The sequence below is a fragment of the Ptychodera flava genome, chromosome 10 (assembly GCF_041260155.1).
Source record: "Ptychodera flava strain L36383 chromosome 10, AS_Pfla_20210202, whole genome shotgun sequence".
Classification (NCBI taxonomy): Eukaryota; Metazoa; Hemichordata; class Enteropneusta; family Ptychoderidae; genus Ptychodera; species Ptychodera flava.
Genome location: NC_091937.1, coordinates 10,463,122 through 10,535,210, shown reverse-complemented (window position 1 = coordinate 10,535,210; position 72,089 = coordinate 10,463,122). Strand labels below are relative to the sequence as shown.

The 72,089-nt window shown below is 37.7% G+C and overlaps 3 protein-coding genes across 6 annotated transcripts in view; 1 reads left to right on the top strand and 2 right to left on the bottom strand.

Moving 5' to 3' along the window:
• The first annotated feature begins 12,503 nt into the window (after positions 1-12,503).
• Positions 12,504-29,179, top strand: LOC139141961 (two pore potassium channel protein sup-9-like). Its single transcript, XM_070711742.1, has 2 exons — positions 12,504-12,980; positions 23,544-29,179. Exons 1-2 carry the CDS (start codon positions 12,599-12,601, stop codon positions 24,344-24,346), a joined length of 1,185 nt encoding a protein of 394 aa, XP_070567843.1. The 5' UTR covers positions 12,504-12,598; the 3' UTR covers positions 24,347-29,179.
• Positions 29,180-33,775: 4,596 nt separating this feature from the next.
• Positions 33,776-58,456, bottom strand: LOC139141960 (protein mesh-like). 3 transcript variants are annotated; one of them, XM_070711738.1, is made up of 26 exons: positions 58,201-58,451; positions 56,594-56,853; positions 55,657-55,882; positions 54,488-54,589; positions 53,903-54,030; positions 53,161-53,451; positions 51,925-52,062; positions 51,120-51,282; positions 50,493-50,747; positions 48,449-48,755; positions 47,849-48,127; positions 47,205-47,482; positions 46,865-47,005; positions 45,840-46,004; positions 44,755-45,012; positions 43,942-44,190; positions 43,115-43,288; positions 42,011-42,184; positions 41,104-41,277; positions 39,771-39,944; positions 38,978-39,151; positions 37,722-37,895; positions 36,576-36,749; positions 36,147-36,320; positions 35,190-35,347; positions 33,776-34,584 (listed from the first exon to the last, which is right to left on the bottom strand). In XM_070711738.1, exons 1-26 carry the CDS (start codon positions 58,271-58,273, stop codon positions 34,558-34,560), a joined length of 4,890 nt encoding a protein of 1,629 aa, XP_070567839.1. In that variant the 5' UTR covers positions 58,274-58,451; the 3' UTR covers positions 33,776-34,557. The 3 variants fall into 3 exon arrangements, with proteins under 3 accessions (XP_070567839.1, XP_070567840.1, XP_070567842.1); XM_070711739.1 differs by lacking the exon at positions 39,771-39,944 and having other exon boundaries at positions 58,201-58,456; XM_070711741.1 differs by lacking the exons at positions 36,576-36,749; positions 37,722-37,895 and having other exon boundaries at positions 58,201-58,452.
• A 3,587-nt stretch (positions 58,457-62,043) lies between these two features.
• Positions 62,044-72,089, bottom strand: part of LOC139141959 (sushi domain-containing protein 2-like) — a 23,288-nt gene continuing 13,242 nt past the window's right edge. Inside the window, exons 10-21 of one of the 2 annotated variants that reach the window (XM_070711737.1) lie at positions 72,037-72,089; positions 70,994-71,266; positions 70,381-70,658; positions 69,804-69,944; positions 69,275-69,439; positions 67,296-67,553; positions 66,434-66,682; positions 65,512-65,685; positions 64,980-65,153; positions 64,588-64,761; positions 64,220-64,368; positions 62,044-63,417 (exon numbers count right to left, since the gene is read on the bottom strand). The exon at positions 72,037-72,089 is cut by the window's right edge and continues 257 nt beyond it. In XM_070711737.1, coding sequence (XP_070567838.1) covers positions 63,391-63,417; positions 64,220-64,368; positions 64,588-64,761; positions 64,980-65,153; positions 65,512-65,685; positions 66,434-66,682; positions 67,296-67,553; positions 69,275-69,439; positions 69,804-69,944; positions 70,381-70,658; positions 70,994-71,266; positions 72,037-72,089 — 2,115 coding nt within the window. In that variant the 3' untranslated portion in view covers positions 62,044-63,390. The remainder of the gene's footprint in view (positions 63,418-64,219; positions 64,369-64,587; positions 64,762-64,979; positions 65,154-65,511; positions 65,686-66,433; positions 66,683-67,295; positions 67,554-69,274; positions 69,440-69,803; positions 69,945-70,380; positions 70,659-70,993; positions 71,267-72,036) is intronic. The other variant, XM_070711736.1, reaches the window with a different exon arrangement.

Genomic DNA, 72,089 nt, shown 5'->3' with positions numbered 1-72,089 from the left:
GCATCCCCGTAAATTATACATTTTCTGAAAGCCTAGATACAGAGAAACATTTTGGTTACCATAGTTTCACCAATTTTCACATTACTATCACGTGACATGCATTTGCATAACTTTTCAAAAATCGGTTTTGCCCTATGTTTTTTTTCAATTCTTCAAGATATGTGGCTGAAATTTGCATGTAAGCTGTCCTAAGAATCTTCCAAAGTATGTCTCAGAATTTCTTTGAACCTTCTACATCAATTTTTATGTCATAAAAACTTCCTTAGTGGTGAATTTAACCTCGTTAATTTCTTCAGTTTAAATTGTGCTCTAAAAAAACTAAGCTAGATATAAAACATCTGAGAAATTCTTTCGAAGAGAGTTGTAACAGCTTGCATTCCAGTAAGTTTGAGTCAGATATCTTGAAGTATTGAGACATAACATAGGGAAAACCGATTTTGAAAGGTTATGCAAATTAACTTTCACGTGACAGTTATGTAACAATGGTGACACTGCGGTTACCGAAATGTTCCCTCTATACCTAGGCTTTAAGAAAATGTATAATTTACGGGGTTGCTGACCTCATTTACCTCCAGAGAACTTTTAGATTGAGAAGGTCCATTACTTCTTTTGCACCCTTAAATACTCGGTTACAGATATAATAGTATTAAAACCTTGTTACACTCACGACCAGGACGTCTGGCACTTGAATTTTCCTTCTGTTACCATATATTTTCTTCTACTACGCATTTATACTTTTGAAAAATCTAAAATTTTGTAATTTAACGAAGCTTATTTAGGGAAAATGTCTTTAGATTCATTTTTTCGTACTATTTCAGTTCTGTATAACCAGCTGCAGTTGTTTATTTCACACGTCGGTAACGTTCAGTTAGTACTATTGATGTGATGGGGTAATTGTTATTCGTCCTGCTACCAGAAATCATAGAGTTGTCCAGTTGCGCTCCACGGCTGCAATTGAGGGCACATGCCCTTAAAAATAGAGACACCGCTAACAACGTTTGTAATCTTGCCAATGCTACCTTTATTTCAAGGTCTTATTAACACATTGCACTATTATTTCTATGAGTGGTAAACGCGTGGGATGTTGAAAGCGTTCTCAATAACATTTTAACGAATTTCCGAAGCCTCGACCTGGAGTATGCTTAGGTCTTCTCTCAGATAGAGATAATTGCGAACAGTGTTTGGATGGGCTTACTCCAGTTGACTACGTAGATTTATGCGAAAATCATGGCTTAACCCCTGACCTTGCGCGTCACGCAAGACAGATGACACAAAACTACAAGCTGGTGACCTTAGGTTTGGCGATAAATCAACCTGGATTATCGGATGGTGGGGAGAGCTGATAGATTTGGGCCGTCGAGCTAAAAATCACCAGATGGATCTGCCATAATTACTCAGGAAAAAATAAACCGCATAATCAAAGTTATGGAAAGGGTGTCTAATTACTTTCACTATTTGTGTGGAGCTATAATGACGACAAGAACATCTTTCCTTTCCAGGGTCAATGAACTGATATCGGCAACATCTGCACTGACAATGCAACGATAGAATGATGAGCACTTGATCAGATATGGCGCTTGCAAAAAAACATTGACAGCACATCATGACTAGGTCAATCGATGTTCTAGCTGTTACCATAGTCACGTGTACTGAAAAAGGGTTCAAGATCGATCGGGCAAGAAATATTTTATTGATTACAATTCATATAAGGTTTGTTCCCAAAATCGATGATGCTCCTACTGTGTTAGAAAAAATGAATCATGCAAAACGACGAGGAGGGAATTATACGCACTAAAATAACACGACTAATATTTGAGTAGAGGATAAACACTTTTTTCAAAAATAAGCACGCAAAATCTTGTGGCTCATTTCCCCTGTGCATTCTGGTCTCCATCCAAGCACCGGAGGGATTTGGTTTTCAGACATGCATAAAATTTGAAAGCTGTTTAAAATCAGCTTCTAAAGCCATTAACGTTACGAGAAGAAACCCCCAAGCCTATATCCTACTTTGACGTAATTTTTCTTTTCGTATCTATAACTGAGGTCGTGAGGTTGAAGTTATTATCGTTGTAGGTGGAAGATATAACGATAGTACGGTTCATGCGATTTTAACTGCATTTCGTTTGAGGAATAATCATGATTTTGGTATTATTCCGCATTTCTCTTCGGTAAAAATAAAACTATACTATCTTTGTGCAATCTTAGGAACCATACATACATCTTAAAACGCATCAGTATATGTTTGAGAATAGTCACAACGTAGCAATTCATAAAATGCTGTTACTAATCTTTGTCAAACCGTTAATATTCATTTGTTAAGTCTCTTTTTTATCATTAATTCAACTACACATATAAGACCAAATCATTTTTATCTGCCTGGCGGTTCTGGATGTGAACGTTCTACTGAAGTGGTCGCCTAAATCCAACACTAGTTTGTCATGCATATGTAAGTCATGGTACGAGTCTAGACTTTGTGCCTTCATTGAAAGAGACCAGTCCAATAGTATTGAGTAATTGGATGTCACTTGAAATAAAATTTTACAAAATGACTTGCCGCCCGGTGGCCATATTGGACCATATTTACATATGCAGGATTTAAGCCAGTGACTGATTTCCCTCGTACTTGTCTTACGCGTCCATGTAACTGAGGTCGTCAAAAAGAAATAAATAACACTTCGATTTCCCCGCCTCAAAAACACAGAAAACTCCAAAATAAAATCTGAAATACTGCTCCAAAGCACCCATATGATCGAAACAGACTGAAACAAGCTGAACTCATCAAAGTTCAAAACACCATTTTCGAAGCGTGCGACTTGTCTATTATTCAAATGTTTGCACACTGGGGAAATGGAACTGGGTGATTCAAGGCGCATGCGGATGCATGAAAGTTCGATGTTGGACATAATCTTGATCATTGCAGGATGAGATGTGGTATGTTTCATCACCGTAACGCCTGATCAGTGCGAAAAAATAACCGGCGTTTCGAATAGACTAGTACTGCTGCTATTTTGTCAGCACTGCCGCACGCCAATTACATAATCACCCAGACGACCAATTAATTGCTCGCTGCGTTTGCTGAGAAGAAGGGCAATGTACATTTTCCATTTTAGAGACAATATTACACCAATATTCGGGTCATTGCCCTGTAGAAAGTATTTGCTCGAAACCTATGCACACTGTAACTCAGAAATGAAATAAACCGAGATTGTTGTCTGTGCTGTAAATTTCCTGTCCGGTCACGTCTTCGTCTGTTTCGCAATCTCGACGGATGTTGTTGATTACAGTACCTTGTGCGTTCCCTTTTATTTATTGGCGAGTAAAGGTGCTTGCATTAATGTGTAACGACCGTACCGCGGCTCACATTCCATCAGCGTATCGCTGCTATGTCACTGTACGATTTAAGTTGTTCACTTTCTAGAAGAAGATCAGATCGTAGAACGGGACAGCTGAGAACGGCACAGAGCTGAACTTGTAGAAACATCGTCGTCTCCGCCATTAAAGTTGTGCTTACAACCGACAACTGTAGTGTCAGCTTCAGTTACTGAAATCATTACGATCAAAGACCGGTACCTCAGTCCAGAGACAATAAAGAAAGAAAGTGACATTGGTGGAGAATCCGATGGTTGAATAGAGACGACTCAACCTGGCTGATTGAGCCCTGTGATATTTTCGCCCGTTTTTTTTTGTTCCGTGTGTTAAAATTGTAAGAAAATGTAACGGTGAATTGTTTTTAGAGTCGTGGATATATTTTGTTTGGCGTAACGCATAATTAAAATCTTAGAATCATCAATACCTTCCAAAACGTCTATCCTGGTTCGATCTGTAGACACTGTCATATTCTATATTAAGCACTCGAACATGGGATGGGGTTCATTCATCTTGTTGTAATTTGTTCTTACAAGAGAATGTAACACATTCACCTTGGTAAACACGTCTAACATGGGATTTGGAGGAAAGTGTTTTCCATAAACGTCTTGTCATTTTGCACCAAAAGCACAGAATTCGTTTGATGCCAACTTTCCAATATCCATCTAGAGAAACGTAATAGACTTTGGACCTCGACAACCCTGCGCTATTCTACTCTTGGGCATATCACTCACTTTGAAGCCTCGCCTGTTAATTAAGGTCAAGTGATTTGACTTGCATCGTATGCAACTCCTCCTGGAATTCTTCCCAGACGTATCCTATTATCAAATCGAACTCGATGGCACTGTAAACTGAAGCGTGATTAAACAGGACGCCATCGCTATGTTTATCATGGCATTAGCAGGTATGACCGCGGCTAAGTTACACACAAGGATATGTTTGCGTTAGGTGAGTAGAATATCTACAATGCTCTGATTATCAACAAACACGAGGAACTCAGAAAACTAGAAGGTGTCCACGGGAAATACAATATCATCACACTGTTTCCTATCATATATATATATATATATATATATATATATATATATATATATATATATATATAATATATATATATATATATATATATATATATATATATATATACGCATGTACTTTCTTTCGGAACTAATTGCGAAACGAAACTTTGGGTCAGACTTTGTAAAATACACACTTTTCATAGCCATAAATGATTCAAACAACAGGAAATCAGCTGATCAAATACACCGACTTCCTTTCCTCTATTGCTCGCCGTACCGCTTATTGTCTGCTGAAATAATGAAACGTATCGGGGAAGAGATAAAGGCAGGAGGATGTCGTAAAACTTCCTTATTGTCATGTGCGATGGCTCGTGGAATAGCTCCTGATTGGACAGAACTGGTGACCAGATTCTTTATTGAGCGGATGGAGATCGGGTTCCACCTGCTTGAAGTCGGTGCGTGCACGTAAACGGAGTTATTAGATACAGGGGAATTTTAAAAGCTTTGTCATACAGCCTTGGGACACTTACAGAAAAACGCTCAATTTTCCGAGAAGCCCATGTTTGTGTGTACGTGACGCTCCACAAGGGAAAACGGATGAAAAGTGCTTAGCCGGCCATTTGTCACTCACTTTTACGTCGACGAGGCCAAAGACCTGAATGTCGTTTGCCCCTGTTAGAGGTAAAACCGTGAGTGTGTTGTCCTGTGACTGTTAACTCCAAACGGAACAAAGTCTGCGTGTTTATATAGCATCATGTATATTTCATTTGTTTTGTAAAATAAGAAATTATTTATGATAATATACTAAATTATAGACTCAAAGACTATCAACCTTCAGATATCCGATTTTTCTTCGTTCGCTGGAGTACAGATACATTGCTCACACAATCATAATGAACGAGTAACGTGTCATTGTTTATGTTGTAGTTTCCTGTACACACAGACAAATATGTAACTCATATTAAAATGTATACATCGGAGTACGAATGGTATAGACAATAAGTTGGGTTAAATGCGTGCCATCGTCATTCGTCAACACAGGTATAGTGAGTCTTCAAAGACATAACTTTCAGTGGTGAAAATGTCTGTGTCATTCAATAAAAGTGTGCTCAATTGTGCCGGCTCTCTATCCTCTTAAAATTGCTATAGCGTCACCGATCAAGCCAAGACAAAATATGGCCTGAAGGTACCTGTTTTTGTTAGAATACAATGGCAAAACGAGGAAAGAATTTCTCAGTATGTATAAGACACTTGGATGTAAAATAAACATTCATATTTAGCAACTCGAAACTGGAGGAACCAAAATTTTGCTCAATCTTTCCCCTGGAAACTATAAAAGCATTTCATTTCAAAATCAAGAGCAAAGGAATTGGCATTCAAGTCACAAATTATCAGAAATTTATCGATTTTGAAATTCAAAATGGCCGCTATCCGTATGCAATATACTCAAAATATAGAAGAGAGCAGCATTGTTTAGCATTTTTAACATGAAAGATGTCTTTGCTTCTGACAAGACTGTGGATTTGAATCAACACACTGCCTGACAGGAGGAATTTTGATCACTCACATATTTTATGCAATTCGCCGCAGCTAGAAGACATGACACACGCATTACTTATTGAAATCTTTGTCTGAATCCAAACACAGGTACTTCGCAGAATGAGGTTTAGCATTCGCCCATGTTGTTCACAAAATTACTCTCGATGGCATAGCATTGCACGACTAAGTGAGGACTTAAACACTTCATCTTATCCGTTTGTTCGGCTTTCTTGTCTCGTGTAAATGACTGAAACATTGCCACTCCACTTCCATCCGGTGGACATGTTCACAACTAGCCCTGCGGCTGAGCATGACTAAGCCGTTGCGCTAGGCCGCTTTGTTGGTAATGTCTTCTAATTAACTTTATTCAATCAATTTGAAAGCTGGTCAATTATTTAAAATGGCAAGGGATAGATAAGTGAAATGCTTCCGCGGACATCGAAACAAGGACGTGCATTGTACATAACTGTATCAACGCCGTTAATGAATGCATTAAAGCCCAACAAGCTGTATCTTTGGCATTATTTTTATGATTTCACTTTCAAAGTAAAATAAGTTTGTGAGATTGTAATAATTTAGGTGTACGTATACACTTATTATTAACTACCCACTTGGACTGTATGTGCAATTTTGAACAAGATAAAGTTACACTGCGATTACATGTGTGCCTACTTATTAAATCGCAGCCCCGTGCGAATAAGCAAAAGCCGTGGATACTGTGCATATCTGCACTGAAATCTTCACGTAAACTGCACTGAGTAGTCCAATGTATTGCAAAGGGGTGAATGTTTTCAACTGTGACATTGTATGTTCTATTTCCCTTGTAATATTACCAATTTTTGAAAATGGCCGGAAATCAAAACGACCATTAAAATTTGAATTTACTTGACAAAAGTTTCACAAAGGAATGGTTTCCTAATAGAGTAAAAGCCAATTTCCCTTCAGAGGGTAGAATTCAGTTAAAACCAGCAGAGAATAGGAAGATATTTCAAGAGTTATAGCATATAGGGCTTTAGAGTTTAATAATGAATCAAATTAAGGAGCCTAATGATATGTTTGTTGTTTGTTGTGTTTTCGGATGCACTACAGACAACTACAGTACCATTGCTTGTGTTTTCGTCTCTCTTACTAGGCATCTCACACATTACACATCCTTGATGGACAAGACTAAAACAGACTGGAACCACACTACATATTTTTAAAAAAATTAAGCATCGCATATACAGGCTAAGGTCTAACTACTTGAACAAACCATGAGGCTCCCTTACAGAGGATGACGACTCGGCCCTTCTAGTGTTCTTCTGGTTGTGCAAGTGACGTTATAAAAATCCATTCATCAATCTTCTCAATCCGGAAAGTTAGGATATGTATCTGTATCTGTTTCACTCACAAAACATAAAACCATAATATTAATGTTTAAAGGACTTTTCCGAACCTAATGGAGAGTTCAACACACTACTTGTTGTAATTATGACGGAATGTCATTTTTCGGCGGTAGGTTGTTCTTTTTCAAATAATCGTGATACATGTCACATAATAATATGGTAAATTTAAAGAAACGACGACTGCAATTTTAATGATATTTTCGGATTTTTGATACAAGGCTTACAAATACAAAACACTGTTAGCAGTGAAATATCACTGTACTTGAATTTCGAGATATGACATCGGACAGTACACATCTCAAAGTTATATTGACAAATTGAAAACTAGACATTTTCATATGATTGAGGGTACATGTATAGGACAAGTAACTGTATCTAACAATCTAACAAACAGAACTGAAATTCGATCGAAAAAAAACATCGAAAGTTAAAGGTATTTGAGCTCTAATGCAGGCAGGTATTACCAGTCGTTTGGAAAAATAAGTTGAAACCAATATGTATGTCTGTCTATAAACAGCTTTTTTCCTCAACTAAGACCCCTTGCAAGTCTCATGTTTTGTTTATTTTGTCACCCGAAGAACAAAATGCTTCGGCTAACAGCTTTACATCAACAAAAGCAACAACAATGCCAAAGACTGAAAGAAGAATTAATAACAACAATCGAGTCAGCATGCAAAACATATCCATTACTAATCTCATGAAATTAACAGAAATTGCTATTTCATCCCAGGTGCAATCATAAGGGTGTGTGTTTGCATGTACAATATGAAGGCAGCGTTGATTAGAAACGTTAATGATAACGCCGACGTTATTTTGACACAAAACATCGCTTCAACAACCTAATTACGATAACCCAACATGGGAGTATTTTTCTGAGGGCACATTGTTAATGGCATTATTGTATTTTAGAATTATCATTCTTTCTAGAATGACAAGTCAGAATGTCAATTAGAAAATTACAATGACACAGGTTGTTCAGTGAACTAGGGTGCCCGTTATCGGCAATGTTAGGTTCAAGTCGCCCTATTGGTAGGTAAAATAAAACATTCTTCGGCAAGAACACTTCTTTGGCAACACTAAGCAACACACTGTGATAGTTAACGAATTGAGCATGGGCGGGCACGTTTGAAGATAAAGGGAATCAGCTTATTGTCCGGGATTTCGCGATAAAACGATGCCGAAGATTAAAGTATGCACTAGGACAGTACATCGCGACTGCAAACATATTAATTTTCGACTGTAAATACAAGATACCCCGTGATACACAATATACAGTGAAATATGTCATACAAAGCATATTGACTCAATGCGATCAGTTTCGATTAAAATCCTTGAAAAATATTGACTTAATCCAACTTTTAGATGGAATTGACATTCGTGACATTTAACAGAAACCATCTACCCGCAGGCGTTTCAAACATGGTTTGTACACTTTGTCAGTGGCTATGTGCGCGTGGGCGGAGCCAAGAAGACACTGGCATGTTCTTAAAATATTAGTGTTTGGAATGTTTTTTATCCACAATGTCCCGCGCGCAAGCTACATTTGACGATATTTTGACTCGTAAGCTTGACAGCATGACGTTGGTTATTTATACCAAGTTATAGTACTTGGCTTTTACACGTCCATTTGTCCCTTATTTAGAAATATTATGCAAAATTACGCAAAAGTGTGCAAATCATTACTAAAATGCAAATTCAAACAGCACCCTCGTAACCATACATCAGAACTGAGTGTACAGTGTGTTTAAAAATAGCTTTCGAAAACAAGATTAACATAGCTAAAGTAATATTAAAGGACCAGATCATCATATCAATATATTTACAAGTTTGTCTATTCATTTTTACATTATCCACACGGTAAAGCTTTAAAACAGCAATCATATTTCGACACACTGGAAGACATTGTGTCTGTATTCAAATTTACTCGGAATTTATTGTACAGTTGTTGTCATGGGCAGAGAGACATCTTTCAACGAATACAATAATAAAACATACCTTATATTTGAAATCAAAATAATGAATTAAACCGCTGCAGCCAAGTTTTCAACTAATCATGGTAGACTTAAGTGTAATCGGTTCATCAAAAATTCTGTTCGCTCATTAGAAATCCATTAGAATATTTTATTGAATCATTCTGCGATTTGTCTTCAGAATGTTTCTTTTTAATATTTTATGTTACTTGCATATTAATCTATGCTGTGTAATGCATGCATATTCTATCTTTTCCAAACAAAAAACGAAATTTTTAGATAGGTTGACTGATAGTCAGAGACAGCTAGAAGGAGATTTGCATAGATGAGGGTATAATTAAGATCGTAAATTAACTTTAGTCTCAGGTTTTCCATTTGTAAATTGTATATTTTACAGCGCTATTATCCAAAATAGCATGAAAACAGTTTGCTCTCAATATATTCAGCTCGTTTAAAAACTTTAAGATATTGAGGGCCAAGTACGGCAATTAAGCGACTCAAATTAAAATTTAAATTACACAAAAGAAGATCTTTGCACTTTTGCTTTAATGATTTCTTATCCAAGGGCCGTCATATTACTTTCTAAGGTCCTCGTCGCGACTTCGAGTTCGCCAGACGTCTGTATAGAATCTATCAACTGCAGCCATAATGCGAATTTGACCTTCAGGATCATGATCCCCCGGTGCTAAAAATATATCTCATTTTAGGAAACCTGTGAAATGCAAATGTAAAATCTTAACATATGATGAGAAAATCGCCGGTCACATGCAATGGAAAATGGGTAAAAAAGTATTTTAGTCAACAATGAATAAGTTGAAAAATGAGCAAGGAACGAGTGCACCACAGGAATGACATATATTTTAACCGCACCGCCATATCAATTCGACTTCGAAAACTCGTCACTGATGCCAATTCAGACACACTGCTGTAACTGCTGACGATAACTTCGACGAAGCATTAAGGGAAAGATAGACGGTTCCTATAAACCGAATATTATGACAGAGAATTATGTTGATGATTGACATGTTTAGCGATTCCATGGCCATTCTGTTGCGCAAGAAACTTATTATCTGTGATATCGATATTGAAATAACAAACAAACAATCAACCTCAGTACAAAACGACACATTACTTAGGCTCGTCCGGTAAACGTTAGCAAGTAAGAATCAGGAGAAAAGTCCTCAAAATCGTCAAGTCTCTGATCATGCATTTGTTGACGAGTGAAGTCACATTAAAACTATGTATGAATAAAGATGCTTTTCAAGATGTTTCTGAAAAATAGTAATTTCTCTTTTCATAATATCCCATTCAAAAGTTCAAATTTGACAAAATATCTTAATAGTCGGTTGATTTGTAGCAGAAATATTATAGCTATTATTGCTTCTATCATCATATAGGTTGATATCTCCTTGAGTTTCTTTCCAGTCCACTTAGCGTCTGCTGGAACGTCAAGTTCAATATGTTTCTATTGTGTCCTCTTACGCATATCATTTACAGTGATGCAAATATGGCACAGTGTCAGTTAACATAAAGAACAGCAAGCGATAAATCGAAAATCCAAAATCGACCCAGCAATTTCCTATTATTGTTGCTGCTGCTTGCTTCTGTGTAAAACAGTACTTTATCATCTCTATGACGTGAAGACTGACAAAAGATGCTAATAGTAAACACGCAGAAGGTAGTTCAAACGTTGAATTTAGGATGCGGTCCAAAGCTCGCCTTAAGTTCCTCTGTACTGCGCATGCGATTATCTTTTGTCAGCCATACTAGATTTGTTCACAGAACATACCTGACCCTCGGTAAACTCGTAACATGATGCGCTTCTCCTGTGTCGACCGTTTACACGGTTTGTTTATTTTTCCCTTCTCTAGAGGAAAGAACATAGTATACAATTGCACAGCAAGGCAGATAGCCATAAAACAGATGTTTGTAAGACCTCGACGGGAAAAAGGCGGCCATCTCATTATCAGTAGAATAAAAAATATGGTGCAGATAACTACATTTTGTTTACAATCACAGTCCATTTTCTAGTCAAATATTCCATCATTTGCTCATTTTAGGTGCTACTAACTATGAGCAAAACGCAATTTAATTTTGATCCTCAAGATTTTATCATTTAATGAAAAGGAAATAGAATGATCATATCTATATCGTAACCACCAACTATAGGGAATAGCACCGGAGAAAGGATTTTCAAAGCCCGTCACTCTTCCTGAGATAATTGCGACACGTATTCTGAAATATGAATTCTGTAGCTATTATATTTTTACCGAAATGCAATTCAGACGGAGTTGCTGTATCCATAGCAACAATGTGTAAGGTCACACCGCATTGTCATATTTATGGATTTTTTGTTGATGTCGGGGAAAAACGGGCGAATAGCTGGAGAGGCTCAGTAACACTAATCATTGATATGCTTATCTGCCATAAATGTGTTGGCAACAGTGGAGTTCTATATTTGGTGTAGAATGATGGAACATGCAAATTGATCAGTGACCCAAGGTCACAGTTTTATACCGCCCTCAACAAAGCATAGTTGATTAGTTGACCCCTCAATGTAATTCAGCCGAAACCTTGTACGAAATATGCTCATCGAAATTTACTTTCAAACTCGACCTTGCCTCACCTGTCAATGTTTAAAGTCAGCTATCATTTATGACTCGTGTTCGATGCGTATTATTTATTCATAGGTCTTTTTTAATAGTCTCACTTCTCTATTTTGTTTGAAAGAATATATTGCATTGACAGAAAAATGGAAACGTCCAATTTTAGTTCTGAATTAGTGACATGCCTTGAATTCAAGAAAGCCAGAACGATAAACTGCAAGCTGATACTGTGTAATGCACTGTTTCATCGACGGCACCCGAAAGGCGATAATTTTATTGAAGACTCCCTACGTAATTGTAATCAAAACATATGTGTATTCTCAGCGCTGACATCCTGAATCTAGAGTTTCATTTCATAAACCCTCGGTGGCGTTGTTACCGCGGTTGTCGCTATTTTTTTGAAATTTTTCTGATAATTAAGCGAATTAAAATTTGATGGCGTGTAGTAATCTTACATTCGCATGAACGGAGGCTACTATTCTAAACATTAATCCTCGACGATTTGTGTGCACTGTCGGAAAGTGTGCTTTTGTTATTGCGAAAGAGGCGACCGAACACACTGGCAATGAACTTACGCTTTCTGTTTGCATCACAGTCCAGACCCCTTAACTCCGCATGAAATGTTTGTTAGTCATACATGGCAGAGATGCGAGGGTGGTGGCAGACGGTCGCGACGACGTGTGCGCGATTGAAGCGGTAACTGCCAAACCACGATGTGGTACTTCCCGCGCGAAGAGAGGGAGCGGCGCAAGCAGAAGCCATGCTGTTCCAAGTCCGTTCGGTCGTACTTGGTTATTCACTGTGTGCTGCTGGCCTATGTCCTGCTCGGCGCACTGGCCTTCCACAGCCTGGAGCACAGTCACTGGGAACAGGCGCAGCTGAACACGACGACAATGCGACGCCGTGTCACCGAGGATCTGCGCCAGCATCGCGCCATGAAAGCTGAAGAGTGGGACACCATGGCCATCGAGCGACTTCTCGAGTTCGAGAAGGAGCTTGAATCGGCCTACCAGGACCGCGTCAAGGCGTTGCTTGGTTACAGCTGGGATTACCAATCGGCAATCTATTTCTGTTTGACCGTTCTCAGCACGATAGGTAAGTGACGCTAATGCAGCCTGAGCCGCCGCCGCGGGCGAATTTCCTCCTTTGACAAAACACATAAACACAACAACTTTGCTTATAACCAGTGTATATATTTCAAGCCTTGCCCTAACCTACATCTGGCATTGAGCTACAAAGCTTAAAATAGACATCGTTAATCCCTGTGCATAATATGGGTACTAGAATGATAACGTTTAAAAATGAAACATTCAAAGACGAGTCGTTATTTTGTCCTTGAAGGTACATACACACAGACACCTAAACCCCTAGATAACACATCCAGCGTTTCTATATGAATAGAAAACCGAGATTCACACAAATATCAGATGATTAATATGGACTACGCCACACCCATCAACGGTAGAGCGGTCGTAAATATCCGTAAAAATAACTACATCAGACGTTTTTCTATTGTAGCGGGATACAGGGGCAGCCAAACACCCTCATGAATAGTTGCCATAGGCTTAGGGTCGCAGAATAAAACCATAACAAATACATACTTTTATAGCTAAGGTCGAGCAAAAATCAGACAGCAGGCTACCATGTAGAAATACAAATAAAAGTGTTTCAATAAGCAGGTAGCAATGCAACCATCTATAAAGATGCGTACTTGGAGCACAATAATACAACCTCAAAAACTATTGATTGAAAAATATGTTATGGAACACGATGACAGGTGAACTCCGGTATTGATAAAAACTTTGCAAATACGCGTGCAAAGTATGCCGTCTTCATAATTGAACTTGAGTTAATTGAATTTGTCGTTTTGCAAGACTTAGAGGGTTTTTATGTCGTCGATCAAAAATGCATGATGTAAAACAGACACGCTCAGCTAAACAGGTGTAGAGCGTATAAGGTACAGATCATCGCTAGTCCTTCAGCGATCCGTAATTTGCGCAGTCGTGAGCGTCACTCATGGAATGACCTCGAAACTTCCACATTCTCGCAATTGTCAAATGCAGATGTTTCCAGGAAAGAAGAATATCATGTCACAGACCTGAATTAGATTTATTGAGCTATTTATTTGTATATATACTGAAACTGAGTTCAGCTGACCGACGTGTGTACAGTTGCAAATAGATATTTTATGGCGGAGTAACTTTCATTAATTAGCTGTAAGTAGTATAATCAGAGAATGTGTCGTTCACCTGCAAACAAACCATGGTACCGATCCCAGCGACATAATGATTATTGTTAGTGTAGAGATGTCAATAGGTCATACACTTTATGGGGGTAATTGCTTTTGGCTTTTTTCGTCTAGAATCGCATTAAAAATTTTGCTTTTTAAGTGATTCGCGCCCAAGGAATGAAACGCTGAAAGTTGCTTCCACAACATTTTTGAGATAAGCTAGTTGCACTGATCGTGCCAAGCCATGTGTCGCGTTTAAAAATTCTGAATGACTCGCTTGCTCGGGGTACTTTCCGTGTGTTAAACGTTCGTAGAATCAGACATCGCCCTGTGTAACGTTTCGACGCCTTTCAGTTGCATTTCGCAAACAATCTACTTACCAAAAAATGGGGCCATATAACTGAATCGGACTCTTACGACCTTTAGCTATTTGAAATAATCATCGAACTGATAAGATAACTTGTTGCAATCTAGAAATGGAGCGATATTACAACCGTAATATGTTTATGCCCTCGTATGTATGTATGTATGTATGTATGTATGTATGTATGTATGTATGTATGTATGTATGTATGCCTGCATGCATGCATGTATGTGTATATGTATTTATATATTTGTAAAGATTCTGCATAACATGTCCGACTACTTGGATTTTCGGTTACACCACAAAAAATTTATCTTTTCTCGATCAAAATCGAAGGTACGGTACGAGACACACGAGTACGTCTTGCGAGACATTCCATAATGCATGGAAGGAAATGCATATTTGATCAGCTCTAAAACGTTGATGTAAAGGCACGTCCTCGGGGGAACAGAGAATATTCAACTTGTAAGTGTTGGCGATTTGTCAGGTTCACCTTTGCGTTCGTGCGCGAACTACTTGCAATTATCGTCGCGCAGGAGTGTTTACATTATATACCAGGTTTTCAGTCAGTGAACGAGGTGAAATGGAGGAGCTTTTAAACAAAAACACGAACACATCTTGCGGGCGTGTTTGTGTCTGCGCCAAGTTTACGTGACTTCATTTTCGATTCTGTATTTCATATCCTAGACAATATTGACTGGGATTATACTGAGAACACGATCCCTACAGACAGATCCTGAATGTTCTAGTCTGCATATATAACGCATTCCGACGTCTGTCACGGTTGCCTTGTTTCAAAAGAATGTCCAGGTTTTCGCGCCAATTCTAGCAGTTGTAGCAATTTTACTGATTTGCAATATCCTTGCGGTTTTGACTAAAGCTGTCAGGTGACTGTGATTAATTGACATTGATGTTGTTCAACGATATACAGTCGCGGCTTTTCAAAACGTCGAACTCATCCGTCAGTGAACTTCAAAAATATGTGGCCGTCCGTCAGAGTGACGGTGCAATTTCCCGCTAAATAACACAAAAGAGATGTATAATTTGCAGCCGATCTCAGTACGCGTATCTGACAATAAAATTTTCAGTGTTGTTCTCACATCTTGTTTACAGTGACTAACCAAGATCTCTGTGTTAAATATTCAATCCGTTCACAGGAAGTATTTGACGAACACATCCTGTGAAGCCGGACCTGTCATCGTCGCGTTCTGAAATTAAAGTAATTCTTCGTTGATGACGTCACCGAGCCAAAAGAGGCCACTGCTCTGATAACGGAATGTTCATTCCGGTCAGGTGGTTGCACAGCTTATTCTTGCAACTGACTGTAGGTTCTCCGCGATTGAAATATCAATCCAACTAAAGCCCTTAGATTAGACATCCAACTGTGAATCTCTAAAGCAATTTAATATGCAAACAATCAGTTAGAAAAAAATTTTTTTCAAGCCGATATTCTCAGGCGAACAAATTCTTCGTTAATAGTTAATTTGTGATCTGTACACCTGAGGGAGTATGCATCATTATGATAACTTGCGATCTGATTGATAGTTTTCTTTCGTCATCGTATCTCCCGATGTTATCGCTCTGTTCAGACCCAGAAATTTTGAGCAATACACTCATCATTGTGGACATATTATCATCGTTTGTTATATATGTAAATTTTGGCATTTGACTGCAGCTTGATTGACAAAGTGTGTGTGAGAGAGAGAGAGAGAGAGAGAGAGAGAGAGAGAGAGAGAGAGAGAGAGAGAGAGAGAGAGAGAGAGAGAGAGAGAGAGAGAGAGAGAGAGAGAGAGAGAGAGAGAGAGATTTTCTTAAGGTATCTAAGCGTAGTTTTTCAAGTATATCCTTCTGGTGCATATTGGGGATTGGTCAGCCATTTCACAAAGCCATCAATCAAAAATCTCATTTCCTTGGTTTTAAGTTCTAATTTGCCGAACGACTCTATAAATGTTTTCAGTAAACACTCTTTACCTTCTGGATCGAGGACACTTCACAGACATCCAAGGGCCAGACAAAGAGGCGAAGCTTGTCACTGTGTGTCTGATATGGTGAACATCTTTGGAATACATACTAGCATGTTTCAGACAGATATCCTTTGCCACACATCTTGTGGTAGATATTTCATTTTTTATAGAGTTAAATAAAATCATTTTAGATGATTTTAAGCTGAGTTTGAGAAAATGCAACCCATCGCGGTCACTGAATATATAGGTTTCATTGTTTTCCAGAAAGCTCACCCAATTTGAAGATTATGTGTGTGCATTGACCTTTCTGTGACCTCTGGTTGCTATCTGTTCAGGACACATATAGTCTTCATTACCATAATTGACGTTTTGGTTGGTGAGGATTTAGGCAAAACATAATACGCACTCCTTGAGCTCAATATCTGCAATCAATCTGATAGGGAGTTTTGAACGACCCGTGTGTATTTGTTCGTTTACCTGTTGTTTACAGCGGGCTGCCTGTATAGATGGGCAATAACCTCGGACAGTAAAAGCTGTATTTGGATTGGATTCAGTCACGCGTTTAGAGTGCACAGACCTTGAAAACATCACGGTCGTCCCTCGGTAGATCTGCAGCGAAGGGGAAGATGGATTACTCCCCAAGATAACTCCTCGAAGATCAATTTTACTGCGCTCCGGGGAATCCAATTTCGTTTTTTCAGCTCTCGTGCGCTGTTTCAAGAGCCTAGAAATGCTCTCTCCGGAGTTACGCGCGATAAAAGCCTTCCTCTTTTCCACGGCAAATTGCTGAATACGCATTAGCACAACGACCGACCGATTTGACACTTGATAACGCTCCAGAATTTCTAAATGTCAGAAATTAGGCGTATAGGAAGAAAATGGGCAATTTATAATGAAATAATCACACTTCTAATTAAGTCTGCCACTCAATAAAAGAGAAATTGCCAGGTTTTCCTGTCACCTGTCAAGTGAAGCCTGTGTTAAGAGTATGAATACAGATGCCAATATCTTTAAGTAAAAATAGTAATTTCCGCGAAAACGTTGCACATCTACTTTCCCGACCATTAATTCGGATTATATATTAATGCGACAATGATAGCAAATTTCATTTTTTTATCTAATTGGTGATACAACGTCCCCATGCCGGTACTTGACACATGGCGTTCTTACAAACCTGACCTGTCAAGAGTTTTATTTTGCAAGGGGCTAAATTTAACGACATTTCGCCTCTTTTTTATGAACTTCTTCGCCTAAAACTTGATGTTTTTGTGGATTCAGCTATTGTTTATGCGAACCACAAACCGGAAGATTTCAATTTTTTACTGTGTTGATACTCGATAATGTATCGCATGTGTTTGGCTGAGTGTTCCCGGATGTACGTCGCTCATGCATTTTGCTTCGCAATGAAGGAGTGTTCCCTAAAGATTAGTCAAGTGCAATATTTTTACTCACACAAATAAAAATGGATTGCGAACTTGAAGGGACTCGCAGGGGGACATGTATCCGGATTTAACTAGCTGCAACCAATCTATGTCTCCTAGGTAGCCTAGTTTAGTGCGTTCACGTATGGCGTGTGCACTTTTCCCGCCAACAATTGTGGATAACGACAACATAAGATGATGTACCCAAAAAGATTGACCTAACCTTGTACTGTACATAGAAGACACAATCCACTGCTTCAGGCTACAATTGCGCTATGTGGGTCTTTGTTCAAGGTTTTCTCAGAACATGCGAGCCAGACCCCGCTTTAAGGAGCTATCAGTGCAACTGAGCAGATATGAAACATATTCACCATTTTTATTGATCTCTCGTCTTTATCAAATGAGAACCCACAGTCCTGCGCAAATGAGAAAAGCTTGATTATAGATGGTGATATCGTTGTCGTATAAATATTTTATTTCTGGTATATCTCAAATTCGCACACGAACGTTCCCTGGAGAGAAAAGATATCGATTGCATCGGTCAATTCCTGGAAATGTTATAATGCCCGTAAAACGTACGCTTCGATTTTCTTTCCAGTGAGCCGTGACGAAGATGCCAGTCTTGTGTCGTCACAATGCACATCTCATGATATCTCGTGACTGCTCAAAGTCTCGTAGTCTATGTCGAAATTATTCGTCAATGATCGACCACTAAAATTAATAATTTTGAACAATCTGAGCCTGGCACTGGCACAATATTATCTGGCACGTGACTTGCTGTCTCGGTATACACTAGCGATGTTTTCGCAAGAGTAATCGGTCGTTCCGTTTGTGGTGCCGACCCCCTCCCCATAAAAACAAAAACAACCAAACAAATGTAAAACAAAAAACAAAACGTAAACATTAACGCAAAGCGAAATTAAAAAAATATACGGAAAGCCGTTTATTCACGATTCTTCCCAAAAGGTTTAGTGTTGAGCCGTACATCTTGTCATTCGGCACATATATTTCTTGGCATACACGGAATACAAGCTGTCCCTTTGGAAAGCATGATGTCAGAGAGAGAGAGAGAGAGAGAGAGAGAGAGAGAGAGAGAGAGAGAGAGAGAGAGAGAGAGAGAGAGAGAGAGTGAGTTTCGCTCAGATAGGCTGTTTATTGAATGTAGTCGGCCAGATGCATGCGCTGTGATTATTTTTACCAACATGTATAATATATGTAAAACAGTTTCAAAAAGTACAATTTCTAATTTTCCTTCCATTGAAAATGTGAGGGTAGCTAGTAATGTACCTCTAACAGGACAAACAAAACTACAAATATATACTATGAGACTCGTACTAATGTAACTCGTCTTTCGAGATATCAAATTTACCATAGCCGGTCCATATGATTAAATGCTGTGTAATATATTTTTATAAGTATTTCTCTGCGTAGATGTATTTTTTGTATATTATTATAAATTGTACAGACTATCTGTAGTTATTTTCCTGCGTAAAAAAGTAGGTCCAACGGAAACACCGCCCGTTTCGGTGATTCGTTATGTAGCCTTCAGAAACTAGAGTTTCATTGAAATGAAATGTGCTTTCCTTTAAATTTCACAATATGCGTTATGGTGATAATAGCACTCATACATAAATTATTAATGACCAAATCTAATTAGGACATAGCAATAATATCTCGTGTCAGCAATACTCATAAAACAAAATAAATTTTCAATTATCACTTCATGCAGGTTGTCGCTTGATGTTTTTTTAATTATTAATTGTTTTCACGTGACAGAAAAGTGTTGTTATCGAAAGAAGGGGAAAAAAACAAATTTGACATTTTCTATTAGACAAGGAGGTAATTTTAGGCTATGTACATTCGAATTTAATCTTTTTCACGATACTTTCTAGAACTTAGTTTCGCGTTTGATTCAAATTGATCCGCGTGTAATAATAGTAATTACGTCGCTCAGGTGATAATTGTAGGAGAAATTAAATAACCTTTCGCATGGATTAAAACGTCACTGGACTTAAACATTACAAAGAATATTTTCTATTCTCTTCATAAAGCCCAAACAGCTGAGAATTTTATGCATTATTTTTATGATTTTATTTTCAAACCAAAGTTTGTTTTTATAAATGTACTAACTGGAGGACAGTCGCTGATTTGGGCTTGCCTACATGTTTTAACAGGTTAAATAACAAACGGGTGCCGCACTCATAAAATCCCCCCCCCCCGACGCAAAAGAACAAAAAATGAAGTATTTCCTACACATGCCCGTCGTGATCATAAAAGAAACAAGCACGATGTCATTAACTTGAATGTACAACACACGATGACTAACATTTTTTTGTAATCTTTATTTTCTCTGTCATATGATTAACATAAACAATGATGTGAAAACATTTAAATTTACATGCCACTTTCGACACAAAGAGTCATACAATTTTTTCAGTCTTTAATGGGGCTTATTCAAAGAAAACTCTTGGAAAAAGGGGGATATTTTGAGATCAGTTTATGACACACTCGGGCTTTAATCACTTGAGCGCCATCGGCCGTAACTTTTGATGCGTGTTGCAGCATGTTTTTGTCTGTACAATTTATGTTTTGTTTCGCTCAAAAAATTGTATCGAAATGCGCTGTGTTCCACGGAGTCAGTATGTATGTTTTCAATGGAACACAAGAAAATATTACCAAAGGTTATATTTATTTTTAGGTAGACAGTAGTAATAATGTAATTGTTTCATGGATGTTACAATACTTATTAGCAAAACACTTCAACTTAAAGATCGTGTAATAATTTACGTGGCCACGGTTACGTGTGCTGAACGATAACCGGATTAAGTTTTTTCGGGTTGTAACAATTTATGTGTAACTAACAATAATTAAGTCTTAGCAAAAATTCGTCCCTGGCCATACCACGAACTCGGGTTATCGACCCCCCCTTTATATTAGTTTGCTCGTTTACCGTCACTCTTTCCCTATATCAGTATGATCAGAAGCTAGTCTGCATTCATGGTGGACAACAAAATCAACAAGGGATTGCCCTATCATAAGATTCACTGTCCGCTATCGTGTGAAACACCTGGTCACCGTGCTATCACAGATGCATTGTAATGCACAACAATACTTATCCACCGTAACTAAGTATATAGAAAAAAGAATGGCCTTCAGCATTTTCGATGTTATAATTTGGCTTTGTGACAATATGGTTACCAAGCTGAGGCACATGATAGGCGCAGGTCATTGGCTGCGCGTGTCCCACATTTCCTTTTTACAAATAATTGTTTTACCAACAGGCAATCATTTCTTCTCAGAGTACATTGCACCGTGTTTTTTGACCTTAGCGAAGGCGAAGTTACCATGTTGACAATCCAGCTCTTGCATCCGTTAGTGAGTTTATGTCGGAAAACAGAGAATAAAAACACGGGTTCAATGTACCGTTTCTTCAGACTGAATCACGCAGTTACATTTTCCTGCGGTAAAGGAATCCGAAGTACGTCTTTGTTGTAGTTAGGGGTTTTCACAGAATGAATTTACTCGTTAGAATTGCGAACGCACGAGAAAGCATCAGTCAAGATATTTGATAGGCATATCTTTCATCTTTTTCTTTTCTTGATATTTATGAGCACCGAAAAAACACTTAACCGATGATTTCGCCTGCTCTATAAAGTGTAAATAAAAATAAATAAATAAATATCAACTCTATTTGACCTACACTTGAGGCAGCTAGTAAATCTCTGTAAGCAAATCTTACACCCCTTAAGTTTTCCATTAAAGTCACAAGAATTTACGACTTACAGCGCTTTGAATAAATGATTATAAAGATGAACTTAGAACCATTTCACAACTGTTACGGGAGTGCATCTCATTTTGTTTGAATGTTTATCAGTCACTGCTGTAATACGTTGAAAGGACAATCATTACTTGCAACATGTACATGTACACTTTACGACCATCATTCCAGCATGTCTAATATGAACCTACGCTATCCATTATAAAACAAAACAAAACACGGACACTTGTCTCGAGACAGCCAATTAAGCCTCGAAATCGATCTATCGACTGAGGTAGATGTCTGCCGGAGCATTTCTTTCTTCTCCAGTTTTTAAAATTGGACAAGCTATTGTTAATGTCATTGAGTATTAATATAATGCGCTGAACACGTTGGGGAGATTAGCGAATCCTAATGTCTTCCCTAATGGCTCGTCATATCAAATTTAATACAGCCAGACCGTTGACAGCTAGCGCTATAATTCATACAAATATTATACATACATACATACATACATACATACATACATACATACATACATACATACATACATACATACATACATAGGTGAGTGCGTTATACTACGTAAGGCATAATATCCACTGTTGCGTCATGTAAAATCCTTGCGGAAAATTAATATTAGTCATATTTTACAAAAAAAAAGTTAACACTTCTAATATTGAAATTGATATGAGAAAATTGTTTCTTTCAAATCGGTTAAGATGGATAACAAGACGCAAGTTGTTTCTCATTTTATTTTATGGGATACATTTTATGGAAATACAGCGACCTTTTTTATTATATGCAGATCACGTGCACATTACTTGACGATAACTTGAAATGGTAAAAGACGCTAGGGAGCTGATAACGAAGCACTGCCGTGTTTCCTGTCAGCTTAGATTTCCAAAGCATTCCGCTACTGACAATAATTTTACCTCACGTAAAGAAATAAAGCGGTAGCTGACCAAGCGACGGAGATACGGTGTTACGGTTATCAAAGCCACTACAAAAATAACTACTGTGTCGGTATTGTTTACCAGTTTTCCAGCAGAAGAAGTAATTTTGATATTTTATCTTGAAATACAGCGTTTGGGCACTGCCTCTGAATATATATTTTCAAAATGACTTCTCGTGCAGAGACTTTTGTGAAAGGTAATGACATTATCACAATGGCACGTTTTTGCATTTCGCATATGCCAGTCAGAGGAATTGGCTGACAATTCACTATCCATGAGTCAAGGTAGTCATCAACCAAATAGGCTATTTTTGCCTTGAACCACATGACACCTATGAACATTTTAAAATGGCCTCTTTGTTGTGTTTTAATGTCAAAGACATATTAAAATAGTGACAGCCGTCGTTGCAATTTTTGTTATACGCTAGGGACAATGATTCACCTAACGTGTTCACGGTGGCGACCTTTGGTCCTGACGATTCTTTTATTTTGTAATGGATCGCTTGCATTGAAAATTTGCGTAGGAAACTGATATTTTATAGATTCACCATTCGCCATCGCTTACAATATATTTTTATTTCAAATGGAGAAACCAAAACATCGCCAGTGTTCAAAAATCCCATGACTCTAGTGGTTGATGTATTTTCGTTATTGTTACACACTCGAGCTCCATTGTCTATTGGCAGTAACTCTGCTGAATTTTCCATTATATTTTACTGTTTGTTAATCTTTACCGAATATCGTATCCAACTGGACTAAAGTTTAGTCAGGATCTAAGTTGTAACTTGTCAATAATAAAGCTATTGCGTCAAGATGTCTAGGTTTGAAAGGCCAATACATTGTATTTCAATATCTAAGGGGGAAAATGGAAGAAATGTGTTTTTCAGAACGATAATAGACAAAGTGGATTTAAATATTACAGCTATTGCCCCTATCATTAACCCGACACTGTTTATTTCCACTGCAGGTTATGGTCAGATCGTGCCAGTTACTAACGGGGGAAAGATCCTCTGTGTGCTGTATGCTCTGATAGGGATACCCTTCTTCTTCATGTATCTTGCTAAGCTTGGAGAACTGTTGGCAGTCCCGCTGAAAAAACTGTATTCAAAGGCAACGCAACCGGACAAGAAGTTCTGCGCCTCTGGCAAAGTCCCCAAACCGGCCGCGGGCTCCGTTTCCCCTCCCAGGAACCGTGGACCGCAGCTACACCACCAGGGAAGTTTGGGCAGCCTCACGGAGAGCGAGAGGCACTGTTCCCTGGGCTGTTCGAGCGCTACGCAGTCTCCGCAGCGGGTTCAGAAACAGGACAGAGCATCCGCGAAGAAAGCCAACCCGAGGAAAGATGTCCAAGTTCCGATCCCCCTGATGATTGTGGTGCTAGTGGGCTACATCATGTTGAGCGCGCTCTTCTTTTCGCACACGCAGGAATCGTGGAGCTACCTCGACTCGGTCTACTTCTGTACCATCAGCTACACCACGGTTGGGTTCGGCGATCTGGTGCCGACCTTCGGCAGGGAGATCGAGATGAACCATATATATGTGGAGGTGTTTCTGCTGTTCGGCTTGATCCTGGTGTCGACCTTCGTGCACTTGACCATCAAGAGAATGGTCGACTGGGCGCATATCTTGTTCAGCGACGACGAGGAGGAATCGACGGAGTTCGATAGCGGATTGACGGAAAGCAAGGATAGCCAGCGAGACTGCATCGTTTATGTCGACAAGGCTACGGCAATGACCCAAGACGAGGCGCTAAATGCAGTCGCACTGTGACATGGAAATCAATTTGTTACTGCACAAGAAAGTATGATTGCTGGTGAAAACTTTTAGATGTCATTCGAGTGGAGAGTGCGCTTGCGCAATGAAGTAAATATGCATTGAACGCAACGTCGTCAAAATGGAGCCGCAGAGGCTGCGGTATGAGGAAAATGCATACCAATAAGAGACGAATTATTCAAGGCAGTTGTTTTCCATGCGTTGTTCATATTCCATAACGACATTTCATGAAAGGTTCGAGGTGTTTTATCGCTGCCTGACGTGTTACTTTAGGAAAAAAAAAAAAGCTATCGTTGTCATCTATGCACTGGGTAGACCAACACATGAATTGCGCAGGAATTGTGAAAACGTAATAACATATTCTAGTGACATCACTTGGCCAATAGTAACAATGCTACTTGATTGGAAGCTATCGATGTGTGTTGACAGAAAAGGCTATTGCCTCAAATGTTTCTGTGATTATTCCGTACTCAGAAAGCCAAGCGATGAATATCCATGATGCCACACTGCAAGTACCAGACAAACAAGTTAACCCGATTTTTTACCAATTCTTGTTGAACAAAGTTACAGACATCAAACTTTGAGCAGACCGGGCTCCTTTTTATCTGCACGTGTCGGGCACGAGAAGTGAACGGGATCTAATCTAGTCACGTAAGGGACGTTAAGCTACGCCTGTGAAAATGACTGTTTACACCCTAATCCTATAGAATGCACATCTGCAGTGAATGACTAACGCCCATCTCTGAGAATGCGTCACCATTACAGATTCACTGACCCTCGCCAAAATATCTGACGAATCCTTCGGGACGCGTATTCTACATAAAGATGGAGTTAGAGATCTGTGTGAAATGGGAACACTTCTTTTTTTTTCTACGCTTGTGTTTCTATTGAAACGTTTGATGACAAATCGCCATTTGTGCATTTACACCCTCATTAGGGAGTGGCTATTTCACTGATTTAACTATGTATGGAATTCGGGTAACCTTTGCCAATGTCATTTACATAATTTCTACGTGAGCTTGACCGATTCTTTCTTCGATTGCGGCTCAATGTTACAAGCTGTAATAATTAAGATATTTTCAGCTAATGTATATAGGATTTTTCAACTTTAACTTTTCACACTTTAGGTGTAGCCTTTCTGTGATTAATGGTTCAAGGTTCTTGATACTGCAATTTATCTTGATAAGTACTGTTTGCACAGGAAAATGTAATGTATACAGCCTGACTTCTTGATGTTTGAAAATTGATTGATTGTGAAAACCGTTTAGCACGCAAAGAACACAGACACGTACGACTGTAATATTACGGCAACCGATAGTGTCATTTTTGTGCGTTTAAGCGACGTTTGATAGCGTGTTGACAGAAAACAACACAGTAACCAATGTGACTTTTTGAGGCTTACTGAAAGGATCGCAGTCGTCTTCGGCGAAAAGGTAATATAACGGAATCGTTGGCCGTCTAGTGTTTTCAAAACCATGTGACGTCGGTTTGTGGTAAGATAGTTTTCAAATTGATGAATAAATGCCTTTAAAATTCATTTGAACACAATTCTAAGCAAGATACCTCTCTCGTCGTAGCCCGAAATGATTCATCGAGACAACATGTAAAATAAACCCTTTAAATAAACGGTGTGTCGCGTGACGAAATCGTTGCACTCAAGGGGAAATGCGCCAAGGGTTCAGATAATCGCACTCTCAAATTTTTCCCAAACTAATCTAGTCCACCGCTTGTGGGGGTTCATTTTGAAGCTCTTTCAGTGAAAAATGGAACCGTCTCATTGTTTTGAAAATATACTGTAGAAAATTTATTTTTCCCGAATAGAGATAACACAGAGATGGCGGCCATTTTGAATTTCAAATATTTGTAAAGGTTAGGTAAGTTGCTTCTCTAGTGTGGAACTTTGCACGGTGACCCCCCTGAATTTTTTTCTTGATTTAATAATAGATGGCCGAGGCTTCATTGATGACAGTTTGAGCGAAAGCTTAATTCTTTCACTTTCAGGTTGCATACCAAAATGGCGTTCGTACTCGAATTTTAATGTAACCGAAGAGACAAACCCATCGACTATAAGTTACGTACTCAGCCTTCGCGCAATCCAAGTCACAGGCCGGGGTCGGATCGATTTTGTATGTGTAGCTGATACGCATGGTCTGGGCTTACAAGACGTTTAATTACAGCTGGCGTTCGCGTGTGAAAATTGAAGGTGAAGCCAGCTAAACCGCCATCGATCCCGTAGTGTTTCATTTTAAAACTTTGACAGATATAATGAAAAACGGCAATTCGGTTGTACGTGAAGGGCTCTGATGATTGAATTTAGTATTCGACACAATTTGACCGTCGCAGTCGTAATAATCAACTGAAATGTTCAGGGATATTGCAAAAGTTTTACTGTTGATCAACATACTGATTACATGCCGGAATTTTATTGGCACAAAATCCCCGCCAGTCGGCATATTCTTTTTGCAATTTTGTTTCGTTTGAACATTTAGTGATATTGTTAATCTTATGAAAACCTATGGAGGTCACCATTCTTGTAAAGAAACACGCCTTCGACCTGGCTTGCGGACAGGTTTGATAGATAAATCTAACAATGGAATTATTTTCATTTTTCATCCGGTGATTAGCTACAACCTGCGTGAACAAAAATTAAACCTTAAAATTAAGATTCTTTATTCATTACTATTATCTGAACTAATGTTCCATTTTCCCGGATAAAAAATGGAAAAAAAGAGGAGGCTTTGTCCATTTAATGTGCAATACCTCGAAACATGCGATGGATCTTCAGTAGTTTTGAGTCGCAGGGATCCATTATCTCCTTTGTAATTCAAATACATTGTAATGGAAAATTAAGTCCGAACTTTTGTTCACTTAGCAACATAAAACAACACAAAACATAAGATTTTTTTGACAAGTTGTATATCGCCTTCGGGCTTTTTTGGCAAACAGCGGCAATTCATTAAGATGAGAGTGACAGTTGTTAGTGTGCGGATGAAAAAGAATTTTTCTCCTCACATACTGTAGCGTCAACACAGCACCTAACACATCATTTAGGCGAGTCTCTACAGCTTGAAAGATATACTGCTACCGTGATATGTTTACCAGAATAGCGCTGATATTTCAATTCCCTCCTAGACCTGTTTAATATTGCGATACATACATCAGAGGTAGGAGACAGCTGGGGAGTGTTTCATTTGATTTCTGCGCTTCGAGACACACAGATTGGAAAAAATGCACATTCACAGTCGTCCAAATCATTACACCGTCCCAGACGAGACTAGACAGCTGAAAAACAGACAGAAATGGTCGCTGAATCACTACTTCATCTTCGGATAACCATCCCTTTGACATTTTGACTTCAAATCACAGTTTCCTGTCACGTCCAGACGGTACAGTCGCGATTCAGTACACGTAGCAGATTGTCGATTACACACACGAATCTTGTCAGGAAATACTGACTCACAAAAAAAGAGACAGACATCGAAGCTTTGTAAACCCGTCATTCATTTCCATTTCCTAGGCTCTTGATAAAAGAGGCAATATACAACAAACAAACAAACTATAAATCTTCTAACTTGGCGCTGAGTTTTATCTTCCGAAACACGGATACCACGGTCAAACATTGACGTCGCTTGGTGAATTTGATGAGAATTGACACCAACGAGCGGAATTTGCTTATTCCGCTTAAATTTAGACTTTCGACAAATCGACCCGTTGCTTTAATGTAAGCTCAAAGGCATGTCAGAGACGGTGACAAGGAGTTCTTAAACATTTGCATAAGAATTCCGACGATGCACATTTCATGAAAGCGTTACTTCTTGAAGACATTCTGAGGCACTGCACAAATGCACCCGAAATAATAATGTCCAATTTCGCCATAACAATCAATTGATTATCAACTCGAGGCAAAATCCAATTTTTTGCTCGTCACCATAAGGCCATTAAGCCTCGGGCAACACACATAAAAGAAATGCTATATAGCTGAACGTATGCAATTTAATATTTCTAAGTTACCTCAATTTACGGTCGATCGTTCTTTTTTCAAAGACGGCGACGAGATTTCTACTAATGATGGTTTGTTGCCTATGCTATGAGTAGGCACACGGACATTGCAAGCTCGAGGTATCGAGTAAATACGTGACTTTTTCAGTTTGAAAGTAAACTTTTTTCTCGGTTTCTATTCAAGGCTATGCAATATCTTTTCTAAGTACTTTTCAAACTTGAAATTTACACTGGAGGACAAAGTGATGCCATTGACCTCACCCTTATGGCAAATTATGTGTTCTATTCTCTGATATGTTAATTGCCGTAGATATATTAAAGATGATTGTCTGTTTATAAGCTTACTCTAAATGCTCATATTTGGAAAAATATTCATACCTGAATGAAGTCGAAGTTAAGTTAGTCTTTTTTGTTCATGTAGCTGTAATCATGTTTAGTAATAAATGGTACTTTTAATTTGAGATTTGTAAACTTTGAGACTAGTGGTATGCTGTCGCTTCGGAATATAGTAGGACAGATTTGACCATCCACCGGGGGAGAATTCCATTATGCAATATAGTTTATCATCATCAGATATACCTACCTGAAAACATTATCTAGTGACAAGACATGTATCGTTCAGTATGTAGTCAAATATGCAGGGATATATACTGTAAGAAAATTATCATCCCAGAATCATAATATATGGTTCAGTATAACATATACGATCTGTCATTAATGTTAAGACTTTTCTATGTTGATATTTTATATGTTTGTCGGTCTAATATTGCTACAAAAATGTATTCAACAATTTTTCTAACTATATTGTCATTAAATAATTATATCAATCAATAGCGTTTCTTGTATCTTATGTGCTATGGTAAATATTTATGTTCGACAGTTTGAGTTAGGAATTTTACACGATCTGTACTTTCCCGAATGTATAACTTGATCACAACAAGAGAACAAATTATTCCGAGCACGAAATGTGAAGTCAAAACACCGGATATGTTGAAGAGCACGTACTGAATGGCCAGACATCAAACATATTATTTGCTTATAAAATTGATATCCAGCGACAAATATGTTGCTGTGAAGCATTGTGTGTGTAGACGATGACACGTCTTAGAGTACTTGAGAGATGTGTGTGGACAATCGAACTTGGATTTGCCTTTGAAGCAAGGGTTTAATTTGTTGAGATTGGACACTCTCTCACAAAATCTGATCTTAATAGTACACTGATTAGCCAATAAGACGACGTGCTCTATTCTCAGCGGTATGTATATGTCTGTCATAATATAAGACCCACGGTGGCGCTCTGAGTACCAGCGGAATACTCTTGAGGCGACAATCTAGACTGTCAGACTCTGCAAGTATACATACACCCAAGTTTACGTTTGGAAGAATCTACAACATTGATATTGACATGGAAAGGAAAACACCCCACAAATTCCCATGACAGCTCATTATTAATTCTAAGTATCTGCTAGTGGGCAAAATTCCACCTTACCCTAGGAAAAGATATGGTTCATCAATAGCAGATGTTTCGTACGAAAAAATAGTCATCGCAAATTCGCCCTTCGGCGATACATTTGAAAGCAACAAAGAAAACGTACTTCAATCCGAGTTCTGCCCGTCATTGTGTTTCAAAACCAATCAGAAAAAAATTACGATTTGGTTACAAACTACGTCAATAGTATTATAGATTTTTATACTAGGTCATGCCTGTTGACTGTATATCATGATTCTGTTACTGCCTTCTCAACCGCTCCAGCGCCTGAAACCTGACAAGGGGCATATCGCTATCTGTGGGATGCTTGCAACCCTTATAAATCAATATTCACCGAATGGTAGGGAGAAGATTTGCATACAACATGTTTATATCAGACAGGAAAACGGGTTGTCTTCATTTTATGTTTGGTTCTAATCTCGCACAATGCCCTAGTTAATCATGAACGACGTTATTAACCACGGAGACGAATTTGCATGCAGAATGGCGCTCGCTTATTTATATTCGGCTCCAGTAATTATTCTCTTGCCGACGGCAAGGAATACTTGCTGGTACGTGTAACGTTATTTGGTTTGAGAAGTCAGTTAAAACTGTAGTAAAGCACATAATGCACACAGTTGGAATATACATAATTGGAAAAACTGCAGGAAATAAAATACAGAATATATCATGCAGTTGTCAACTTCTTCTGAATCTTTAAGTGCCTCGCAATGTCTTTAATAATAAAAGTAACAATCGATTATATTAGCAGATGGGTGTGGTCATGTTTGGAGAATTACAGGATGCTCTCGATCTACTCATGCAAGTCTTTCATTTCCCTGATGAAAGAAAACACACACCTTTCTGCCATATGACAATTGTTATTTTATTCAAATTAAAAACAAAAAGATGGATTGATTTGTCGTTATTGTCAGTGTAAAATGCACCTGCGTCCACGAAAACAAACGTAAATTTGAGTTATCAAGGTCATAGCTAATGCAATGCATTATCTTAATGGCATTCATTACCAATAGGAATAGCTGGCTATGGTGTCACGAGTACAATATATTACCGTTTATTATCGATAGAGTTAGCTGGCCATGTCACGAATACAATACATTACCGTAAAGGCAACTATTATTACCGTTAGAGCTAGGGAGCTATGCCTTTGTGACGAGTACAATATATGTACATCATCCAGCAATGACTGCCAATTATAGATGTCCAACACGGCACTACCGTACTATGAAATTTCAAATTGTAGCCGTGAACTGAAAGTGACATAAGCGAATTATGTATTTTAAGGGACAACAACTGAAACTTTTGATCATAATTTTCGCCACATTTGTTCGGATATTTTCTTATCATACAATTAATCTCTCTAGAGTATGTAAGAAAACTAAGTACCAGCCTTACAACGTACTGTGTAAAATATGCAATGTTCTTGTTGACGAAGAAGTTATTGCCCGGATTATGCTTCGCGTATCAATAAAAGCTGATATTGCACGCGTATAGGCTTCATCGACAAATTAAACAACATGCATGAATTTAGTCACAATTTTAGGAGTGGAATAAGACAGTGTATCCTACAGGCATACAGAAAATACAGCAATTTGAAATTTCACCATAAATTACAGCTATGAGGTCTATTAAGAATAACAAACATGCAATTGAACTGTCCTATGCAAATATATGTCACTTCGGAATCTGTTCTGCTTGTGGCAAGAACGGGAAACAGAGTCGACTCGAGCTTCATTCAACGTGTGAAGCGTTGACCACTGGCAGGATAATATTTACGTTTCGTTTTTGATGAAAATATTAAATTTTGGATTAGTGTAATGATAAATAAATTTTTGTTTCAGCTATCATTTTAACATACTCTCTGACATGTTTAATAGGTCAACAATAATACCCAGTCGCCCTATTCGTTGCGTACATTAGCCTATTGATAAAAAAACATTAAAATATTCAATATGCGTGGACGTAACGTCCAGCAAATGTTGTCAATTAAACCATACCCTCATTTTGAGTGCCCCTCTTGCTGTCTAATTTATACAGTCTCTGATGGCGCTGTCGTCAAAATTGACACCCTAAAGTGCATTATTATCTTTACGTAAAGAGAAAGATTATGGGAAGCGAGCTAAGTTAAGAATCAAATAAAAAAACTGCAAATTGTACAGCCAAATACACATTATAGGTTATTCCTGGTAGAACGATATCATGTTCTAAAAATATTGATAGTAAATACATGTATTTTCGAAGAGTGCTATCGTACATCATATCATTCCATTAATCATTTGGACGCGGCAGTTAAAAACTGGGTCACAGTGAATCTATGATGTGAGCTAATTAGGGCATAGATTGCATCGGGGACAGAAAGTCGAATGCTGAAAGTATGAAATTGGCTCAGTTTTTATACTTCTTGAGAAAATAGCATTTTCGCTACCTTGAAGTTTTGCGTCATGTTGAATTTCATAGAATAGTAAATGTCAGCTCATTTGCATGTATGTAGTCCATAATCAACACACAAGGTTACGCCTGACAGTTTTCTCCTGGTAGGTATTTAGAAGACAGCACTCGTGGCACCTCTGTATCTCAAACAGTAACACTAAATGATCAAATACCACAGCATGAAAGTTATCACCAGTATTATTAGAAAAACAGGATAATTTTTCCGGGTAAATGTACATGTGTGACCAAAAGCGTATAATAATTTCCGAATCACTGTTCCAAGTGTCTTATCGTATACACGCTCCACGCCCAGAACTAAAATAATCGTTAGAGGGCGCTATCGCATATGATGGACTGTGAAAGGAAAAGAGGGTAAGTGCAAATGGGTAGGGCTTCTCAAAAGACTTTGTTCAGGTCGATGATTATATGAAATAAAGTAATTTCAGTAGGCTTTAACATACTGATGTTACTTTTGGTGTGAAACGCTTTGAGTGAGCTGACTACAATACGATAAGTACTACGCTGCCTCAGTATCTGATGATGTTGTGCACTTGCGGATGTGTGGAGTGAACGCGATCGGCAGTAACTTTTCTCCCGGAATCAGAAAAAAGAGAAAGTGCCACTATCGTCGTTGAAATATATGTAGATTGTCATCATTTGTTTATGGTTATCGAAAGTTAACAAACTTCTTCGGAATCTACGTTGTTTCCATCTAGGTTATAACGCTGCAGAAATAACGTCGGTAACCCTCATATATACATACATACATAACATACATACATACATACATACATACATACATACATACATACATACATACATACATACATACATACATACATACATACAAATTATGTCAAGATTTCAAGTACAAAGTAACATATATATCTGTTACTTAAGTTTCATGCATCATGCACTCTTCGGACAAAATATTGCAGCATGCATAAAACCTTAAGTAACAGATATTATTACTTTGTACTTGAAGTAAATTGAGTTAATACATACATATATATATATATATATATATATATATATATATATATATATATATATATATATATATATATATATATATATATATATATATATATGGCATACACGCACGCATACATACATTATATTCCATTCTTGCAGACCTTTACAAAAATACATAGCATGTTTACATACATCGCATGATTTGATAAGCTTCCAAAGTATAGCGCATGTAAAGATCGGCAATGCGTATTACAATAACAAATAAGCAAATGTTTTCATTTGAATTCATTTTATTAATGATACGGCCATATTTTACCAGTTAACTCTATGTAGATGAAACTAGCGTTTTGGATAATGTGTGTGTGTTTCAAACGACCTACGACCCAATTATATATATATTATACAAATCATATATGATATATTATCAATATACAATATTAGATAATCATTCACTCGTGTATATATATATATATATATATATATATATATATATATATATATATAATATATATATATATATATATATATATATATATATATATATATCATGGACGTACTGAATATCTGTATTCGGTGACATTCACGACACTGTTTACTTCGCATATTCCCATTATTACTGTTTCCGATATTTTACTTAAAGGCTGTTTTGTGTGGCTGAGACAAAGTAATACACGACTTCTAAGTTATCCCTAAAATCACGTCGTAAACTCAAAGACAAGTTGCTGATTATTAATATCTTATTCAAGTTTCACTGGTTGTAGTTTTTGACTTTCGCGAATTCGAACGATTCTATAAATTTGGCTTGTTCTTATTACAAAAACACAGCTACTTATTCTTTTAGAAAAGGCATGAAGAACAAAGTACATGTACGTAATACTCCTATCATATAACAGAAAAGTTTTACAATATCGGGCATGGGTCAGTTTGCTTGATGCAACAGCGGCAAGCTGTTGTTTCAATTCGCATACAGACATTCATACTGTAGTTCACGAGGCGGACTTCTGCAATTTTGTGTCGTGCTGCACATGGCTAATAAACCGTAGAATTAGACCTTCTGAAGTAAGAAGCCTAAAATATTCACCAGATTACATGCCCTTAACTATGTTTTCTTCATTAAAATAAACGATAACATAAGCTCCCCTTCCGCTATTTGCCCTTTATTGACACAGTTAAATTTGTTAACTATGTCATGGCAACTTTCTAATGGCACTGAACAAGTTCTGGTTACTTTGTTACAAAATGTTTGTTTCATGAAATAATTGTTTGCCATGAAAATATTGTCGCAACATAATTGTTGAATTTGCGTTTCCACTGATCAGTATCCTCTGGCATTCTTGACGACCTATGTAACAAATAGCGAAATGAAATGCTAAGTTATTACATTTATATGTTACAGCTATGTAGACTTAGTGGCGATGTAAGCCTTTCTGCTTTGAACGGAGCGTTGATAAGATTGTGTAAGATCTTTCGTATCACATGTGGTCTTCTGGATTAATGTGGATACTGAAATTATTCTTCGAGAAGTGTAGTCAACCTTGTCGGTACGTGCCAAATATGAAATTGCTAAACATTGTTGGACAAAAGACCATCAATACGAGGTTTGGGGGCATTTGAAGTGACGAAAGCAGCTAGCCGTGAATTTTTAAAACGGCTGAGCCCACTGAGAGGTTAGGAAGAAGAAACACAGGTCTGGATTTGAAGAAAGTACATAACAGTTCTATCCTATGCGTAATGTGTATGCTTGTCTTGAAATTGGCAATTTTACCGTATGGAAAGCCGTAATGCATGTTTTGAAACTGTAAACATCGACGCTAAAAACGTTTTTAGGGTTGTGAGGCAAAGTGATCAGTACACCAACTGTATTTGACAGGTAACCCTGCTATAATTGGTTTCTTCGGTTTTGGCTGTCAAATTATATAAATCAGACAAGAAACAGAATATACTCGCCCTTTGCTTTTCCGTTTCGTTACGGACTCCAAATATGCATGCCTTAGTTAAAACCATGCTGATCAAAAAGATCACGACCAGACCAAATGTTACGCCGATGAAAATGAACGCAAGCTTAGTCATAATAGGGGTCTCATCTCTTTCATCAAATCTAATTGCTGTAGAGAAAAAAATCTGAATTATTAATTTACACAAACCCACCGGTACATTGCTATCAGTTCGGTAACTTATCAAAATGTCATGTTAGGATTTTCAGTATATATATAATTAATATTTTATCAAAATGAGGCTATGACCTTGCTATGTCGTCAACGCTGGCAACAAGCATTATCCACTATGGCCATCTGCCTCTAAAAGCCGATTTACCGTTGGGTTCTATCACAAAATTAATTTAATCGTTCCTTTACCTACAATTTATATTATTGTGGATACCGTACGCATATTTAGTCTATGTAGGTAACAAAACAGACTGGCGTACAGTGTTTAGCCTCTTTTTAAAAGAAAATGTCATATATCTTATAGATATTCGTTAAACGGAAATGTTTACTGTATTTAGTAAGTTCCAGAATTTATTACGTGCACATTTTGTGCGGCGATTAAATTTCATTTCAAAGCTATGCGATGAATTGCCATGGAAACTAAAATTTCCGAACTTTTGTATTGGTCGATTACTTTTAATGTCTGCATATCTTGCTCCCTTAAACTTTCACCCACGACTTGTATTTACATTGAAATTTTGTTTAAATCTATACACTGCATAAAATTCTTCGCCGATACATATCATCAGACTTTAATACACTATACGGTCCGGACCGTGACTATACTAACATTCGTACATGGCAGTCCTATTCACATGCGAAGGACATGGTACATGGTAAATTATTGCATGCTCGCCCTCAGTTTCTTACAAGACCCATTTTTATTCACGATACTAAATTCATGTAGATAAGTACTTACCTTTGCAAGTCGGCGTATTTTGACTCCAAGTACCATCTGCCTGACACACAAGTTCCCGGCTACCGGATATGACGTAACCGTCTTGGCAGTCAAAGGTCAAGACTGACAGGAAGGTTTGATTTGCACCAGTCATGTAACCATTCAAAGGAGGTTCAATGGCATCACACCATATTGCTGTGAAACAAAGAAAAGTACTCGTTTGATCATAGTCCTCACAGCAAGCTATATTGCGCAAACTTTGCAACGAAAACAAATTTAAAGCCCTAACTTCAAGTTCACCTCATCGATATAACAAAACAGAAAGAAACGACAACCGATCTATAATCATTAGATCGCAACTATAAATATTTCCAAGAGGGCGTTGTGAAATAAATGAGCATAACCATGACAATATCAAATAATTTTAGATTGAAAATGAAACGTATCTACCTTCACACTTTGGCGGTTGTGCATCCCATGTACCATCATGCTGACAGGTAATTTCCTTACTGCCATTGACGAGGTAACCTTTTTCGCATTCAAAGCTCACCACGGATTGATATGTTCGATTTACACCCATTTTCATGCCGTTCGTTGGCAATTCGATGCTGTCACATACTATAGCTGTAGTACGAAGTATGTACAAATAATGTCGTGAATATTATCTAAATTTGAGCATGGAAGGTCGAAGAGTGGACTTCCTTTTTATATCTTTTCAAATGTGAAGAAGCATTATGCATTATAGTGAAACCTAAAATTGACACTTCATTTAAGGTACAACGCCTCGGGGTCAAATTATCGGACACTCTAACGTTTACAATTCTCTTCTGATCTACCACTTGTGGGGGTTCATTTTAAAACTTTTGGTGTGAGAAAACTTTTCACCGTCTTAGGTTTTCGGAAATCGAAAATTATATTTTTCAAATAGAGTTAACACAGGAATGGCGGCCATTTTGAATTTCAATTGTCGGGACATCTAAGGTAATGGTAATATGTCTCTCTAGTACCATATTCTGCAAGGTGACTCCTGGTTTTGATTTTTGCTTTGGTAAGACAATTGTCGAAAGTTTCATTGAGGAAAGTCTGAGCAATAGTTTAAGTCTTTCACTTTCGAGAGGCATACTACCTTAAGCTTATCCAATAGGAACCGTTGTTTATAAAACAAGGCGGTCGCAACTAAGAGCTCAAACTTCAAAATGCTATTTAATAAAGTACCAGTGATCACAGGTCGCTTCTTCTGAGTGACTGCTTTCTTGACTTGAGTTGACAACGCAAGGTGTGAAGCCTACAGTCAGCATAGTAAAGTATATAATTGATATTGTGGTGGTCCCTCGTGCTCAATTGTCGACTAAGTTTTCAAAAATTACAGTTGGACTGACTCTTTGTGGAACACTTATAGCAATTATAAACCTTTGGGCTGTTTAAAATGTAAGACGTCGGTATGTATGATTTGTTCCGGATAAGTATGAATCTCTAGATGAAGAGGTGACAATTTTTTGCAATAACACTGATCGAGCGAGAGGTCTTGATATGCCGGAATTGATCAGCAAGAAAGTAAAGAAAATAACATCAAAGAATGTATAAAAAGACATTTACGTTCGCATGTTGGTGGTTGCCCATTCCATGTTCCTTCACTTTGACATGACAGTTCTGCCTCCCCTGATATGTTGTAGCCCTCATCACAGTCAAATATTACAGTAGAATTGATTGTTGCACCGTCTCCTTCCATAACACCATTTACAGGAGGTTCCAGAGTTGGGCACAAAATAACTGTGGTAAAACACAAATTTGCATAATGTATCTGAAATATGGAAATCCTGTAGTTTGAAAAGTATTACTATTGCTATTTATATTTTAATTCCTGGCAGAAGCAGACATATTCTTTACAATTGTTCCTCATTTGAGTCGTTAAGTGATAATGTATTTCATATTTTAATTGGTTACAATCTTCATAACAGCTTGTTGTCTCAACTTGGCTTTCAAAAAAGATGTTTCAATCTACCTGTAGGACAAATATTTAACCTTTTACAAATAACTCTCATCAAAAAGTATTAGAAATGGGTAACATCAACAAAGCTGAGTTGAAAGACTATCTGCAAAATGTACCTGTCATTAGGATATTTACTCACTAAGGTAACATGTATATTTATTTAAAAAAGTTCACATTTCCGGATGTTTCAATTATTATATTGCCACGAACTAATATATAATAATTTAAACATTCGGAAATGTGAACTTTTTTAATAAATGTGTTGCCTTGGTGTGGTAAATTATTATATCTACCAGTAGGCCGAGGGCTAAACAAATTACACGTTTACATGTAAACATCCGCCGTCAGGGGATGATAATAACAATAGTACCAATTTAAAGTTTCAAATCTGCACACGTCTGCTGTATTGAGTCTACCTTCACAAGTAGGTGGGTTTTGATTCCAAATACCATCGGCTTGACAAACAATTTCTCTGCTGCCGGATAAAAATAACCTTCTTGGCAGTCAAATGTCGTGACCGACAGGAAAGTTATGTTTTCATTGATCACGTTGCAGCCCAGGGGAGTTCGATGACATCACACAATATTGCCGTAAACTAGAAAAGTACGCTTAATTTAAATACACAATATACCGTTAAAAAAAACAATGTCATTCGTGTCCTTCAAGGGGCAGAAAAATATACAAATATAATATAAAAATACAAATAAGTGCCATTCGTTTAAATAAGCTTACAACATTATGAAAACAGACAATTGGCAAAACATTTGATCAACAATTACTTATCCTATAACAAAGAGTATGGGCATATCTTAAGAATAAACAATTCAATAATATATAAAGGGGTTCATTAACTAGTGACTACCTTCACACTTTGGCGGTTCTGCATCCCAGGTACCATCATGCTGACAGGCAATTTCCTTACTGCCATTGACGAGGTAACCTTTTTCGCATTCAAAGCTCACCACGGATTGATATGTTCGATCTTCACCCATTTTCATGCCGTTCGTTGGAGGTTCTACGCTGTCACATACTATAGCTGCAAGCACGAAATATGTACAAATCATGTCGTGAACATTATCTTAATGTGAGCATGGCAGGTCGAAGAGTGGACTTCATTTCATATCACTTCAATTGTGAAGAACGAAGCACTCAATGCATTAATCAGTGAAAACTAAAATTGACACTTCGTGTGAGCTTATCGAATAGGAGCATATGTTTGTAAATCAAGACGACAACAACTACGAGCTCAAACTTCAAAATATAATTAATAAAGTACCACTGATCGGAAACTCACAGGTTGCCTTCTTCTGAGTGATAGTTAGTTTTTTGAGTTCACAATGCAAGGTGTGAAGCCTGCGCAGTCAGCATATTGATATATATGATTGATATTATAGCGATCTCTCGTGCTCCATTGTCAGCTACAAAAATTATAGTTGGGCAGGCTAATTCAAGAACGCTGATGGCAGGTGTAACCTTAGAGCTGTTTAATATGTAAAAAGTCAATTTGCAAGATATATCAACGATAAGTATGAATTTCTATGAAGAGGCGAAACCTTTGGTAATGAAATTGCTCGAACGAGGGGCCTTGATGTGCCGGAATAGATCGGCAAAAAGGAAAGAAAAAAACATCAAAGAAAATCTAAAAAGAAATTTACATTCGCATGTCGGTGGTTTCCCATTCCATGTTCCATCACTTTGACACAAGAGTTCTGCCTGCCCTGATATGTTGTAGCCCTCATTACAGTCAAATGTTACAGTAGAATTGATTGTTGTACCGTCTCCTTCCATGACACCATTTACAGGGGGTTCAAGAGTTGCGCACAAAATAACTGTGGTAAAAGACAGATTTGCATAAATGTATCTGAAGGATTGAAAGCCTGCAGTTGGAAAACTGTGTGAAGAAATTAGCCTACACGAAAACGTACGTCAATATTTATTGCTTATAGCTTAGTAACTAAAAATTGCTGGCTCTGGCAGAACCAGATATAAATCTTCACAATCGTTCCCTGTATGAGTCGCTAAGTGATACTGCCTGACGATTGAGCATAACGGTTCACAAAACAATAATGTAGAGATGTACTTGTGTAGCACTACATCTCCGGCAATCCTTATATATTCCGCTCTACGTTTCGGATTTCGTATACATATGAACTAATTATGTTAAAAATTCTTCCAGCTTTTCGATATATATATATATATATATATATATATATATATATATATATATATATATATATATATATATATATATATATATATATATATATATACCTCACTCATTCAGCGTGCACTGCCATTGGTTAAACACGACTCACGTGACATGTAAAAGAACGCGATGATGCCCTCTGTGAACTCTGCATTTGATATTACATGGACGACGTCATTTTACTTACTGCGCCTCCTTTCTGCGCATAACAAATTGTCGGTCGCTTGTACTGGCTGCGAAACGTCATATGCAGAGCTGTCACCGGTAGTTAGACGATATTTTGATGCAAGTAAACAGCAAACGAACGAATATGGCAACAAGGAATGGAATTTCTGTGTTCAGCGACTATGCAAGCAACAAATTTGGATACGCCACCGAGGAGATCGGCAAACTTTCAGGGGCAACCCTAGACTCGGCACTGACAACATTTTACGCTGAGCTCCGGACTCAGAAAGGCGAACTGTACTCGAAGAAGTCCTTGTGTTTTTGTGTCTTTGCATGTTTTCTTGTTTGGTGTAATAAAAATAATAACACATGACAGCTAGGGCAATATCACGATTTTTTGCCTGCCCAAGGGATGGTGGTCGTGATCGAAATATTGATGTTGCCCTCGCTCACACGTGTTATTACTTAAATATATACTCATACTCATACTCATATATGCTTTTGAGCTGTTTTGCAAAGTGAGAAGACGATTTGCAGGATTTGTTATTTACTAACATTGACCGACGAAGTTATGAGATAGACATAATCAATTAATACGAAGGTCAAAGGTAATTTACATTCGCATGTTGGTGGTTTCCCATTCCATGTTCCATCACTTTGACACAACAGTTCTGCCTGCCCTGATATGTTGTAGCCGTCATCACAGTCAAATGTTACGGTAGAATTAAATTCTAAACCGTCTCCTTCCTTAGTACCATTCACAGGGGGCGCTAAAAATTCGCACAAAATCGCTGTCGTAGAAATGTGAGACAGAAAGCATAGATTATAATAAGTATCTCTAAACCATAAAAAAACCCCTGCGCTTGGAAACATGTGTGTATTGTCTTTTCATTGGTTACAATCAACGTAAAACGTAAAGTTTTAGTAGTTGACTTTCAAAAGAGGTGCTTCAAGCTACCATTTGGATGATGTTACTAGTTTCAAAATTACAAAGTGCACTTATAATCAGACGAGAAGAAATAGATAACGCCAATTAAGTTTAGTCGAAAGATTTTCACAACATGTATTAATCATTTGGATATATTTATAACGCAACGAGTTCACTCCAAAAGTTTACATCGGGAGACTTAAATGAGTAGATTGATTTGTGAGAATAGAACGAAAATTCAACGTACTTTTTGGTACACATAGTACACAATGTATTATTCAATCAAGTCATAAAATATTTTGTAGCACTCGTTTTGTCTGTCGGAAAATAGCTAATAAACAATTTACACACAAAGAAGTAAACATTCGCTCTCAGGCGATGATGATGACAATTATCAATTCGCGAGCTTGTTTTGATTCCAAGAACTAGTGGCATGACAAACATTTAACTGCTTCAGAATAAAAGACAAACCTTCTGGGCAATTAAAGGTTATTAATATCGACAGGAAAGTTGATAAGCTTGGACATTCAATCAGGAAAGAGAGAACTTGAAATCATTGATAAATAGGGAACCTGTATCAAAAGACATGCACTTACTCTCGCATGTCGGTGGTTGACCACTCCACGTTCCATCTATTTGACACAATATTTCTGCCTCTCCTGATATGTTGTAGCCCTCATTGCAGCCAAATGTTACCAGAGAATTAAAAGTAATACTGTCTCCTTCCATTACACCATTAACAGGAGGTTCTATAGTTTCGCACAAAATTGCTGTGACAGAAAGATTAAATAGACAACAAAGGTTTTAATGAATGTCTATCTGAAACATAAGAAACCTTTGTCTATAATATTATATAGGGCTCAGCCCTTGGTGTCGCGCCAGGAGTTAAGATTGGCAATGTTATTTGTATTGATTCATGATAAACTGTAATTGTTACTTCATAAACGTTTATATGACAACTATGCCTAGTTTCCCTCTGATGAAAGCAGTTCACGTACGTACACGACGTCAAACCCTGCAGCAGGGCAGGTATAGATTTTCTGTAGTGTGTAAAAATTTTGGACAAAAATTGGCAATTTTTACAATGATAACAGCCAATTGCGTTAAACAAGAGACGTATTATGCAATCATTATCATTGCAATGGTAACCGCACTGCCCACCTTCCACTTGCAAGCTGAAAACTATAGCGTCCGTCTAAAAACTGGCAATTTTTGAATCTAATTATTGACACAGGGGGCGCTCTTCTATAATTCCATCCCAGCATTCTTTGCGTATGCCACCGTTCATATGCACGACAGTTTTCTCCCTTTATCTATATCAACGATATTTTGTATCAGCGACAAGGTGCATAATAACATTTACTGGCTAATAAGAGAGGTATATTTTATAAAAGGCATGTTATATAATGGTAATTTGTTTCGTATTTGTTTATTTACGAGTACTCAGAAAAAAAAAAACATGGCGGCGCCCATGAAAGAAGGGTACACTTCCGGTTACTAGCATAGTATATTATGAATAAGTGCATGCGTAGTCAGTAAGCCGCTGGCGCGACTATAAGAAAAGAGATACTTTGATAATGAAGTATGACACAAATGATTTATTCCGATTCAAAACGATAGTTTGCGCTGTAATAATGTACATGTCTTAGCAGTTCTATTTTCATTTTCAATCCTTTCAGTCACCATAAGGGTATCCATACCTTCACATGTAGTCGGTAAACCGTCCCACGAGCCGTTCTCATGACAATATCTCTGCTTGGAACCGCTCATGTTATAACCAAGTAAACATTCAAAGCTTACGACAGACCCGGCGATATAACTTGATCCGTTCTTCATACCATTCTCTGGTGTCGGTAAAATCCCGCAACTCACCACTGAAAGTATTATACACTGATTAGAATTGTAAAGATCGATACTGACAACTACAAAAATGTGCCTGTGTTAATACCTTATAAACGTTAGTGCAACCTTTTAAGTCAAACAAACACATAGCGTCCATAATGTTAGTTCTAAGATCGAAAGGCCCTCTCAATGTGAACCTATCATTTAGATATACATTTTCTGTTTATCAAGGAACGTCGAATATTTATTGTTAAATTGCCTTGCTCGTCATTAAAGCAAAGACGACTTTTTTGTATAGCAAGTTATAAATTGTAGATGAATAAGGCATGTTTCAATCATACACGGCACCATTTTTTCGAAATTCTTTGATCTGTTTTCACGATTTTTAATGCTTTGTATTATTATATTTGTTGTTTTGGAGATTTTAGAATCTTTTGGGCGGTAGCATTAAAGATAGTACAAATTGATGATAAAACGGCAAAAGCCAACTGCAAACATGCTGTCGGTACATTTATAGAACTAAAACATATTGGTTGGTCTTTTCCCGTTTTATGGATTGGATTATGTCATGCATACAGTACGGTTTCTTTGCTTGCAGGGCCGGGTAACATTTCTTCTGTTACAAGCTCTAAACCCTGTGCAAACGCATAACACGTAATTTTAACGTCATTCCGACATTTATTACCTTCAGATGTATGATTAACAGTGATCACGTAGTTTTCTACAGCCATTTGTGAACCCTTTGCCGTTTCTTCATCGCCTGTCACCAAGTAGTCGAAGATACATTGCAGGCTTGCTCCACAAATGTCGGTGACTTCATCTGAATCGTTTGATCGTGGAAGGTTAAAGAGCGGCTCGTATGTCAAATCTGTGCTTGTATGCGCGTCTTCCCCTACTCTGTAGTAGAACAGAGAATCTGCGGGAACTATCGCCCCTAAAAAGTCAACAAAGAAACTAATGAATTCTCATATCCCCTATTTTTTTAAATCTCATCTTTTGTTGTGCGAAGGCTTAATCGGTTTGATTTTTTACTGAAATTATCGGGAAGGTAGATCATGTTTAAAATTATTGACCCAGGAACTGTATCTGTCCCAGATGTGACAGACTGACATTCAAAATTATTTTTATGTGTAAGTGTTTAAAGGAAGACAATTTCTGAAAATTCTACCATTGTAATCCATTTCCGAAAGACGTCTTCAATGAATGTTACGTTTTCTACCTCGCACAACGAAAGAACACACTCTATTATAGTTAAACAATGATGCGGCTTTCTCCAAACCATACGAATCTAGAAAATGATTGACAATTTTTCTACACCTTGCAAGGAATAATATCCGGCATAATATGTGATAGAAAGCAAAACATAAATGCGGTTTCAACTCAGTAACATAGAATATGTTGCATTTTGTTGACGTGCCCTTTGCATTATAGTTAACGGTCAACGTCCCACATGTTTAGCAAGTTTTAAAGCACATTGGAAAGTTAGGACTTTACTTACAGGTCATTCCAAAGTCGTAATGAATATCCTGCAGGCTTGAATTGACGGGCACGTAGTTTCCTTCGGGGGTCAAGAGGTCATCATCCGGGTTGTCGTTCCAGGTTCCAAGAAGGCCTGCAGTCTGATTTTTGAATTCCGGTGTGGCAAGAAATAGTAGTGACATTGCTTGTCCGACAACAGAGATTTGAGTTGAGACACCAAGCTCGAATATAACAGATATTTTATAGTCTGTGATATTTGTTCTTGATATAGTTACCCCTAATATAAAACATTTGAGAAGAAACTGTGCATTACCCTATTTTGCATGATTTGGACTGTCAATTTCAGATCATTCAGTTAAGTTGTAATTATACTTTATTTTACTTCTGAAACCTTTAGAAAAAACCAAGTATCTGGGATTTCCCTTTGTTTTTTTATGCACTATTAAAGGTGTTAGATTAAGGTGCTTTACAATAAAGTTTAATTGTCCGCCATTTAATTTGAACGGAGACTTGGAGCAAAGGCTTATCAATGCATATATTTCAACCGGAAATCGAGCAGCGTGTTCACTAAAGGAAGGAAATCTGGGCTGTTAAGATTGCATTTTTCAGTTTTCCTTTTGATCTTTCTGGCAAATTGTTTCCCACATTCTAAAATCAAAATCAAAATATTGTGTTAACTCTCTTAATGGTAATTCATATCATCATCAACAATGTATTTGTGTGTCTATCTTTGACATTCTATGTGGGTTAATAAATAATCACTCAATCCATGAATGCGAATGATTTCTTAAACTTGTAAATATACCGTGCGTGGATAACTTAAAACACGTAAACTTCATTAAAGGTATACAGTCACTTGTAATGTAAATATGTCCATATATGGTCAAAGGGGCATTCCATGGTATTCAAAATGTCCAAGTGAGGGCGCCGTTTTAAAAACGCGGCCACCCACTTAAAACATGTTATTGGTTAGATTTTCTCTTTAGGGTAACTGTGGCAAAATTGGAACAGGTGACAGTATACCTTTAAGTGAACTATACACTTTATGTACTAAATTCCTCAGGTCTGAAGATATTCATTAGAGTACAGGTATCTGTTTCACACCTTGAAATTCCCAGAAAGTTTCCTCTTCGAAGTCTAACATCTGCCATTCATATCCATTGTGCTCGAGGACGTAGACGTCGAGGATTCTACGATTACTTCTTTCTACGTGCACTGTTGCAGTTGAATTTCCCTTCATTGCGAAGGCCTTGAAAACGGTCGCAATGTCTGCAAATTTATGAAGGTTTAGAATGCTTGTTTCAATAAAGGTATGATAGCTACTGAGATAGAGGCTCTAAGAGATATGTGTCATTGATCAGAATTTTAGATAATGAAGATTTAGACAGTTCATTCTCTGTACAATGTAGTACTGATTCAAAAAAGCAGATTTTTATTGACCAATTTTTGTATGCCATGGTAAATTTCAGTGGAAAGCTTGAGTTTCACCTTTTGGGGTCTGAAAAGCCCATTCTATGTAAAACCAGACGTGAACAGAATGTGCTCACGTGTTTTACAACAGGTTCATTAATAACAGTAATAGCTTCACAGAACAATCAGATACCTGTTATATCATTATATGAAGCGGGTTTCATTAACTTTCGCACAGTACTCTTTGAGTTAAATTTTGATTATGGTAAAGTTTAGTCGACTTTCTGAAAAATTTGACTTTTCTCATCTTGGACTCTGAGAAGCGTTTTCCATCTTTGAAGCAGTCATTTTATTGGTCCAACTCGAGACATAATTCCAATTTTGGCCAATCTTTGATCTAAAATGGTAAATGTTTTGATACATTTCTTAAAAAATGATGTAAAAATATGATTATTTCACATTTTGGGCTCTAGGAAATGTATGTCAAACACTAGACTTTATCGCATAGCTTTGATGTTTGGGTATAAAAACATTTCACCAATTTTTCAGGAAAAGAAAAAACTTTGACACCCATGCAAAATTTGATGGTCGAACTATTTTTGAAATATGAAATCTTCAAAATTGAAAATATTTCTGTGCATACTTTACACATATGGCGTGTTTAAAACTCTCCATGTTACCGGACGACTTCTATTCTATCGGGGTGGGTTTTTACTCACTGTTTGACTCAAGTGGCGCCATACGACCTTGTAAGACAAAGCTTCCATCGTTCACGCTAAGCAGAGTGAATTCACCGTGTCCGTTGAATGTGTATTGAAGTCCATCCAGTGTTATCATATGAGGATCTCCGAACAGTGTAGCTGTAAAGACGAGAAAAAAGTGATAATTTCTGCCTTGATCTTCCTCCCTTAGCATGCATGTGGCACACTCACAGTAAATGGAACGACCTTTCAAAGATAACGTGGGAAAATAATTTCAAAACAATATCTCTTCAGATTTTCATCAATCGCTAAATGTACGCACCTTCGATATACATGTATTACGTAATAAAATTCATACCTGGACGCGGCGGTTCATAGTCTGTACAGTTGTGTGACGGTCTCAATTCAAAGTACTTATCACACAACGATTTATTGAAGTCGGAGAGAACACAACAACGATAAAAGGGTAACACATCTTCTTTGAAGTGAGACATGTATGGAATCTTCCCTGGGCTATTGTATGGCGCAATTCCGCCGTGGTGTCGACTGTGGGACGGGCCAGCGTCAAAGGAGTCCGCAGACTCAATTATGCTTCCAGCGGCGTCGTAGCAACATTCTCGCCCGGTACCTTCGTCACTGAAAAAAGTTATCATGTGGAAAACTTACATGCTAACCTTTTTTCCTCTCCTAGACTATATACAGTACAATGTACAGTGCACAACTTTCTGAAGGCGAAGGGGGATAAGGATAGAAAAGGCAAACAACATTTAACCTATTCCATTCGCACTTTTGCCAGCTAATTCGTAAACCAACATGTATATGTTTGAAAAAGATGTTATAGTACTTGTGGTTGAATATGAGCTAAAACATCATCGACTCTGTCATGAAATAATATTTTTTCAAACGAAAAAACACATTTTTGTATAGTGATCAAGCCCTAACATTTTACAGCTAATTTGGTATTTTTATCTTTAATATGAGGTCGGAACTACATTCGTGTACCTGGGCACAGTCACACGGACGCAGTGCACGGCATTGCGTTTCCAAAAGCAGTTATCTGAGCGTCTCGAGCCAATACGGCAACCAGGATTTGGCGTGTATCTACCGATGTCAGCACGGGCCTGGTCCAAAGTACACGGGCAGGGAGCTGCGAGATCCGCAGAGAAAGTCAAATCGTTTATGACGTCATTGTACCACTTGTCACACAAAGTTTTGGGATCAGTATTCCTCCCGAAATTCCATATTAGGTCGTGCACATCGCTCCAAACTGCTTCTTGCGTCCTATATGAATAAAGTTCACAAGATTTGTCACCATACGAGAGTTGTAAAAATAAGCTTCTTGATTTAGATCGTCGTGCAGCAGGTAAGAATGTAAGTTAGTAAATCATTATTAACTTCCTTTAAGTAGTGTATAAAAAGGTTGTTAGAAGTTGGATTTGTCGAAATTTTGTATATTACATTCACAGGCCGCTCGAGTGTCTTTGTCTGTAACGGATGTGAAATAACATGGTATTAAACTATTAGAAGTCAACTTTGTCATTGAAAGTAAAAGGGTACAACAGAATTTTACTGTGAACAGGTAAATTGTTGGGTGTTACTCACTCCACATCAGCACCATCTTCATTAAATACGGATACTCTCACTGCACCAATTTCATGATGTGTTCCAAAATCTAGTGGGTTAAATGAAAATTCTCCTTGCTCTCTGGAAATGCCTTCTCCGAGAACTACCGAGCTCGTCCAAACGAAATCACCGCTGATGGCATCTTCTTTGTATCCGTAGAGATGAATATCTACGCTGCCAGCTTCGAAGATGGAGGCTGGCCAGGTGATAGTCACGTCTTCGTTAGTGGTGCGCCATGAGCTGCTGTCCAACCGTTTTACCTTGGTATCTGTCTGTTCGACATTTACTGCAATAAACAAGACTGGAACTAATTTGGGATACATGTAATTGGATTTTCATATTTTTTAAATTTATCAAAAATGGTATGCGCTCTATAGTTGAATGTCTCATATTACAAATTACTCATAAAAACAAGTGTGTTACTTAAAAATAAAATCAGATGAGCTTACATTTGCAGATTTTAAAGACATTTCTTCACTATCAAATTTTCCCAATTAGTTTCAATCGTGTTAATTTCTTGTTCAACCCCTAAAACAAACAAACATACATACATACATACATACATACATACATACATACATACATACATACATACATACAGACAGACAGACAGACAGACAGACAGACAGACAGACAGACAGACACGCAAACAAAGACAACATTCACATGCATAAACACCAATGGCAACAGCAAGGGGACATTTGATATTTAGTGAGACGTTCAGACTGATGAGCGTCATAAAATCAAATTATAGCACGCCACATGCTCATTCCATGTCGCGATTCGCCAGAATACGTCACATGACGAGAAAATAGGTACGTCTCGTCAGAGGACATTTTTTGAAAAGCTATTACCCTAGGGAAATAGTTCTGACCAAATTTGGAAAAGTGCCCGGTCACGTGACCGTAGTGTCGTCTGCAGCTTTGCAACAATGGTGGGTGACTAGAACGCGATGTGCGTCCGGGATAGGTGACGACTCATTCTCTAGAACAGATTTTCCAACATTTTCAAACATTCCAAAAGCGTAGGAACTTGAACAGCTCATCGACGGAAAAGATTGAAGTGCAACTTAGGATGTCACTAGGTATGCTTAGAATATTATTTGAAAGAAAGTGGTACCACGTACAACTGGAACCACTGTGGAAATATCGCCCAGTAAACTTGTCACAATGGATTGCTGCGGTGCAAAATATCAAAACACATTAAAAACTATATAACGGTACAACATGAGCATGTGGTGTGTTATAAAACACCTATAGCTTGGTCTTATTCGGGCTATAGTGCTCGTCTATTACCCATCGTTGCTATGTGTTACCGGAAACACATCGCTCTACCCCTCGGCCTACGGCCTCGGGGAATAGCGATGTGTTTCTGGTAACACATGACCCCTCGGGGTAATAGACGGGGCTATAGCCCTCATGACCAGGCAATAGGTGTTTACTGTTAAACGGACGACAAATACTTACTAAGTAATTGAAGCGACTGTTTTGAGATCAATTCATTCGTAAATTTAAAATTTGAAATAGTATTGGATAGCAGACTATATACATGTCACCAGATTACCGTTAATCGTATGTAATTATATGATTTCGATATTTCTGGACAAAAATGGTAGCTATTCACAAAATACCGGGATTAAAGTCCTCGTTCATCGTACGTCTTGGTATATTCCTCGATGCTACGCATCTTGGACAATACTGTGACATAAATCTCGTTCTATTGTGAATAACCTTATAAAGTAAGGAGGCACCGTGGTCCACTGGGTAGGGTAACGGACTCACTATCAGAAGGTGGCGAGTTCGAGACCTGGCTCAAAACCCAGTAGGTCGAGAGAGACGGACTCATTGTTGAAGGACGGTGAGTTCGAGACTCCAGCACGGTGTTGTGCCCTTGAGCAAGGCACTTTACTCCTCAGTGCTCCATTGGGGTTAGTGGGTTATTACCTCATCCTGTAATTGGGCTAACGCCTGTTGGATGATGGACTGATAAAGAAAATAGTTCCTACTGGTCTGAATATACTTACACACTGTGAATATTCCATCGTAAACGTAGTTGGCGCCACCATCTGTCGAAACACTAAATGGGAGTCTGCCTATCTCATAAAATATAGGAGTGATGCACGTAGCTTCTTTGTCTCTTTTTGTTGTATGACATTCAACAGTTGTCTGCAGGTTACGAAACTTCAATAAGATGTCATTACCATCGAAGCAATGTCCAACCAATGTTATTTCCTGTCCACCAAGCATCGTGCCGGTTGAGGGGAAAATGGTGATTGAACCTTTAAAAAACCACAGCAATTTAGCAGTCCTAAGTTGCGTAAGAATACATCAATTTTTATGAGCGAAATATCAACTTAATCGCCATAACAACCACTGCAAACATCATCAGTCATCACCATCCCCGTCACCAATCATCATCATCATCATCATCATCATCATCACAGCTACTTATAGAACTATAAAAAAGTCGTCGTAAATGCTATTTTCCTCGTCACGGTCTCTGTCAACTTAATAAGCATAATTCAGTACCTTCCTCCGGATAAAAAATAAAAAATGACTACCAAAACAGCGCAATCACAACCACCACCATGACCATTGATCAAAAAAACAAAAAACAAAAACAAAACAGTATATTTTAAAGTGCTCTGTACCTCCTGTGTTACAGCCTCCTTCTATTATTTCTGCACCATCGATTCTGAATGCGTAACGTCCTGTCACATTAGCGTTTGAAGTTTCGTCTATGTTTACAATAGCTGGCGTTCGGGATTCACTGACATTCTTAAAAACGAGTCCATCCCCTGAGTTAAAACCAACCTATGAGAAAAACCCATTTGATTAAAAATGTCGTTAAACATGTGTAGAATCGTGCGAGAAGCAAATGGTTTATGTATGTATGTATGTATGTATGTATGTATGTATGTATGTATGTATGTATGTATGTATGTATGTATGTATGTATGTATGTATGTATGTATGTATGTATGTATGTATGTATGTATGTATGTATGTATGTACATATGTGTGTATGTATGTATTTGCGGGGGTTTTTTTTGTATTTTATTGTATTGTATATATACATGTCTGTATGTATGTACGCGTGCAGGTAGGTAGGTAGGTCACATAAATACATCACACTTACATATCACTGTTTATAGAATAGCTCACTTGCTACTATTTATATGTGTAATAGATAGATATAAACAGATAGATAGATAGATAGATAGATAGATAGATAGATAGATAGATAGATAGATAGATAGATAGATAGATAGATGGATGGATAGATAGATAGATAGATAGATATAATATAAAATTATCACATATACACATGTGCTAATTATCTTCCCATATAGACATGTTCCCACGATGATGACTTTTTAATATGTAAATATCATACCACGATCGCACCTCAGAAATTCTAAGTTACAAATTATTTCTCATTCATTTTTTACTTACTTGTGCAGGTGTGCCTCCGAGGCCTGTCATAGCGTCACCGCCACTAGCTGTTCCCGTTGTCCATACTATATCCCCGTAGTTAAATAGGGCAAAAGAATGCCTGCCATTGGTGACCAAGACTGCCTGGAATGTATTCCTCTGGTGGTAAAATAATTTGATGTGATCTTAATTTGATTTAATATATTTTGCAAATAATTCTGTTGAAAGGGGAAAGGTAGCACAAAGAAGACCCCCAATGAAAGCAATATTTACAAATAACTGATAAACGCTTTCCCAGGAGTACACAAGAAATTTAAAAACTTATTACTACTGTGGCACTTTCAAAGGCACGTTCTCCGAGTAAGTGTGACTAAGGCCAACAGAGGTCCAAAACAATACAAGTAAGCAGGTAAAACACACATTACAACAAAAAGACCAAGAAAAACATTTTAGCGTTCGAGTTTTGAGTACAGGTAAATTTGAACCTTCTTCTCGACAGTCTGTACGCAAAGACTTAAGTTATGAATACTATGGGATATCATTCCACAATTTAGCCCCTAAAATCAGGAATGACTGTTTTTCATGAGCATCAAAGGTGGATACAATATGAAACTGATCTGATGTGGTATGAATGACGGTTCAAAGATAAATTAACATGTTAGATATTATCACAATCACCCGATACACAGCTCGCAGTACAGTGTATTAAAGTAACTGTACATAAAAGCGCTATAAAAACTTGATAAATATCCCTGACACATATTTCTGTATTGTGTCCGAACAAGGAGTGACAATTTTTCCGAGTGATATCTTCGAGAAAAAAAAATTAACCTGCCAAATATTGTCTTTTATCACAGACATGTTAAGGTAGTTCGTGCATTATCTGTAGGTATTCTTGACAGAATGATTTCTCGAGCAGAGAACCTGAAAAATGTATCAACTTTCTTTAGCGGAAAGATAATTTATTTTCCGAACAACAATTTTAATGAAAACAGCATGGAAAATGATAATTTGTTAAAAAAAATACAACAGAGTTTCTTTCCCCAAAAATTTGTCCCGAACATTTTTTTCGATTTTTCTCCTTTAGAGCCCTAATGTGGCATATTCAAGTAACTTCTTATCTGTGCAGAATGTGTAACTGCTCTTCAAATGGGCAGTTTTCGGAAATTCTTGCAGTTAAAACAAGATCAGGTTACTGCTTAGCACACAGTGAAAACTCAGTTGAAAGATCCTGAAGTAAATAAAAGTTACACTCACCAGCGAGTCATTTTCTGATCCGAAATACCCCACATTGTCCCATGTTGCGACCAGTACCCAGATTGCTTCAAATTTAAGAATCTCTTCTTTTTTAAAATACTCCTTGATATGGCTTGAAGCTTTCCTTAGAATACCACTTTCAGTTGTTTGCCGCCAAAAGACGTTGCCGCCTCTATTAGTATCGACGTCACCCCAAAATGGTGCGACCACCCGTCTACCCTCAAGAGGAAAGGGATCTGGGGTGTACTGACTGACTTCCGAAAGGAAAGATATTATACCGTTTGTGTTAACCTGATGTTGTAGACAAATAAACAAATTATGTTAGAAAAGTTGTAACGACAGTGGTATTTGTAAAGAGGGTCTTCTCGAATGAGGCTTCAACTGCTCCCCAAGAACTTGAACTGTTATATGCATACGTTTAGTATTTCGTATCTTGAAATTCTGAAATTGGAATCAGCAACTAAAGTGAAGATGCTATATGATAAACAGTCTGATCAACGATTCTCACTCTTCCGCCCTCATATTATAGTAGAAGATAACCCATTGGTAGCACAGTGTTGGCTATTCCTTTGAACTGCACCGTGACGTACAAACCAAGTAAATTTTCATCGTAATTTAGTCATTTCTTGTAACTTTCACGAATTTTTCAGCACAAGAAGCCATTTCAAACAATTAATAAAGTGATATCAATATAAATTTGCAAAATAATGTGGGGGTTACAAAGAAAAGAATGGAATCATACCCACAATGAGTCATGGTCTTGATCAAAGAAAGGAAATGGAATCGAAATAAAAATCTCTCCAGAACTTCGATCATCATTTATCAAGTTGACGTTGTCACCAACTTCCGGGCCGTACGGGTAAAACAGTTCTGTAAATCGTACAATGAAACTAAGGACATTAATCCAAATCTTGTTGCCATTGTGGAGTACAGTGCTGTCTATTTGTTTAGTTTGATCCAGCAACCTGCCATTTGCAACATCTAAACTGTCTACTGAAGTAACACAAACAAGAAGTCGAGATCTTAGAATGTCATTACATGAAGTATTCAATGAATGCATTCAAAATTATTCAAGCTGGTATGTTAAACTTGCTCTTATCGACTTCGGAAGGAACTTAAGACGCGCTGCTTCCTACAGTTTGAGGAAAATTGAATGAGGTACTCTATCCCAAGGCTGACTGGAACACCATGAATGGTTGATCTATACACTATTACTTCGCATCGAACCACCAGTGTGGCGGTTATTTCAATCGCTTATAGGTTAACAAGTATCATCAACACAATCACTACCGCCTACCGCAACAACAATAGGCAATACTTAACTTACTGTATCTATCCGAGCATGGATTGTACTTGGCAATGGAGGTGTTCAGTGATTGTCCGTAGGTGAAAAATTTGTCACAGTTCGATACCATTCTCTGCTGTGATTCTGTAGGATGGTAATATTCGTTAAAAGCATTTTATCTGACACTCTGCTTGTGAATCAATATGTGTTTTGAGAGTTGGAAATAATGGTTATGGGGGCCGTTTAGGCTACTAAAATTCACATATGCAATTTACCACAATTTTAGTGCATGATTCGGATTTTTGAACATATGACTAAAAGTCGCTACTCCAATAAATGGAGTTGTCATCATGCATAGAGTATTCCAAACACTATTCCAAACTACTATATGCACGCAAGTTTTCGATGACGTCATAAGGGTGAGGAATGGTGGAGGATTATACATTTATCACATACATGACCCACTTATTTTTATTTCGAATAACAATATTTTTCAGTGAGATGTAGTTTTGACCTTTATTGTTTCAACTTGGCGGATGAAGTTGAGCTGATTCAGGTAACGATCGCACACTCCGAGACGTAGTGTTATAAATATATTGAATAGGGTAAATTTTGAATGAATAGGCCTATAGCTGTCATCATCGAAGACAAGGAGATGAGGTAGTATTATGAGATGCAGCATTTTATGTGAACATAAAGTGATACCCTTAAAATATGCATCGAAATTTGTTGGCTGCCATGCTGTAAACTGTGTATTGTTTACCACAATTAGGAAGTCTTAGTGATAGAAGAGACCTATCCGTGAAATTGTCACTCCACCTTTGGCAATGTAAAACATGACTCTGCCCTTTCGAAAGCTGGAAGCTTGAAATGCGGATATGAGCTTTCCAAAACTGGGTCGCTCTGTAGACGTCAACATTTACCATTCATTCACGCCTCTCGTTTATGTCTCTGTCATTCGCTTATAACTTTTTCATATTTTAAAATTACTAGGTCTTACCTTTACTACTGTTTGTTTGTATGTATGTATGTATGTATGTATGTATGTATGTATGTATGTATGTATGTATGTATGTATGTATGTATGTTTGTATACATGTATGTATGTATTGAGCAACGTTAACTTTGATCGCGGAAATGCATATTAACCTAAGCTCAAAACAAAATTAATTTGTGTTCGACGTAAATTGTACATGCTGTGTACACTTTACCTGGAGAGGAAAGTTCATCTTCGTTCCAGGCACCAGTCACATCTAAGTACTTCAAACACACCTGTGTCCATGAGCCAAGCATATCATTTATCAAGTGAATAATGTCACTGCGCAGGCTACCGTGAAAGAAGGCATCAACCAAGGCTGCTTGCATGTCGACGGGGTACGAATCGAAGTCCGTTATTTCTTCTCTCGTGTCGTTGATGATGTAAGGTAGGGTACCAAGCTAGGAAACGAAGGAGAGCAGAGAAAAATTACTATATTCTCGACTTGATTACAAGATTACGAATTCCTTCAAAATTCACTTCTATTTTTTTCAATGAGCGAGGCTGGAGTTCACCATAAAGAATCGAATATGAAATTTCATGGGCCTAATAAAACAGGAAATAACAGCAATCACCGTAGTGTTTTGGCACCATGCGTACGGTTATTTATGCTGTTGTTCATAAAATCGTGATCTGGACAAACATCTTGAAACCTGTAAAGAGAAAGCTTTGTGAAAAGAATCTACAATGTCATGTGTAAGTTTTTAGGTACCAGGACTCAGAATGAACTGTAAAAATAAGGGTAAAATAAGGGTACAAACAATTAACATGTATGTATGTATGTATGTATGTATGTATGTATGTATGTATGTATGTATGTATGTATGTATGTATGTATGTATGTATGTATGTATGTATGTATGTATGCACGCACGCACGCACGTACGTACGTATGTACGTACGTATGTATGTATGTATGTATGTATGTATGTATGTATGCGTGCATGCATGCATGCATGCATGCATGTACGTACGTACGTACGTACGTACGTACGTACGTACGTACGTATGTATGTATGTATGTATGTATGTATGTATGTATGTATGTATGTATGTATGTATGCATGTATATGTGTGTGTGTAATGTTGGATGTTTTAGACCGCAAACTTACCCGGAATAACTGAACAATTTGGGCATCAGTAAGACTTTTTGTTCCTCGGTAAACGTCATCAAAGGCAACATCTATTAAATTCACAACTTGGAATCGTAGTTCGGCCTCATATCTCGGGTCTAGTTCAAACTTTATCCCTATCGCCCTGACAGTTTCAACCACATTTTCCTCGAAGATTTTGAGAGGATAAGGAGTATGGTGGCGTTCCTCAAAGGTCATAATGTAATTGCCGACGTAGGTCACGTCGTGTTCTGACAGTCCTGAAAGGTAAAGAAGTACGAGGGTTGACGCATAGTCAAACATTGTGTAACCCCTTGACGTCGATTAGCTATTCCATCACAACCTGTGAGATTGTGAATGGCAGTTCTCTGTCTTTATTCCCCTCACCCTGCTGCAAATGAGGCAATAAAACTCTGCCTTATACAATGCGGCGAAGTTCTTGAATTGTGGCCAATAAAATAGCCCCATCTAGGTACAAGTGATCTAAACAATGATTTGTAGACGGGAAAATAATGTGGTGCATGGTTTCAGCTGAATTGTGCAAAAATGCATGTCAAGACGTGTCTCCACTTACGTAGGCTCAGCTATTATTTCACCCCCTCTCTTTTTCTGGTAAACAAAGTCTTTGATTTTCTTGCTCTGGCCTGTAACGGCACCGCAGCAGGGGGTATGATGATTTTATGCCACTGGACGGAAAAATACCCACCTATAGATCGACCCAAATATATATCAATATCGGTTAATGAGTGTTTTCGCTGAGATGGTATGTGCAGTGAACCAGCGAGGGCATCCACTAATGGGGATTAGCCCATCATCAGGCCATAAAGTACGTGGTATTTTTATTTCCTGGTGAGATCACTATACTCGACAAGGGTACTGGTGGCAGTTTAAAACCGTCCTTATTGTTCTCTCTCTCTCTCTCTCTCTCTCTCTCTCTCTCTCTCTCTCTCTCTCTGACCATAATGGTGACGATAAACCTACAAAACACATGATTGTGATGTTGCTTTTTGTGTACGTAGCGTTGTAAATAGTGCGGTAAAGACAATTTTTACGTGAAGAGAAAGAAGTTCCCCAGTGATCGCTTCCCTGGTCTTACAGTATGGGTGCCTAATTTTAAGTATAATTTCCGCACTATTTAAGATCTAGTCTCGTTTGACCCAATAAGGGAAGGGAAAACTAGAATATTTGGTAGTTTAAAATCTTTTCACATTTACTTTTCTCTTCAGTATTTTTTCTGGTGACTTAAACGACCTTTTTTAAAACTATAAGCACAGCTAAATCAATCACACGTTTCAAGAGGCACGTGCATACAAACGGCGATGTTTATGAGTCATTCCCGAGTGCATCTGAGAAAGACTGCGTAAGACGACTGTCACTAACAGTGACACATGTAACTCTAACAGAATCTGAAAAGTCGACATTTGGGCAGAGAGATTTGGTTCAGACTAGGTATTCAGAGAGGGATTTAGACCAACTTGTACGAACTGGACCATAATAAGTATAAATGTTCACACACGTAGTAGGCGAAACACAAGACAAGGCTTTGTTGAACTCGGTCAAACTTTAAAACCCACTTCGTTCTTTAAGCGTTTCCGTGTTTGACTTACCTTGACCAAGTCTTCCATCCAGTGCCTGGCATAACACATACGAGACAACCAGTAGATTTAAACACCTTTGCATAATCGATATCCTTTCCAATCTTTCTAATTTTTAACACGAATTCGGGATTTCACCGACAGGTTGTCGCTTCAGTCAAAGTAAAGGTGCACTCAGGACCTATGCTTGGAATGGCTGCAGTTAGGCTAACAACTGCAAGTGGTGATTAATTCTCTCAGTGGCTACTTAAAATTTTAATTTTTTAAATGCGCATGCGCTTGGTGAGATAAGAAAAGTAGAAACGCAATAATGTTAACGCTAACTAAACAAAAGCAATAACCTTGTCTCAATTCCAGGAATATGATTCAAACAGTGTGAGTTCATATTGATCGCAATTTCGCTGACTTGCACACGCCTATGAGCCTAGGAATGGGCTACGATGAAAGTTGTCGTCTGAAGTGTTTATGAAGTACTTCAAACGAGGAAACGCAACTTAGTGTTGTATACGACAATTGTTTGTGCCCTGCAGCGCATTAAAACGAATGACACTCGCAGAATGGAACGTGAATTAATATAAAAGCGACACGCGCGAGCGAAACCCAGTTGGACACGCGACTCTTTACCAAATGCAAAGGTTCAAACGCTCCGGGGTAATGTTGACAATGTGTCGTTTGGTCCTATTACTGCAATTTGAAGAACGAGTATGAGAGATGATATCCCTTGAAACATGGTTGTCCATGACATAAAGACATATATTTGCAGTGGATACTATCATTACGTCTATCTTGACTTTGCTGAAGAGTTCAAGCAATGATGATAAAGACACTCTATGTCAAAAATAGTCTTTTCAACTTAGGCAGGGAGGAGGGTAGCAGCAAGACCACTTTGAAGAATTTTGAATGTAATTCAAAATTTAATCATTAAGGACACAAGGATCCTGAGATAAAAACTCAGTCAATCACAGACATTTAATTTTATCCAATCAGAGTTCGGTATGTTTCCGCCCAAAAAAGTTTGCTCCTTTTCCTGATGTTTTCTCCAACGTCTCTTACCACGAGGTAAGATCATAGGAACTTGCTTTAGGTCTGGCATTGCTGATGCTTTATGGCATAGCTGGACAAGCCTTGCTACTATGGTGTGACAAGTTACAGTTATTGTTGGATTCGAGAGACCCCTGTTATGTGTTATGAACAATTTTGGAAATCAAACTATCAGCCTGTCAAGCTTTGTTTTTCAATATAAGGGAACAATATATGACCTTGTCACGAAATATGAATGTCGTTTGGCTGTATTGGATGTTTTTTTAATATTCGATATAATAGCGGGTGCAATATAATACTTCTGGTAGGCCTTCGGGGCAGTTTACAAAATAAAACAAATAAAGAGTCCGTAGAACTAGAATTTTTACCTCTTTATTTTATTTATGTGATATGAGGATTTATTGACGATGAGATGAGTGATTCTAAACAAAATAGAGCAATTAGTTATCTTCTTGGTTTGCTTAAATTGTCCACCAAAACAGGCTGTTACTAGCGATATAGATTGGATTCCACCGCCTCTCAGACTTTGAATATTCTTAGATTATGAAGTAAAATTGTTCAAATCGCGAATGGTGGAATCGCTTACATTACCTTTTTATTGGCTGCTTGCTTGAAAAAGGGAATCGGAAAATGTTGGTATGGTGAACCTAACTTATAGAGATAAAATGACCAACAAAATGAATTTTCATATCTTGAAATGGTAAATCTAAATGATGTTATGCAGTTGCCAGATATATTCAAAAGAAACTTGTTTTAAGAAGTATAGGACAAGTTAAAAAGATACGTGTTTTTAAAAGAAAGTATGCAACAGAAAAAAAATTAACCGCAGTGACATTATTGAGACCGAAACCTTAAATCCTTGCAGAGTTTAGAATTATATATTTATTATTCAATATTAAAAATTTGTTTAAAGCACATAATACATAGGTATCAGTGCGCTGTACAAGACTGAATAAGAAAATAAAATACATGATTAAATGAGAGCAAAAAGTGTTTTAAAAAAGTCACAAATACATCACAAAGAAATTTGAAAATGAAGTAAAATCTGCGTAAAACGAGCAAAATGGCTAAAATCACAGTTGATAAAACTCAGTAAAAAGTGAGTCTTCAAACCACGTTCAAAACATTCGATATATGGAAAACATGGAAACATAGCGGAAGGGAAACTTGTGATATTTTTTCACAGTCACAAATCAAAGACGAGAAACTTTTTCTTTGTTATCGTTGCTTACACTACGTCTTACCAGAGATATCGTATTTTGGTTATATGTGAAGTATATTTGGAATATAAGTATACTTCATAATACTGACACAATTGAACTTCTACTTCCTGAAGTTAAACACTTGTTGTCTGGCTATGTTTTCTATGCTTATGGTCAGAGCAAAAATGTTTATAATATGTAAATTGACCACGTCGAATCTATATTGTTATTTATATGTATTTCACCATTTCTCAGCATGGTTAAAATATTTTTTGTATGTGATCTCTTACGATTAAATTTATAAAATTTAAATGGCACGCAACTGTACCCTGGAAGTGCAATCAATTTTTGATATATTTTTACAAAAAATAATGAAATATGCAAATTAGCTATTAATCATGTTTTATACTCATCAAACATTCATGACAACAAAAATTTACTAATTATCTTATGTTTGGTGCATTAAGTTTTGAATTATGGCCTGATGAAAATATAGAAATTATCTCTTGTGTAACCATCCTGAATATGAACAATACATTTCAAAAGTTTGCGTTCAGCTTAACTGATATGCAGAATTACAGAAATTAATAAAATATGTACATAAGGTAATAATTAGTATGTCATGCTCATCAAACATTCGGCATATTTCACAGAATGTTGTTTTCAAATTCAATGCATTCGGTGTACACATGTGCCCCTTTCCAATAACTTGTTGAAAATGCAAATGCTAGGTATATTAAAATCATCAATATTCTATGATACTCCATCATAACATTTGCATTGTACTCCTGAAGTTCGCTCAAATTCAGTGTATTCGGTGTCTTGTATACGGTGTAATCATAAAAATCATAAAAATAGCATTATTATGCAATTTAGCTAACAATCAGTACGTGTTGCCCAAATGCAATTTCGGTATAACTAGAACTGAGTCTAAGGTACTAAAACATATAAGAAGATTGATCAAATTCAATGCAGTTAGCCTTACTAAATACCGATTTATTAAGATTCACTAAATGTGCATACGAGCTAACAATCAATATGACATGTTCAAAATACATTAAATAGAACGAAACCTAAGTATGACAAATGTACGTAAGACGTTCAGTTAATTAAGAGAATGCAGTTTTTGTATAGCGTATTATATTACCATGCCCTGACTGTCGCATTTTAATTGGTCGAGCTGAACCTTGTGACCGACCACAAATACGCAATAATGGTTTGTTTATGTGCCCGTGAATATAAATAATATCGTAAACATCGTAACTTTTTAGCTAAAACGTAAATTGTAATTTGTACAAAGATCATAATCCATCACAAAATAAAATGGAACACTTGTTGACCAAGTTTAGACACCTTTCTTTGAAAAAATCTCCGGTTTTGCAATATTTTTACAGCGTGCGCACTACTCACTGACAAGTTCTTGGGCCCCGTTGTCGTTCGCGTGGGAAATTTTCGTAAATTTGACGGTTTTGGGCGTTGATAATATAATGGAAATAACAGACTTCGCGCTGATTGACCATTGACGTTTGTTTATGGGCGCGGGCGAGAAGAAAGCCAAAATTAACGGGCTCGGCAAGCCTCACCCGTTAATTTTTGGCTTTCCTCTCGCCCTTGCCCATAATTAAACGTTAATGTTCAGCGCATCGCCCGTTATTTCTATGGTAACAATAATTTGCCATAGATGCAAATTAGTTTGTTATTATATATCTCGACAATCAAACTTAAGCTAAAAATCAAAATATGACCAATACACCTCAGATCAATTTTGGTGCGTTCAGTTACATATATGGCTTATTACGGAAATTCATAGGATATATGCAAATAAGCTAAGAACCATTATGTCGCGTTCATCTTACTTTCAGCATACTGTTAGGTAAGCAGAATGACTGATGTCCTACATGGTCCAATTAAAATTATTCACATTGCAACTTAGATAATAATCAGTAGTCAACATCCTCAAAACCCAGCCCATACCATTGAAGTCAGCAATGTTATGTAGAAATCACATTGTATTTCGTCCTTAGACACTTCAAATATTGCACGTTGGTCCAATATGTTATGTTAACATTCTGATAATATTTCTTAATTATGCAATCTACAGTCAAAGAAATTAATTGATTCTGGATCTATACGTGACTATACAAGATAACAAATCGTCATCAGTTTTGGTCGAGATTTTTGAGTTATGAGCTTAGCGTCACACACAAAGACACTCACAGACACACAACAGTGCTGTGACATGGGTCCATTTTTTGGACTGCGTCCACGCCTGGGCTAACTATCGCCCTTATGTGTCAGCAGGGTTCAAAACTAACGGTAGTGAAATGTTTAACTAACGCATTTATAAAAACGATTTCCCACTTTAATTGTTGCAGCTATGGTCTTCAGTGAGAAACAAAGAGAACCAACGCACCCTCATACTTTGAATTGAAAAAAGCAGTCTCTTAAAATACAACAGAAATACAACAATTCGGCTAATTGACTCGTTATTTGAATGATTTTCGAGAGATTTTTTGAAAGCGCAAATTTCTCATTAGTTTATCGCTATGTATAATTGAATTAACGCGATTTGAACTAATTTGTTGGGATAATTGGATGGTGAAGTAATGCCGATTTAATCTACAAATGTAATCTCATCTGCTATTCTTTTTACATTACACACTTGTTTTTATGAGTAATTTGTATTATTGCAACATTCAACTATCTTGCATCTAACACTTTTGAGAAAGTTAGAAAATATAAAAATTCAATTATCCAAAATAAGTTCCAATCGTGTTAATTATTATCATGAATTTCAAGGTTATCTACAAAGATAAGTGACACGCTCTTGTTAATCCTTGGAATTAATTCGTAACCCTTCCTATAAAGCTTATGGAAGTAAATTACAGGATTGTTGGCCTTTCTTCCTTCATCAGTATTCCCCATTCAACTTTAACCGTCACTTTCAATACTTTTGGGCTTAACATCTTCTTGCATGCTTGAAGATCTGTTGGAGAAATAGCAGAATTAACTTAAGAAAAGAACACCAATGATTCGTTAGTTTTATTTCATAGCTAGGGTATATAAACTTAACCGTCTGTATGTAGAGCAATGTGGTATTGAGACGCCCGCAGAGATAACTTTAAGAAAGTAAATGATTAAGTAAATCAGGAAATATTGAATGGCAATCGTATCTGCGAGGAATGGTTTTGGATAAAGGGCACTCTATAGCTATTGTAATGGACAATATCAGTCATAAAGAATAACATTATAATGCATGCCTTGTACACTGAAACCATTTACTGTCAAGGGTATTACATCGATCCTTGCACTTGCAGGCATACATGTACTTGACGCGTTTTCGCAACTGTCGATCAAAGACTCCAATCAACTCGATTGTAAGATTTCTAATGGACAAGCTCATTTTGCAGGCTATGAATTACGTTAGTACCACACAAGCCAAATCAGACTAATGCTATAACGTGGTAGTTAGACGACAAGAAACAATATTCTAAAACACAAAATATTTTTCGATACACAGTGACCCATTTCTGCCGCCGACCCGTTACTAGTTTCAGCAAAAGTGAATTATCTAGATAATAATTAGTTAGTTAACTAGTAAATTGTTAGTTACATAATAAGTTCAATATTTAAGTAAATAGTTAGTTCAATAGTTATATACTTTGATGGTTGTTGTAGACCTGTTGTTGGTTGGTTAGTTAGTAAGTTACTTAGACTCCATTGGAGCTGGGCAAGTCTGCGAAAGGTACTTTTCTGAATGACTGACAAGAGGAAAGGAAAATGAACACTTGCGCTTTTCCTGACGTCCAAGATGACGAGCATGCCTTCGATAAGAGTAGACCAAATAAAAAGATCACAACAAGACCAAAGGTCACACCAATGACTATCATCATCATATTGATTTTATTGGTATCTTCACTTTGCACTGGCTTGATTACTGTAGGAAAATGTAAGAATGGTTAAAATACAGTAACCAAGAAAGATTAATTAAAAACTTTTACGATACGTTTTCGTTCTACCACTGGGAGGGGCTCATTTTGAAACTCAGTGAATGAATAAAGTTTTCAATGCCTTCATTTGGTGAATCTTTCCTTGGAATTGACTATAAGTGCGGATATTGTCTCAAGTAAGCATAACACAGTATTGATAAATGTACCTTCACAATCTGGCGTTCTTTGACTCCAGGTACCATCAGCCTGACAAACAATTTCCCGGCTACCTGATATGACGTAGCCTTCTTTGCAGTCAAACGTAAAGACGGACTGGAATGTGCGACTTTCACCGGTCATGTTACCATTCAAAGGAGGTTCGACTTCCCCACATAATATTGCTACGAAAGAGAAAAGCACGATTCAATGTTGTACTTGCAGAAACCGTTTATTCATTCGCAAACGAAAAAACGAACAAACGAAACAAAAACAATGCACATAAACCTATCGACCATTGTGCCCTTGTAGAAGTGTATATTTTCTAAAAAAAGGCGCCTATTGGAATCTTGTGAACGTCCGTAATGAAGTCTTGGGATAAAATTTGAGACAATGATGTTACCTTCACACTGTGGTGGATCTACATCCCAAGAGCCATCAGTCTGACAAGCGATTGTCCTACTGCCATTAATGACGTAACCTTCTTGGCAGTCAAAGGTCACAACTGACGGATATTGTCGATTTCCGTCTACTACGATACCATTCCTGGGAGGATCTACTATTTCACATAATATTGCTGTAGTACAGTAAAAAACTTATGATTATTCGATTTTCCACTCTTGCATTGTTTCATCAACCACATGAATACTCTATGAGCACACCGATGTATGTATGTATGTATGTATGTATGTATGTATGTATGTATGTATGTATCTATGTATGTATGTATGTATGTATGTTAACATATATATATATATATATATATATATATATATATAAGTATGAATATAAATAACTACATACACAGGTACATAGATTGAAATTTTGGCTATTCATATTTAGTGTTCTTCTATCCATATACTGCTCTACGATTATACTCATGCAGCATTGCACTCAAGTGGTAGACTCACAAACATATGCATAACTGCATTTACCTTCACAAGTCACTTCGGGACCATCCCACGAGCCGTTACCATGGCAATATCTCTCCCTCGAACCTCTGATTGTATAACCGGGTAAACACTCGAAAATGACAACAGATCCGGCGATATAACTTGACCCGTTTTTCATGCCATTGGCTGGTGTTGGTAAAAACCCGCAACTTAGTACTGCAATATTTTATGAGTGAGGAAAATGCATGTTTAGTCAAGAGGTGTAAGATATTTGAATAGACTATTTAATTACCTTTTATAAGTTCATAGACACCGTTGTTCACGTTGCCGAGTGAGTTGAGAGCCAATGTATTTCTCAGAAACCTGTATTAAAATCTACATGAATCTGGTATATTTTTATTTGTGCAACAACAAGTAGGCACCGTTGATCCTGCTTAGTACTTTTTCTCGATTTTTTCATGGTAACTTCTGAATGTGTGAAATAGCGTCATGTCAAAGTCTTAACTGTTCGACTTTTCAACGAGGCCTCTTTGGTGTAAGTTTATTAATTTAGTCCGGAGTAGTATTATGACTGTCGGCAAAAGACATTTTCTTATGATACTGTGTATGTTCATCATAGAAGCATTTATATTTTAGTATAGAAAAGTTCTCTCCTTCAACTGTGAATTCTCAGTGGGAGAAGAGAACTTTTCTGTACTACAAGACATTGTCTTCAATATCATTATCCTTTTTGTGAACAATGACACTGAACAAAATGTGTTGTTTTGAAAAGGGTAGTGCTTTGGATTTGAACAAATTTTTATGAAGGACGGAACAACAATGATGATAATTTTGTCGAAATTTATAGTTAGCAGGAAAATAATATATGCTACATATCACAGTTTAATACTAGATTCTTCTTTTATCAAACAATGGGCCTTGTAAATAAACACATTTCGACGACACTCGACGCGATATTCATTACCTTCGGCTGTACTATTAACAGTTGTAATGTAGCTGTCTACAGCAACGCGTGAGCCCATGGCCGTTTCTTGATCCCCTGTAACTATGTAGTCGAAGAGACATTGAAGGCTTTCGCCACAGACACTAGCGGCCTCAGAAGAATCGTTTGTGGGCGGCAATTCGAATATCGGCTCGTACGTCAGGTCTGTGCTGGCGTTAACGTCTTGTCCAGGCCTGTAGTAGAACAAGGAGTCTTCGGGAGATATCGCCCCTAAAAAGTCAATATGAAGAATCAAAGATCATAAATTTTGCTCGCATTGAACGAATTTTGTTTCTAACATTCTTTTGTCCTGTCATGGATTAAGGTACTGAAGTAACGTCTACGAAAGGAATAATCGTTCTGACAGCTTTACTGAAGAATTAGTATCCAAACTTAAATATTGTTATATCAGCAGTAACGACAATGTTTAAACTCTGTCGCCAGTGAGTTCCTCAACTTGAAACAAACAAACATATGTTTGAGATTATATAAACAGAGGAAAACATGATCATGATACTGCTTGCAAACATGTCGACGGCTGCGGCATACATGCTTACATTGGATGTTATTTGTAGATTTGTATACTTCTTTTTTATCCTATATGCACCCTTTGCAGATACATGCATGTGTTAAGTGATAAAGATTGAATTGAATTTAAACATAGACCCTCGTTTTTCTCGAGGGGCTATGATTTAACCAAAAACTGACCTAAACGAAATACATAGAAACTTTTTCGACTAATCTAATTCCAGCAAACATTGGAATAGCAGTGAAATGGCGAACATTTCATGAATAGAGCTTGACAAACTGTAAATTATGTTACGAAAGGAAGAAAGCAACTTACAGGTCACCCCGAAGTTGTAGTGTATGTCCCTTAGACTCGAATTGGCGGGGACCTGGTTTCCTTCCGGTGTTAAGAGGTCATCATCCGGGTCATCGTTCCAGGTCCCTAGAAGGCCCACGGTTTGATTTTTGAATTCCGGTTTGGCCAGGAATAGTAGAGACATAGCTTGTCCGACTACAGATATTTCAGTTGACACGCCCAGGTCGAATATCACTGACACTTTTTTATCTGTAATATTTGCCCTTGATATGGTAACACCTATCACAAAACAACAGTGGAAAAGAAATCAAAAGTATTGGCGATGATGCCATAATTGGTACGAAAATACAAGTAAGCAACTACAACTCCGATGCTTGTCGTTGTAATTTGCGAAATTCAGGACAGGGCTATATCAGTGCTCGCGACAGGGTTATATCACCTAAGCCATGATCGATCACTTTTTGTTCTATATCACGTGAGAGAGGCTCAGCCAATGACAGTACCTGCATGGATAATACGTGAGGTGAAATAATTCTAACTGCATTATTGCCCAGAGTTAGAGTTGTTTAACCATAATAGCAAGGAGTAGTAGATGCTGTTTCGATCGTGTCTCCAAAGCCAAACGCAACAGATATTACCAATTTTTATGACCAAGAGGCTGTATGTCAAAGGCAGCACTATTGACTGTTACATTATTGCTTCACAAGAAAACAATCCGAAAAAAAACAACTGAATGTACGGAATAAAGGGTGATACGCATATGTTACATATATTGTACGCCGTTCTACGATGACATCAGTTCAAACGCGTTGCTCGTTCGACCCTAGACCCTCCAGGCCTTGAAGCCAATGATTCGACACAATGTTGGACACTTTACAACTTCAATAATGTCACGAGATAGCGAATGGGCATTCAATGTATTATAGGCATTATATCCCGCCCAAATCTGCCAATGACCTTGGTTACGAAAAAGGTACAATGTGCGGTAGTCATTTGGTGAGGATCTAGTTCCTTCATGTGCACTCTCAAGTGAATATTAGCAAAAACAAATTAAAAAATGCCGCCCTAGACAAAACCTGAAAAAGAACTATTGCAGGTTTTAAATTTCTGGAGTGTTGCCAAACATATTACTTCATAAAACAGGCCAATGACAGCCACTGATTGATACATAATTGTAGAACGGCGCATACCAGACGCTTTTCCTGCGTACAGAGAAGGCAGCGGCAGATATGAGGCAGGCCACAAGCCTTATCTCTGGCATAGAGAAAGATAGATAGAGTGGCAACGGGTATTGTTTAAGGCGTAAAGCGGTTACGTAACCCATCCATGTTCGCCTCGCCTCAGGTTGCTCTCGCCTCTCTTTTCCGAAGAGTGCCGCCCAGACCATGAATCTTTCGGTAATTTTCGGATTTTCGCCAATTGTTAAGCGAAAGTATGTTCGGCAAAGTTTGTGTTGTTGTTGACGTGTGGTGCTGAGCAGAATTGACGTGCTGGCGAAAACGGGACTGTTTTGAGCTTCAGGAAAATGAGTTTTACCGCCTTAAAAATTCCTCTCATATTTTTATGAATATATAATGAGTGTGTTTGAACCAAATTTGAAAATCTTTTATCGATACTGTCTAGTTTTACTCAATGGTTTACGGTCAGTCATACCCTCTTTTACACGTGCGTCAAGAAAGGACATGTTTATGAAACTGCTGGCGTGTTATGTTTTGATTGGCGTGAAGCAGTGTTTCTGGCCTGATAGCTCACAAAGTAACTATGGTTGCTACGCGACTAGCAGTACGATGCCATCTCGTCGAATTTTTCGCATAATCTCGTGTAATTATCAACCACAAACAAAGCCTCCAAAAAGTTTAACACCTTTGAAGCTCATTTTAATATGAAAAGCCAATAGTCTACCGAGACGACCATGGAACAAAAGGCATGCAAGTGTTGCCACTCTGTTTATGTTTCTCTGTGTCTCAGGTTACAATACGTTTATTAATTTTTCAAGGTACCTTGTATTTCCCAAAAGATTTCCTCCTCAAAGTCCAACATCTGCCAGTCATTATCATCGAGCTCACGAATATATACGTCTAAGATTCTACGGTCACTCCTCTGTACATGTACCGTAGCTGTGTTGTTTCCTTTCATGGCGAAGGCTTTGAATACGGTCGCAATGCCTGGTAATTTATCAAAAATAAAAAAGTGTATCGTTTTCTGAAACGTAAGGGCACGGATAGTTCGAGAATTCATTCACATCAAAAACGTGAAATGTTAGCAAAATCCATGGTGAGAACGAATTTCGACAACATGATATAGAAAATGGTATCAGCCGACCGTACCCTTCCACATTTGAGATATCTTAGACCAGGCTCGTGCTCTTTCGTAGCATGGTTCCTATATCAAGACTCCAGTCTCGACGGATCACAGCTATCATTATCAACCAGTCAAAACAAACTAACAGCATGTTATTAGTGTTTTTGATTTGATATGAAATAACCTTCAACCGGTGGATGATGTACGAGTAATAGAGTTTTTACCCACCATTTGACTCGAGTGGCACCATACGACCTTGTAAGACAAAGCTTCGATCATTAACGCTAAGCAGAGTGAATTCGCCATGTCCGTTGAATGTGTATTGAAGTCCATCCAATGTTATCATGTGAGGCTCCCCGAACAGGGTCGCTGTGAGAACAGAAAAAAATTGACACTGACTTTTTGCCCAATTTTACGATACTTTCTAACAAACGTGTGGCAATATGAACAACGTACACTTATTGCGGCCTGGGCTGGCTGGTCAAAAAAAGTCTTCTTGGATCTTGGTACAAATTTTGATGTAACCTACCCACTTAAAACATGACCCCGTAAAAGGTTACACATAATCAGCAATACTTGCACACATGTATATATGTGTAAAATACATTTCAATATTCGGCGCATCATATTACATACATCATACCCAGTTCTGAAGCTAAAAAATAGCGGGTTTCCGGATCCCCGGAGGTCTGACGATTAGGAAAAATCTGGTTATAATTCAATAATGCATCAACGAATACATCGATATTAAATCTGCCGTGCTGTAGAACATTAAGTGACAAACATTCAGGTAGTAGCGGCAAACCTGGGCGCGGTGGTGAATAGTCCGTACAGTTGTGCGACGGTCTGACTTCAAAGTAATTATCACACAGCGATTTATTGAAGTTTGTGAGCACACAGCAACGATACCAGGGCAATACATCTTCCTTGAAGTTAGACAAGTAGGGGATCTTCCCTGGGCTGTTGTAGGGTGTTATTCCACCATGGTGTCGACTGTGGGACGGGCCAGCGCTGAAGGAGTCCGCCGAGTCAATGATGCTTCCAGCGGCGTTGTAGCAACATTCTCGCCCTGTACCCTCGTCACTGTGTGAAAAGACATCGCAAGCATTAAAGCTACTCTTTTTTATCTTTGTCAGGTTGAATAACAATTTATGACTTGGAACAATTATCATTCAGTTTAGGGAAAAGCGACCTGGTGAGAAAAATGAAAACAGCATTTATTCTACTTCACTCTCTTATTTCCCTGCGAATCCACAAATAAATGTATAGATCTAGGAAACAGCACAAAAGTTATTGACATGGTTGAAATATCGTAAAATTCAATTTGTCGCAATATATAATGGTGTCAATTATATGAATAAACACAAGAACACTGATACAATCCTTTTTTATGTTCAAGGTTAGCTATATTCTAGTACCTTGGCACATTCACACGAACGCAGTGCACGGCGTTAGCCTTCCCAAAGCAATTGTCGGAGCGTCTCGAACCAAGGCGGCAACCAGGACTCTGCGTGTATCTACCAATATCAGCACGGGCCTGGTCCAAGGTACAGGGGCAGGGAGCTGCGAGATCCGCAGAGAAAGTCAAATCGTTTATGACTTCACTGTACCACTTTTCACACAACATCCCGGTATCAACGCGGGAATTCCATATAAGGTCGTGAACATCGCTCCATATTGCTTCCAGTGTCCTATATGAATAGGAGTGCGCAGAAATTGTCACTGAACAAAAATAACAAAACAAATATTTTTCCACAGTATACGATATAATGCACCCAGAGGAGAGATATTCGCACTCTTAAACATTTACAAAACATTTAATCTACCATTTGTGCATGGGCTCATCTAACTGTAAAGTTTCACCAGCTCAATATTGTGAAAATTAAAACTGTACTTTCAGATAGAGTTAAGAAAGAGATGGCGAAGATTAAAGACCATTTCATAACGAGAATTGGCAAACAAACTTTATTAGTATTGCACTGACCACACGCAAAATTTTGTACTGCAGAAAGACATTACATTGCATATGTGACATTTAGTGATTCTTAAAATTCAAGACGGCCGCCATCACTTTCTGAACTCTGCCGGAAAATAAAGTTTTCAATTATCACAATATTGAACAGGTAAAACTTTATTTTCTCAATGTGGTTATAAATGAGTCCCAACAAGTTGAAATGTAGATGTTTAAGGGGCCAAACATCTGTCCTCTGGGCACATTCTATCTTAAACTGTGGAAATATGTTTGATTCTTGTCCAATGATCGCGAGGACATTGCTACAACCAGCAAATTGCCCGATCATTTATTTGGTACTTCGTTAGCTTTATTGGTAAACATGATTGCAAAATACGGTAGAAACCTTTCTGCTACCATTTTCCACTGTCGAAATTGACTGTATCACAGGAGAAAGCTATGGAACCAACATAATATTACTGTGATCAGGTAAAAGAGGTCGTTACTCACAGCTCGTCATCATCGCCTTCAGAAGCTGTGGATATCCTAATTGCACCGATATC

Coding starts and splice junctions, on each gene's coding strand:
- LOC139141961 (XM_070711742.1), top strand. CDS start 12,599: ATGTGGTACTTCCCGCGCGAAGAGAGGGAGCGGCGCAAGCAGAAGCCA. Junction 12,981..23,543: donor GACCGTTCTCAGCACGATAG/GTAAGTGACGCT, acceptor TTTCCACTGCAG/GTTATGGTCAGATCGTGCCA.
- LOC139141960 (XM_070711738.1), bottom strand. CDS start 58,273: ATGCAAAGGTGTTTAAATCTACTGGTTGTCTCGTATGTGTTATGCCAG. Junction 55,883..56,593: donor AAATTGTTCAGTTATTCCGG/GTAAGTTTGCGG, acceptor TTCGTTTCCTAG/CTTGGTACCCTACCTTACAT. Junction 48,128..48,448: donor GAAGATGGTGCTGATGTGGA/GTGAGTAACACC, acceptor TTATTCATATAG/GACGCAAGAAGCAGTTTGGA.